This window comes from Lathyrus oleraceus, chromosome 7 (genome assembly GCF_024323335.1).
Source record: "Lathyrus oleraceus cultivar Zhongwan6 chromosome 7, CAAS_Psat_ZW6_1.0, whole genome shotgun sequence".
Taxonomy (NCBI): Eukaryota; Viridiplantae; Streptophyta; class Magnoliopsida; order Fabales; family Fabaceae; genus Lathyrus; species Lathyrus oleraceus.
In genome coordinates, this window is record NC_066585.1 from 263,805,101 (window position 1) to 263,869,971 (window position 64,871).

The following is a 64,871-nucleotide window of genomic DNA, read 5'->3' on the forward strand; positions in this document are numbered from 1 at the left end:
GCCTCAATAATCTCAATATAATCAAAGAATGAACCCCATAGCCATCATAGACCTCATCTCCTGATTATGCCCTGATTAGCCCAATGCAACTAATTAGGGTTGACCAGTGGTCAAAACCCTAATCTCAAGGAATCTGCTTCAACACTTGATTCTTCTGATGATAACCAACCATGATGATGATGATGTACCATTGCAATCAAGATGAAGACCGGCATCCATTGAGAATCATGAAACCCTAATTCACAGTCCAATCCTCAGATGGCCCATGATCAGTCAATAAACCCTAGGCTTGCACTTTAACTTCCTCATCTTCTGATCAAGACTTGGGAGGATAGCTTGCACAATGTAACCACATGATATGCAATATGCAATGCCTAATGACCTAAAATGATATGCACAATGTTAATGCTAGTCCCAAGAGAGGAGGGCAAATTTTGAGGTGTTACACCGTCCAACCTCAAATTCTTCAGAATACATCAACACCGACTAGAAATGCATCCTCTACTGCCTCCATAAAGGACTCAAGCTGAATTTGTCATCCCTACTGTTCAAGTATCTGAGGGATTCCGTCTGGGATACCAGAAATCACATGAAGCCCAGAAACTACATTCCTCTGGGAAGGCCCATCTCCTACATTCTGATCGAAAGTGGATTGGTGGATCATCTGATATCCTACAATCTGATGGAAGATGTGACGGTAGACACCGGTAAGCCTCTGAACTCAAGAAATCTGAAGAGCATGGGCATCATTGAGAGAGTTCTGGTCAAGCCAACTCTGGACACCTCCTGGGAAGCTTTGAAGGACCAGAGGAATATACCCAATGGTCTCTATCTATTCTCTAGGATAGATCCCCCAGAGGTCATCACCCACTATCTTAGGACCTGGCAGCTCAACGGGTAGACATCTTTGACTTCTCCGTGGATTGGCTCCCAGAGCAGCCACCAAACTTTATGAAGAGGAAAATAGAGCCCTCTGAGAAGTCGAAGAAGTCAAAGACTTTGAAGCTGGGAGAACCATTTACAACCAGCATGCCTGCGCCTTTGGACTCTCCTATCTCAAGTAAGTCTCAGCCCTTTGAAAATCCTACTTTGAAATTCCTACTTTGAAATTAAGGCAACTATCTTCCTCCCTGCCTCTACAAACTTCCATGTATACCCCCTCTGAACCCACAACCTCCACCTCAAATTCCTATGAATCTCATCACTCTTACCCACCCTCACCTCCTCTACAACATTTTGATCTAACCACCACAACACTACCTATCTCTGAGGCCTTACTCTTCAATGCACCCATATCACCACCTTCTTCAACTCTCTCCTCTCCGTCTTACTATGACATATCTTCTTATTATGACCAACCAGAACCATCTAATCCTCAATCCCTGACACTTGCTCAACTCCAAGCCCATGCTCTCTCTAACCTAAACCCATCTGAGTCTGAAACCTTCATCCCTTCCTCATCTAAACCTCAACCAAAACAACCATCTGAACCTCAACCAGATCAACCATTTGAACCCCAACCCGAGCAACCATTTGAACCTTAACCAGATCAACCATTTGAACCCTAACTCGAACAAACCTTTGAACCTCAACCAGATCAACCATCTGAACCCCAACCCGAACAACCATCTGAACCTCAAACAGAACCACCCAATGAATTTGTGTCTGAACCCCAAACTACCCAAACATACGACTCTCCCACTGAAACCAACCTCATCCCTCCAAAAACTATCCTTCCCACCTTTGACCCATAACTAACCCTCCCCACCCTGGAAGAGGCAGTTGCCTTATTTGTTGAGTCTTTAGTGGAGAAGCTCAGATCACTATCTGCAAACTCTAAACTAAGTGATAATCCCTCAGAAGTGAGGATTCTCTGAACAAGTCAGAAATGACTATATCATATAAGCTAAGGAGAGGCTAGAGGCTCGTCTGGCTAGAGAGGTAGAAGAGAGAGCTCACAGAGAAGTAGAGGAAAAGGCTAAATTGGAAGCAGAAGAGAAAGTGAGAAGATAAGGTGAAGAAAAGGACGCCGATGAGGTTGCTGCTACTGCTGAAGCTGAAGCCAAAGCCAAGGCTGATGCTGAAGAAACAACACACATTACTGCGGAAGAAGCTGCCAAGGCAAAGGACGTAGCTCTGACTCAGGGTGAATCACTCATTCTGAGTTTTCTCCACTAGTGTTGAAGACTCCGGAGGAACTCCAAAAAGAACAACAGATTATGAGAGCTAGACTAGATCAACAGGACTTTGTCAACTCCAACATTCATAATCTTCTGACTCAACTGCTGCAAAGGATGCCACCTCCTCCGAACCCTTAGGCACCTTTTTTTTGCTATCTTTCTCTAAGTGTTTAGCCTCTATGTTTTTCCTTTAAGTTTTCCCTCTATCTTTTTGCTATCTGTACTTATTTCCCTTATCAATGAAGTTTGTCTTACCTTAACTTGCTTTGCAATATTTTTTTAGTATGACAAAAAGGGGGAGAAATGATTAAACAGCCTCTGATGAAATAATATCTAAGCCTCATAATGCACTGCGTACATTCAAAAACTGTTATTATGAAGTCTAAAGTTCTGCAGGAATTATCTAAGTAAAATATTTGAGAAACAAGCTAAGCAACATAAGAAGATCTGGTAAGAACCTCTAAATCTTCTTAAGTATCAGATTTATGTGGAGATTGTCTATCTCAGGGGGAGTTATCATACATCTGACTATGAGATAAATCCTTTAAATTTTCTATGAAGTATCATTGTTTCATCAACGGTCTGAAGTTTTGTCATCATCAAAAAGAGGGAGATTGTTAGAACAAGATTTTGTGTCTACAATTCATCTCTAAGTTTTGATGATAACAAAGGATGAAACATTCTGGTATCATAACGAATTTCTCTAAGTATGCGGGACTCTAATAGAAAATGGATCTGAAAAACAACATCTGTCATCACACAAGTCTAGAACAGTTGACTTAGAGTCAAAAAGCAGTTGCTCTGACTTTGAAGACAACGACGTTCACAGCATCTGAAGTTTGAAGACTCTAACACTCTGAATTTGAAGGATTTTACACATGGTTACTCTACTGATTCGTACATCTGAAGAAGGTCTAATTGAAGATTAATCAAGAACTTTTGAAGAAAATCACTTCCAACAACTATCTGAAGAATGCTAGTTCTACAAGAAGATCTGGATTCCGCGCACTCTGATTCACGCCTAACAGATCAACCTCAAGACTTAGTAACGAAGTATTCCATATGTGGTATGAATATTTATTTGGAAAAGAATAAATACTCTCCCAAATTGCTATGGAAAGGACAACAAACTGAATGTCAATTAAGTCCCATCATTGCAAGATATCACATCAATGCTTCAGCCAATGACATCATATCTTAAGCACTATATAAAGGTCAAATCATCATCATACAAAACAATGAAGCAATTACACAAGAATACTACAAACTCAAATTCAACATTTCATTAATTCTTTTTCAAATCTTTTCACACAAGTTGTTGCTCTTAGTGTGAATTTTTATTGTTCTTACTGTGTTAAAATTGCTTACCTAAAAGCACTAAACACTTTCTTGTAATTCTCAAATAGTTGTTGAATATCTCCGCAAGTGACTTATGAAGTCTGTAGACTTGAGAGGGCTAAGAGATCATTGTTCTCTTAGACGTTTTTGTTGTAATCTTTCTAGATTATTGGATTAAGTCCTTATTGAAGGCGAAATCACCTTGGCCAAGTGGACCGGAGTAACTTTGAATTTCAAGCGAACCAGGATAAACTTATGTGTTATTTGCTTTGTTTTTCGTGTGTGTGGTGTTTGTAAAAAAAAATATCAGTGAAAACAATTCAAACCCCCCTTTCTTGTTTTTATCTACCTTCAAGAACAAGTCTTCCATCACCTCACACTCCACGATAAACCTTCAATCTGAAATCCTAACCTTCTATTCACCTCCAAACCTTCCACTCCAATCTCCATAACAACCTTAAATTCACACTCACTCCTTTGTAGAACAACATCAATATGTCAATCCATAAGAAAAAGTGAAGAAGAATCACAAGCATAGAAAGAAGAGGAGAAGCAGAAATGAAAATAGAGAAAGAAAACGAGTTGAAACGTACTTGAAAGGATCGTCGTCATCCTCAACACAATGCATACAGTTCACGAATCTGGTAGGTCATTTTTCTTCTTCTCAATCTCTTTATTCATGCGCAAGATTGAATTGAGTGTCGAATTCGATTTCGGCGAGGATTTTGGTTTGGCGAATGATGAATGTGAAATCGAGGAGGAAGTGAGCGTCCAACTTTGATTTCTTCATGTTCTGAGAATAAGAGAACGCGAGCGAAATGGTGAATCAAAGACGAAGTGAAGTGATGAATCGAAGATGAAGCAAAGTGATGAATCGGAGATGAAGCGATGGTTTGAAATGAAGTATTGTTTTTTTCCATTGATGTTGATGGCATGGAATCAAGATGGGGAAGATGATGAATTTTGATTTGAGGCGTCGATTGAATACCTTGTCTTGGCCTGGTTTTTTGCTGTGAGAAGGAAGGTCGGGTCGAAATTCAGATTTTTGGTTGAGAACTTGGCCATTTTTTTGCCCAAGAGCCCCATGGACCATGCGCCATTGTTGGCTTACATCTCCCTCCAATTATTTCACACCCCTGGCCCATTGATTAACTCATAATCCTCCATTAATCTTTGATTGACCTTAATTATTTTACTTTAAATCTAGTTTTTTCTTGGATTAATATTGATGTTGTCTTTTTTATTCTTGATTAGAAATATAAGGTTTAAGTCTTAGTTTTAGATATTAGGAATTAACAATTTTTGTTGATTAATTAGTTTAAACCATAGTTAGATTTGATTAGTTAATTAAGATTGGATAGTTAGATTAGAAATTAGGTTTTAATCAATTGCTAGATTAGATTTAGTTTCTTAGTTTTCCAGAATTAATTCATGAATTGTTTAATCATGCCATGATTAGGATTTAGTCATTAGGCTTTGATAATTCTTTTGTGGACTTTGTTGTGATTAATATGGTTAATGGTTGATTTTATCATGATTAGATATCATGTTAAATTTTGACCATTAGGTTTGTTGATTCATTTTATGGATAATGAATATTTTACCCCTAGGGTTTAGAATAGCTTAATTTGCATGCTCCCTTAGTTTAAAACTTGTGGAAATATTCTAAATATTGATTAAACCTTTAGGTTGTTGTATATTCATTTTCAACTATTATTTCCTATTTGATTAAGTTGATCAAAGTACGCTTTGATCAACTAAATCCTTTGACTATGCTCAATTCCCCCAGCCTATTCAAATGATAAAAAGACCCTTGATTACTTGATAGGGCAAGTCATGTGTTCAAGTTATACTGGATACTGGATTTCAAGACATCAAGATTCAAAGATCAAAGATCAAGAGTTTATTCAATTTAAATTAATACAAGACAAATTGGACTACTATTCAAGCACTGCAAAGGTCAAATTCAACACTTGTCAATCATGAGCCAAGTTATATGCCACGAGTCTTAAGCAATAGAGAAGGAGTGAAATGGGAGAACTCATATCCTCATTCTGAATATCTTTGGATACATGACGAATGACCCAGTTGCTCATCATATTCATCTTTATTCATAGACTTTAGCAAAATTTGATTCAAGTGATTGCCAAGTCTCTTCATTCTTCAAAGACAAACCTTCATCATAGGAAGCTGCAATGAAATTCAACTTCAACACTCATCAATTATGATGTAAATTGCATGTCATAAGACTTAAGTAGTAGAGAAGGAGTGAGAGTGAAGAATTATTATCCTCATTTTGAATATCTTTGGGTGCGGGACGAATGACACATTTGCTCACTGTATTCACCTATATTCATAGACTTTAGTGCAATTTAAATAGAATAATTGATAAGTCCTTTATACAAATATGGAATGCAGACTGAAGATCAGATTTGAACCTTCTAGGGTTTCTTCTTTCCCTTTTGTTCTCTTAGTAAAAATAAAACCATTTTGTGAATAAACTCAAAAACAATTAACCATACGATTAGGATTGTACGCTACGAGCCTTAAGCAATGGAGAAGGGGTGAGAGTGGAGAATTCCTATCCTCATTCTGAATACATTTGGGTACGGGATGAATGACTCAGTTGCTCACTTTATTCATCTCCATTCATAGAGTTTAGTATGATTCAAATCATGACTCTCTTTTCAGAATAAAAGCAAACTCACCTCATCAAACTCAGTTTTGCCTTTGGCCTTCATTTTCAGTTTAAAACATTTTCAGAAAGGATGTGTTACTTTCGTTCTACCGTGAACAACGCTTAAGCCTCCATGTGTGAGCAAGCAATGTTTAAATGCTAGAGTGCGATCTGAGTTCATCCGTTCTACCGCAAACAAACAGACGCATAAGACTCTCATGCTAGAACATACAAGCAAGTTAATAGTAGAACGTGAATGTTAATGTTGTTCATTAAAAATAACTAACACATTCGTCCTAGTTCCACGAACTATGAAACTCTGATTTCCTCGTTGCACGAATGAGGATACGTAAGCACGAGAGCCCAAATCCTTGGCGAGCACACTTATCTATTTCTTTCGTTTCTCACATTTATCTATTAACCCCCTATTTCCCTTTTCGCGAGTAATCTTCAGATAATAACACCTATTCTTGCAAAGAACATTCAAAACGGTTCCCATGGAGTACCATAGATGTTATGGGTGTTAATATCTTCCCCTTGCATAACCGACTTCCTTACCCATTTCTCTTTCCCACGGGTTTTATCGATGTTTTCCCTTTCCTTCGGAAATAAATAAAGTTCGATGGCGACTCTGTTGTATCTTTGAGCGTGCGATATGCTCGGGTATAATTTGCGTAGCTTCACGCGTGTTTTTCATTTGACACGAACTGAAGCTCTTATTCACTTCCTCACTTGTATACAATTTGGGTTATCTCCTTAGGCCCATGTTATTCCTGACTGCACCCTACAAGTGCTTCATACCCCTCTGACTCCAAGCTAAAAATAATTTGGGTATGGTCAATGGGCCTTGCGCCCTGTTTGTCATCTACACCACCATTTTCAGTCTCAATACCCCCTTGCCCTTTTTGGTTTTTTTCCTTTTTATTTGCTATTTTTGTTATTTTATTTTTGTCGATCTTTTTTTACTCTTTTTTTTTGGACATAAAATACTTAGAAAATTAACATGATTGGTAGTTAGAATCTCCATTAGATTTTAATTGATTCTTTATCACTTTGAGAATTTTGAAAATGTAACGTGGTTAACCTAGAATTAATTAGGTTCTTGATTAGTATGGTCCATTGATTCACTCCTAATTTTTATCCATAATGATAGAATTTGAATGCCATTTGTATGTTAATCTTCAATTAACTTTGTGGTTAATATGCATTTAATTGCCCATTAGATTTTAATTCATTTTGGTTGAAAATCTCTTTGATGTATGATCCTATTTAACTTTGTGTTTCATTTTGATGCATGATTAATATTAGACCTAGTCTCTAATTTGCAATCTTGTTGTATCCCTTTCTCATTTGCATTGAATGATTGAGGATGTGCTTGATTATTACCATTGTCACTTGATTGTTTTAGGCATGGTATTATTGTATTCTTGTATGAATCTTTTCATTTCATGTGTGGTTTGTAATTCACCCCCTATTATGGGTAAAATGTCCCTCATTCCCATGAACATGTAATAGCTTAGGATTTACTTTCCTTTATCGCTTTCCTTTGCATGTTAACTAACAAGATAAAATCAAATGATAAAAAGATTTTTTCTAAAGAATAAAAACACATTTGATCCAACGTCAATTGCTTTTCCCAAATCAAATTCATTTGAAAGCAACGTGAGTGCTTGATCTAACGTCAAGTATCTCATTCATTTGATTATATTCTCACACTTCTATCTCTATCCCATTCTCACATCTTTCACAAATCATTTCCAAACACTTGACCCAATGTCAAGTGATCTTTTCAAAACATTTTCACAATAAACAAGAAGGAAAAGATGAGGTGTACGTACTTGTGCACAACATTCTCAAGTGCTTGGGTTGTCGGTTGTATCTAGTTTGTGGTTTAATACTTGACTTCCATGCAACACACTTAACAATAAAACGAGTTCAATTTGGTGCTCTGAGAGTGAAAAAAAATGGTTAGGATGCCACTGTCATCTCAACTCCCGAGTATTTCTTTTATTTTCCTGCTAAAATATATATTTTCGATAGGCCGAAACTACTTAATTTGTATATCTTTTATATATATATATTTCTTAATCATCAATATATTATATGTATAACAACATTGTGCGATCCGTGCGAACGCACAAGTAAATTAAATTAATATTCATATGACAATCATAATTTTAAATATATATATATATATATATATATATATATATATATATATATATATATATATATATATATATAATATATATATATATATATATATATATATATATATATATATATATATTTAATTTGTGTATCTTTTATATACATTTATTAACTATCACTATATTATATTTATTTATTATTTATAACGATATTGTGCGACACGTACGAACGGACAGGTACGTAACTACTTAATTAATTTATTTATTTATTTAATAAAATATACATTTTTAAATGGCTAAAATTATTTAATTTATATATCTTTTATATATATTTCTTAACCATCACTATACTATATTTATTTATTATTTATAAATACCTTATGCGATATGTGTGAACGGACGGGTAGATGACTACTTTATTTTTTATTTTTTTTATTAAAAACGGGCGAAACTAATTAATTTGTATATCTTTTATATATTTTTTAACCATCATTTTAAATATTTTTTATAATATACCTTTCTTAACACAATTATATAATTTTATATTTTATATTTATTTTATATTTATTTTATATTTTAGATCGCATGGGTCTCTTAATAATTACAATTAAAAAGTGCAAATCTCTTGCACCAACCACCGGCTGAGTTTTCTTTCTAATGATGAAGATTCTCACAAACTTGTTTAAAGTTTAGTAACAGAACGTTGAAAATCCACGTGACATGATATATAGAAACAAAATGTAACGGAGCCTACAAATCATAACAAGAGATTTGGCCAACTCCTTGGAGTTTCGACCAAGGGCCAGCCCATGTCTGCTATCTCAAAGTTGGCCATTATACTTGTCTTGCTTCTCTTTATTGTGTTCCATCTGTTTTATTAAAAAATGAATAAAGATAAACTTTAGATTTTATTTTAAACATAAAGTAGAACTTTACCAAACAAAGAAAAACACAATAAGAAAAATCTGAAAAGGCAAGTGCTCGTGGATGCTTGATGGTGATGGGGTCTTTCGAAGAACCAGATCTCAATCAGTCGTTGTTTGATAATAATTGATGATTAAATATTAAAGTATCAAGACTTCATTTATTTCACACCTTTATCTAATAAAATAGTTCTTTGAATTTTAACTAAATTATTTTGGAAAATAACATGTTAATATATTTAAATAGTATAATTTAACTGCATAAAATGTAAAGATAGTTTTATAATCCTATTGTCTAATATTTACGAGCAAGGACGGAGCCAGAAGTTTTAGATTGTGGGGTAAAACCTATATATTTATTATATTAAAAATATAATATATTTATAAATAAACAATATATTTATTTATTTTTATAATTTTTTATTTTAAAAATATTTTTAAAAAAATCATTTTCTAATTACATGTACATAATATTTTTTTCTTCACAAATCAAATGATATATCATAGAACGTTAACTGTTTTCTAATTCCAAAATTATATTATTAGAAAGATGAGATAAAAAGATTTTATTGTATAATAAACTATTTGAAGAAGAACTTAAAATACAATAATTCTTTAATTTAATATGTATTATCATTACTATATTTTGAATCCTAGTGGAGGCATATGCCTACAAACTCCAATAGCTAGCTCCGTCCCTGTTTACGAGTGAGAATATCTGAAATGAATATATGACAAACATACTTAAGTTTTGTTCTTTCGTTTCCTAAAATGGTGGGAAGGGTTTGCATGGGTGTGACGACTTGAGAAATCGAAGCGTTGCCTAATCTATGCATTAACCCACCAAAATTTGGATTTGGGTATCAGAGATTTTATGATGATCATAAAGATTATATGTCGGTCCAAAATCTAAAGGAAGGGTTTCATACTTCAGCGGCTATAAATACCTACTTTTCAGAGTAGGATTAGGCCCTAGGCAACCACCGAGTAGAGATAAAAACCACTTGAGCAAGGTAAGATCGACAGCATGAGGCTGACATGACTAGGTTTCATGACTTCTGTCGTCCTAATGATAGTTTCTAGTCCAACGTACCACTTTTGTTTTATGTCTTTTGTTGATTTCTTTTTGGTACCGATCAAGTTGAAGAAGGGGAGCTCCAAAATTATGCTATGTCCCAATTTTTGTACTACTTAGTATTTTATTAATGAATTTTGTTTGTGCCTGTTTCTTTTTGAGTTTAATCACTACCTTACATTTGAATAGCAACGCAACTGCAATATATAAAGGATAAAGTTATCAAGATCAAAGTGACTTTGCTTAGTAATGATTGATGAAGAAAGGTGACACCACTGTTGCTACTTAACCTACAAATATCTAAAATTGTGAGGTTTTACCATAATATTTTTATTGTTTACTATTTCTTTATCTGAGTGCATCCATGCAATTGTAATATCTAGAATTTGCATTTTATATGTTTGAATTAAGTTGATCAGATAAACACACATAAAGCCAGTTGTTTGTGAAAACTCTACGACCTTGTAAACCATCCCTGCATTATTACTTATATCTATTGCTAATCAATTTGATCCTTAGTATTTTTTTTGGTGACTTAGCCTATTATAAACACTTAATTTAAAAGATAAAAAACTCTTCACCCTCATTGGGGTTAGGTAGATAGATTTTAATTCTGGTATAAGTTAATCACTAAGTTTAGAGTTGCTCTTGGAAGTTAGCAGCATTTAAGTTTAGGTTTTGGGGTACTATAGAATTTAGTATAAGAAAATAAAAAGAAATAAAAGTAAGATGTCAAAATATGACATTTAAAAAAAATTGAGGAAAAAGAAAAGAAAAAGATTACAAATTTGAAAAATCTCTAGTACCCCAATATGAAAGAAAGAGTGATATGAAAGAGAGAAGATAAAGGAAGGACAAAGAGGTACCTAACTCCAAGGTTTAAGCCAATTATTAAAAAATTATCCTATCCTGACATAAGCCACGTTACAACCGAAGAAGTCCTCAAATGTGTGTCTTTAAATATGATATGACTGATTTTGTAGATAACTTACAAATTCACTGATTTTTGATCTCGTATGTTGATTAAATGAATACTCTTGCAATTGAGTGCATCATGGTAAATAGAGAGACAAGTTAAGTAGTAGTGCTCGAATAATTGATCGAATTTGATTAAAGCAAAGCAGGAAACTAAGGTCTAGACCAGCAAAAGCAAGTGACATTCATGTGGTAAGGTTTATAATTTATTTCTGACAAAGTTTCAGTGTGTAGACAGGTTACTTAAGGACAAACAACAATTCAAGTTTGGGGTTGTGATGACACTATTAGTGCATGTCATTTAGCAAGAAAAATCGTCAAACTCTGACAATAATTGAGCAAGTTAGAAGCATTTAGGTGAAAAATTGGAAAAAAAATGCTTTTGGATGAAAAAAGGGACTTAGTCCGAAAATTGGTGAAAAAAGATCAAAAACACCCTGAAGCCCTGGATTTTACGCCCATGACGCGCCCACAATGCCTATAACGCGCCTGCACTAAAAAGCAATGTGCCAACGTTGAAGTAATGATGGCACACATTAATAAGTAGCACACTCACGTTGTATCTGTTGGCTAACACGTTTTTCAGCAGCTTTATAAGGCTAAGAGAGAGAAAAAGGAGGGGTTCGACTACCTAGACCAAAAAGTGACATTTATAGTGATTTTGAGAGCTTTTGGAGACCACTAAAGCCATTGGAGAACTTCTTTTTAAGTGGTTTTATATGATCTTCGCATTTACGCTATTGGTATTGATTAATTTCAGCATGAGTAACTAGATTCTTTTAGGTTAGGCCAAATTTGATGATGAACCTATTCTTGCTTGATTGGGACATATGATCGAATGATGTTATTGTTTTGGCTTATTGTTATTATTCAGTTAATGATTGTGTGCATTGCTTTTTGATATTTACGACATTTGAATAAATATTTATAGGTAGTGACTACTGACCTTAGGGCTATTTATCTGAACTACTTTTGTTGAATTCGCTAATTGGCTAGGGATAATACGATTAGGAATTGTGACTTAAGGACTAACGCGCTATGTTGCATAATTTGACGGGACAATTGGCCTGAGGAATCGGGGAGTTGACACCTAGATTAGTGAGCTACACGCCAAGAGATTAGGTGTAGTGGTAGAGTTAGTCTGTCATGTAACTATGTAGTCAACACGTGTCTCTTAATGCATGTTTTATCAATCAAGTAGAAATAAGGGATTCTAATAATGCGACTTGACTACCTTTCTCATCATCGTTATAAAAATATTTTCTTGTGTTTTCGACCAAAACAATCTTAAAAACCCCATGTTTATTGTTTTTAATCATAACGCACAACGTACTTTGTTTTAAGTTCTCAATCCCCGTGGAGGCGAATTTATATTTATTACTTCGATAACAGTACTAGTACAATTGCTAGTAAATTTCCCATCAACGAACAATCCTTTAGGATGAACAAAACTCAGAGAACTTGAAGTTTTCAAACTCTTTGCCATGGTCACTTCTTATCCTCACTACCCCACTCCCCTTTTCTCTTTAGAGATGTTAACATAGCTCTTTAAAGACATCAAAAGTGTCTGATTTTTCTTTAATAAATTTTACCCAAGTAAACCTTGAGAAATCATCCACACACACAAAGACCTATCTTTTCCCACCCAAACTTTCAACTTGCACATGCCCCGTGAGATCCATATGAAGTAACTCTAAAAATTTGGTGGTGCCAAGATGTTGGAGCTTCTTGTGGGATATTTTGGTTTGCTTGCCTATTTGGCATTCTCCACATAGTTTCCCTTCTTCAATCTTGAGTTTTAGCAATCCCTTGATAACATCTTCAGATATAATATTTCTCATACTCTCGAAGTTGATATGACCAAGTTTATGGTGTCATAGCTTAGTCTCATCAACCTTGATATCAAACATGTTAACGGCTGACTTTTGTTTTGAGATACCCATAAGTAATCGTTGTCTTTGGATCTAGATCCTTTCATTAACATGTTTTGATATTTGCTGGAAACAATGCATTTTGATTTGTTGGTGCTCACATTCAGACCTTGATCACATAGTTGACTTATACTTATTAAGTTTATAGTCAATCATTCTACCAACAACACATCAGCAAGACAGGGGAAACCTGGACTAACCAGTTTGCCTATATCCTTGATTCTTCCTCTAGCTTCATCACCAAAGATAATATAACTATTGGAGTAGAGCTTTAACTCTTCAAGATAGTTCTTTTTTTCAGTCATATGCCTTGAACATCCACCATCAAAATATAAATCTTCTCTTGAGGAAACTCCAAGAGATGTTTGGGCTATGAGACAGGTGAACGTTCTCTTGGGTTTCCACACTTTCTTAATTTGAGTGTTCTTCCTTTTCTTTCTATTGAGCCTTGTCTGACTATAGGACTGAGAATATTCATACAGTCTATAGCAAAAAAGTCTTATATGACCATATCTTCCACATAGGTGACACCTCCAACATGCGTTCTTGTTGCCTATGTTATGAGGACACACATGTTGAGCAGGATGCTGAGACATGTGATCCAACATTTGTAAGTCAGTCTTCTTCTCAGGGGAAACAAACTTCTTAGAGGGAATTTTAATCATTTTGTTCATAAAACTGTAGTCAAACCATATAGCCTTCATATTCCTAGACTTCTGCCCAACTTCCAAGATTGCACCTGATATATCAGAACCATTGTTCAACATACAAACAAATTTTGTCATTTTTTCAAGCTTGGAATTGAACAAAGTTACTTCCTCTTCTAGACCTACAATGGTTGAGCTATGTTTCTCCTTTTCTTAAATAAAAGAACTTATAGTTTTATTTTGTTTCTCCCCAACCATGCAAGCTTCCTCCCACTTGACATACATGAATCTGTAAGTTACAACTAGCTCTTCTTCTAAGATATCTTCCTCATTGGACTCACTACCATATTTATATTTTCCAGGAAAAACCATCACCTTATTATCTATTTCTCCTTCCTTTCATCATCAGAATCAGACCAAATAATTGACAATCCTTTCATCATCAGAATCATATTTAAAATTATTTTATTTTATTTTTAATTATAATAAAATATAAAAGAAAATAATCGGTTTTTATTAAAATAATAAAAATAAAGATGAAAGAAAAAGTAACAAATTAAAAGTTAAATATTCAAAAGCTATTTTAAATAGGTTCTTGTAGAAAAGTCAAAAGTTATTAAAAAAATAACAAATTAAAAATTAAAAATTAATTATTAAATTGAACTTTTTATTATGTTAGTTAAAAAATTAAAAGAAATTGTTTCAAAAAATAATTATCGTTTTAATAAATAAAGTAAATGTTTTATGACAAAATTATTATATTTTTTAAGCCTTAAATGATACTATTTTTTAAAATGAAGGGAGTAAAAGTTAAAGCTAATCTAATTTTTAATTTGACCTAATAATTTAATGATAGGCAAAATTCTAAATTTTACAGACATAAAAATTAAGCCATAATAAATGTTATTGCGATTCGTTAATTTTGATGGGCACACCGCAAAATAATCGAAACTCCATCGCAATGTCATTAGATCAGCCTCATATACAGGTAGGCAGGAGTATACAGTAAGTAACGCCTTCCTCTGTCTTGACCCAAAAAATCATTATACTAATTGGAATGAGTTATAATACTTTATAAGTTAAGTAAATAATTGAAGAACTATACCCGTATTAATTATAATTTTACAGAAAAAAAAAGTTGGAGTCACATCATGCGAATTTTTTTTATGATAGAAATAATAAATGAAATATAAGTATTAGTCGAAAACAAGTCACAAGTCATAAGTCATAACAGCGTAACTCAACTCAACTCAACTCAAAACCCCTGAGTCGTGCGCAGCCTCGTAAGTCACTGAAAAGCCAAAACCGAATCACAGAAGAAACAATGTCGATGGCTTTTTCCTTCGTTCCTCCTTCTTCCCATTCTCTTTCCTCCCATTCTCCTTCCACTCCCAAATCCATCCCTTCCATTTCCTTCTCTTCATCTTCTCTCCATCTCCGTCTCACTCCATCTCCCTCTTCTTCTCTCCGCCTCAACCGCCGCGCAGATCCTCTCTTCATTCTCCATTCCACGGACTCCGGCGGAGGTTTCGGAGGTCACGACGATGGCGGCTCGTTCGGCGGACACGGTGGCGGCGGAGACGCCAATGACGGAGACGGAGAAAACAATGACGGACACAACGTAGTTAACGAGGCGCTTCTGTTGTTGGCGCAAGCAGGTAGGTCGTTGGAGAGTGTGCCTGCTGATCTAGCTTCCGCTATCAAGGACGGTAAGATTCCTGCCGCCGTCGTTGCTCGGTTTCTCGAACTTGAGAAGTCTCCGTTCATGCAGTGGCTGCTTAAGTTTACCGGTTTCAGAGAGCGTCTTCTCGCTGATGATCTTTTCCTCGCTAAGCTCGGTATGGAGTGCGGTGTTGGCGTCATTGCCAAGGTTTCATTCATATATTCTACTCGTTTGACTTTTTCAGTTACAGATATTTACTTGTAATGATGATGTAATTAAAGCACTTGGTTAGTTTTGGCATGAGATTAGTAGCAAAATTGGTGTAAATTGGAGCAGCAAAGTTGGTTGATCAGGACTAATTTTATGTTAATTCTAATTGATGTAATTATGTATTTTGTGTGTTTATTTGTTGATTAACAATCTGCTTTCACTTGTATTTCTTGTTGTTTTCTTAGACTGCCGCCGAGTATGATCGTAGGAGAGAGAACTTTTTCAACGAGCTTGAAATTGTGTTCGCCGATGTGGTATGATTATTCTCAAATTTGCAGAATTTTTTCCTATGACTTTCGTTGCTTAGTATCAGTTACTGTAAATTGTTTTATGACGCCTTGCAATGGATATGAGCATGACCTATCTTGTTGCTTTTTGGTGATTTTTCTCTTGTGTGTATGCTTGTTGACTTTTTCATCTTTTGACATGTTTATGAGATGCACTGTGTTTCAAAGTTTTTGATACTCTAGAATTTGAGATATCTGTTTGAGAAAACAAATTTTTATTTCCTCTTGTTGTTTGTTGCATTTTTTGTAACTTGTTTTGGTATGAAGATCATCATCATGAGACTGATTAAAATTAAAAAAAAAATATATAGCATGATATAGGCTAATTGGAGAAATTAACAGTTTATTTGATTTATATGTAAAAAAACAGTTTATTTGGTTTTAGGATCAAATACGTTTGATGCGATAAATGCCAAATGAATGATAAACTAAAAATATTTTTACTGAAAAGAATGACACCTTCATTTGTTTGGATTAAAGAGTATCTTTATCCGTGGAAGAGTTTATGTATTAATATTTCAATTAAATCTTTGTTTTTTACTCCTTAAGACATGTTTGTTATCTTGCTCTCTGTGTATGCTATAATGGAGAGAAAATATTATTTCATGTGAAACATGTGTAGTGCATTGCAGTCAATTCCTATAACAATTCTATTACATATATTGTTCGCAGGTCATGGCTATACTCGCAGATTTCATGCTAGTTTATCTTCCTGCTCCTACTGTTTCTCTTAGACCACCACTTGGAGTTAGTGCAGGGGCTATTTCTAAGTTTTTCCACAACTGCCCAGATAATGCATTCCAGGTTTACATTACTTTCACATGGTTTACATTACTTAAGCAATTTTCACCACTAAATGTTATCGGTATTTACTTACCACATTCTTAATTTCCTTCCACAGGTTGCTCTCTCTGGAACATCATATTCCTTCTTGCAGAGATTTGGTGCAATTGTGGTATGTACAATCGGGGATTTTCTGTTTTATCCTTTCTTTTAAGGTTTTAGTTTCTTGTGGCTTATTGTTTTACATGGTTACCTTGCACAGCGTAATGGGTCCAAGCTTTTTGCAGTTGGAACTGGTGCATCACTGGTTAGTTCTCATTATACTTGGGGTATTTCTTGTGCTTTGTGGTTTGATAAAAAATGAAAAGTTGACATCATTTGACTTTCTCTTCACAACTTTAATGAGCACTTATGGATGTCTATTCATTATTCGCTTTAACAAAAGTAAAGCAAACTCATGAATTTGCAATGGGGTTGACTCGTTCAGTTTTCTTATTTACCTTTAAATCATGACTTCGGTTCTAGCCAGACTTCTGATGTTTAAATTCCAACAATGGGGTTTATTTTTCACCGCATGGGTTTTCAGGGCGAGCTGATTTGGTATAATATATATCTTCTATTATGATAAACTCACTTGGTCATCAAAAATTCATCTGAAATCATTTATCTACTGGTTCTGAAGACTGTGATAGTGAAGGGCTTAAAATGTTTGTCAAGTATCTATGTCATATATTACAACCTTTTATTCCAAAAAAAATCCTGCCGATTGTGATTTGCATTTGCTGTTTTAAATGTAAGTGGAATCAACAACTAGGATCTAACACCAATGCTTGCATTTTGTTTTCCTTCAGGTTGGGACAGCTGTGACGAACGCGTTAATTAATGCAAAGAAGGCTGTTAACAAGTCTTCTGCAGAGGAAATTGAAAATGTTCCCATATTGTCTACCAGTGCTGCTTATGGTGTTTATATGGCAGTTTCTAGCAATCTCAGGTAATCAGGATAATTTGTTAGTGATTACCATTAATGATGGATAATTTTTTAAGCTAATCTAAAATCTATTAATGCTTCAAGCAACTGCTGTTTGGACAATTTTATTTTGTTTATCATATGACTTTCTGAAGAAAGCTTACAGTTTATAAATTGAAACTGTATATTTGCCACACATTATGTTACAATGATCACTGCCATCATATTAAAAATGTTTTCTGCTGTTCATGTCTCAACTAACTGAATATATAGATTGTTGTCAAAAGCTTCTACTAAGATTCTTATTTGCCTGATAGGTACCAAGTTGTTGCGGGAGTTATTGAACAAAGGCTTTTGGAACCTATGTTGCACCAGCACAAACTTATACTTGGTGCTCTTTGTTTTGCTGTTCGAACTGGCAATACATATTTGGGTTCATTATTGTAAGAATCTTCACATCTTTTCTGATTACTTGAAAAAAGAAGTTTTATTTGTTGACAATAACTCATGTTTTATAATTTTGCCTTTACAGATGGGTGGATTATGCTCGTTGGATAGGAGTTCAGTAGGCCCAAGACAAAGATATAATGACTTGGATCTTTCTTGATGAACTGCATTTATATCAAGAAGCTTGACATCACAAAACAAATTAGCAGAGTAGCCCAATAGTTTTTTATTTCTCTATATTTATTTTATATGCTCATTGCCGAGCACTCTAGTTATTTTTCTTTTTTCTCATAAGTTCCCTCCTTCAATTGATGTAACGGGGATGATAACAGATAGATTATTTTTAATCTTTGGGAACAAGGATACAGTTTGAAACTAGATGAGATGGTTGCGGCAAGTCTTTTCTTACTGGCAAAAGAAATCATCTGCTTTTGAATCGTGACCTCTCCTCGCTCTAGCACGAGCTAAGAGTTGTGTTTTATTTCACAAATCTAATCTATGCTTAGAAATTCATGCTTGATTTGGTAGAGTTATGATATCTCTTTTCCAGAGCTTTATCTAGAGTTATGACTGGTTGAGGTACACTCAGTCAGGATGATGCATCTCTTCTCTTTATTGAGCTAATTTGCTCGATTGATTGTGTTCAATTATTAATTTTACATTTGATTTTTTTTTCTTAGTAAATTGAATTTGAATTATCTATTACGATTTCTTCAAACAAGGATCAAAGAGGAAAAATGATAAGGACACTGATTTATCTCTTCTGGACTTTGGGAATCTAGGGATGAGGGAAAATGCAACTAACAGAACATGAGAAATATCTCAATGCTTATTACATCAAAGACCAAGATGTGATGAATTGGAAAATGACCACTATCTGTTCTTGGATGTGGAGAAAAATTATGAAATGTTGGGAGAATATAGTAGGAACGACTTATTGGGCAGATTTAGATCAAGCAGGTAAGTACAAGACCTCAACAACTATGTATCAGATTTTGAGACGTGAAAAGGAACAGGTAAATCTAAAGCAAAAGGGTCGGAAGAGGCCGATTTTAAAAATAGCTTTTGCTGAAACAATTTATGAAGTGTAGAGAAGTAGAAATGATATGGTTTTCTCACAAATAGCCAGAGATCCATAGTTGAAATTATAGGATTATATAAAATATATTAGTGAGATGGACATTGTATAGAAAGTTACAAAAACATGTGAATGCAATTTAACTATAATAGAATAACACTTAGTTTGGTAAAAAAAAAGAAAAGAATAACACTTCGTTTATTTGAGTGTTTTTGGATAATAAAAATTTAATGCTTTTATTCAAAAAAAAAAAAAATCTCAATGCCCACTTCTACACCTTTCTCATTCTGAATGTAATCTTATAGATCTCCATTGGATCGCTGCATATCATTTTTGTTTTTATATTTTCTCACCTCTTGAAACCCTTTAGAAACCTTTAAAATTGACATTAAACAATGTTAAATGATAAACATCAACAATAATAATATGTGAATAATTAAAAATATCAATAAAATACAAATAAAATGATAAATTAGATAGACTAGTTACTTCTTCATCAAATCGAATCATGCACAATCAAATATTGAGAGCATGTCTCTCACATTATCAATAAAATACAAATAAAATGATAAATTAGATAGACTAGTTACTTCTTCATCAAACCGAATCATGCACAATCAAATATTGAGAGCATGTCTCTCACATTATCGTTGTTTTGAAGTTGCATGTTGATGAATTGAACATCTCCATTATCATTGATTGAAGAAAAAAGATACTCAACATTGACCCCTTCTTGTATAGCGGTGATTGAGAAAGATTTATCTGATTTAGTTGGTACTTCAATTAAATAAGACAGTGTAACATCAATATTGATCTTGGACAAATGAGGAGATGTCTTCTTGTTGTAGTAAATTGCAAGTACATTAAAGTTTATTATGACTGGGTATGAGTAAGAAGGGTCATTGTTTTTCTGTCGTGAAATGCAAATGAACCAAGCCCATCATTATATACAAGTTCCTATGCATTTTAGTCCAAAGAAAGTATCTCTGTGATCTAGACAACACAAAAGAATTAAATGACACATTTCATATTAGATAATCTGCACCATGATAAAAAAAAATCAACATAACTTCGGATTATAAAATCTAAAAGTGTTTTTTACACTACCAGTGTTCATTTCTTTGATAATAACACCTTTAAATTACACTGATATAAAGAAAAACCTAAAAAACATAGAAATAAATAAATAATTGAACAAAAAAATCCAAATTATATATGATCTGCCTGATCAGGAGGGCCTTCCAAGGTCTTGGTGAATGGGCCGGAGAATGAAATGAGAGGGGGGTGTACCTGCAAGGTGCTCCAATGCTTAAGTCAGAAAAGGTACAGAATGAGGTTATCAGAGTGTGAGTTAGAATACCTGCCCCTTTGCCATGAAAGGGGTATTTATATTGAGCCCCCAGCGCTGGGCCAAGGCTCCTAATGGGCTGGATTAGCTAGGCCCAAGGAGGAGCTGCCAGGGGACGCGTAAGAAGCGTTAAGACCTAGACCAAGGTCTGCCCCCTGGTCCAACTGCCCCTATCCCTAAGGAGACAATATAGGGGAGTTGGGTGACGTGGTGAGTGAGATGCCGTTATGGCTCTGCCCGACACAACTTAGGTGTCCGCGACGTGGGTTGACGATGAGTGGATGGAGATCATATGAGGAGGACCCGCTCGTTGTCCGACACGTATTTAAGGGGCCGGGGAGACGTTCTTCGGGCGGACGGTCGTTCACCTGACGTGTCCTCGTGGTCGTTTGGACACGGTCGTTTGGACGTGGGCTTGGCGAGCATTGGGCCGTGCCGTGCCTAGTGTCATGGCCCAGTCCAGAACAGGAGCCCCCCAAGTCGAGTCTCTGAGCCAGAGAGATGACTTATGTTTCAACTAAGGGTTCCCCGAGACGATGGGGAAGCTTGATCGTTAGACAGGTGAGGTTGTAACAGACCTATTCATGACTGACATTTTCTCCGGGAATGTCGGGGATGGAGGTGATCGGTTGGTCTGCACCTTCCTTGTAGTAAACGTGGGTATGACGCGGGGAGGTGGCGTCTTGGTGAGTCGAGGAGACGGATAGGTGCTCGGGTCGTTTCAGTTTCTTATCTTTGATAGACGTGTCTCAGAATTAGTGGCGTCGCTTCGTTTCGTGCGCAAAGACGGCGTAGGCAGGCTAGGCAATGATGACCTAGCGTGTTGGTCTACGTGCCAAGCCCTATAAAAAGGGGTTGAGTAACTTCATTTCCACTTTTTTTCGCTCACACGTTCACCGGAGTTCTCCACATTCTCTCTCGTTTGCTCGCTCAACCGTCTGGACCGCCGTCTCCGCCCGTCCTCCTATCTGAACCACCGTCTTCTGCTCGGGCACCACCGTACCCCTTTCAACTTAACTATGTCAGGTATGATTTTCCACTGTGACCCACTGTTTTTCCTTGTTGTTTTCTGTCAAACGCATGCTATTTTTGTAGAAATGTGGTTAGGTTTAACTTAGGAACAGTGTAGTGGACTGTAGGTGTATATTAGATGGTAGAAAATAGGGTTGGGATCATACTGTACCGGGCATAAACTTCATATGCCGGGCAATACTTGCATAGGCTGTATGAAGTTTATGCCCGGTCTCCATAGAATGCGCGCGCCACCGAGTTGAGCACGGTTAGTGTCCGTCGCCGCTACGCCCTTTCACTTGACCTGCGGTGGAAGGGTGGATTTGATATGACGTCGAATTCACTCTTTCTGTCTGCGTTTCAGGTGCTACCGGGCGCTTACGACCGAGGAAGGAAGATTCTGGGTCCTCCACCGAAGACGCGACAATCGCTCGTCTCCCTGTCGGGGATGGGAGTGTCCGAGATGGTACCGAACACGCCTCCTCTTCCGGGCAGGTCGACTTCTCATGGGTTGCGGACGAGCCCTTGGAGGAGGAATCAGACTTCTGTGACGAGGCCATCATTGCTTACGCTATGGTCGAGACCATAAGCCGGGAGGATCCACCAAACTGGTATTGCTGCGCCCCCAAGGAAGAAGACCGCATTTGTCATCATTTCCCGGGGAAGCAGTTCACCATGTATGAATTTGCTTTCCGTGAGGCGGGGATTAGACTGCCCTTCAACTCCTTCCAGATGTCGGTCTTCAAGTGGCTCCGGCTGGCGCCGTCCCAACTACATCCTAATGCTCTCGCATTTATGCGGGCATTCGAGTTAGTTTGCCAGTTCCTCGGCATTGGTTGCACCCGGGCTCTCTTCTTCCACGTTTTCCATCTCCAGAGGTCCGGTTCCCGTGGTCGCCACAGTTGGGTTTCTTTCAAGCAGCCCGTGCGTCTGTTCAAGACGTACGAGGATTCTGTTCGCCATTTCAAAAACCGGTGGTACGTGGTGATGCCGATTACCCGGGCTGCCCTTCACTCTCTATACTACTATCAACGGAAACCCAACGGGGAGGAGACGCTGATGTCGAAGATACCGCTGAGGTGGCAGCGTGATCATTTCGATCTCTCCACGGCGCATTACCGGGTCAAGTATGCGATGCTCGGCGAGGAGGATAGGCTCGCGTACAAGAAGCTGGTCGATTACGTGCAGAGCTTCAGCTTGGGGTTCTGGGCGAATCGACAGGGCGTGCCCTACCTGGATGAGGCCGGGGAGCTAATCACCGAGACGCGTTATATCAATACGAAGGCTCTGCTCGAGTGTGATACCGAGGAGGAAGCTCTGGCGTTATTGAGTAGGCAGACTTTGTTTAGCTTTTTATTTCTGTTTATGACTTCGGTCGCTAATGTTTGTGTGTAATTTATTTGCAGGTGCCATGCCCAATGCTCGTGATCGGGTGCTGAAGCTAGCGAATCAGGTCGGCGCTCCTGACCGGGTGCCCAAGAAGAAGAAGAAAATTGTGGCCCGTGTCTCGGAGACTGCTGGCGATGCCGGGGCCGGTCCCTCGCAGGCGGCGAGCGTGATTCCTTCCTCTCCTCCTCGGTCTAACCCGATCAACATTCCTGATAGCAGTCCGTCGCCAGCGGCTTCTCCCCTCCATAAACGGAAGCGTCCGGCTGGGCCTCTCACCAGGTCGTCTCCAGGAAGTCCGAATGGACCGGGCAGCTATCTTCTACCTCCCTGCTATGTGGAACGGTCGTTCTTCAAGGCCGAGGAGTCGATTGTTGTGCCTGCGCCTGAGGCCAAGGCTATTCTGGACCAGGACGCTGCTGCCGGAGAAAAGATCTGGCCAGGGATATTGCTGCTGTCATCCGGGTGATGGAGACGGCCATGGTTATGACCGACACTTCGGTCTCCACCGCCTCGCTGGAGGATGCCCTTTTGCAGGTTCGGACGGAGAAGGAAAGACTATCTAAAGATCTGTCGGACTACAAAGAAGAGCATCAGCTGCAGGAAGGGCTGAGCCAGAAGCTGGAGGAGGTGGAAAAGGAGAGGGACCAGTTGAAGGCTGCTAAGGCGAGCTTGGAAGAGCAGGTGGTCGACCATCAGAAGCTGACCGAGGACAACGCTGGCCTACGGGCTCAGGTTGAGTCTCTCGAGGGAAAGGTCCGTCCTCTGGCAGATGAGACCGAGGAGGAACGCGCCCTTGGTTCGCGCGGTGAGCTGCTAGGGCATATTCGGACTCTCAACCAAGATCTCGTGGCCTGCTTCAAAGAGGGTTTCGACAATGCTGTCGAGCAGCTCGGGCTTCTGAACCCTGAGTTGGTGACAGCAGGGTCGGCCTATAACTGCTGCGTCCGGGATGGTGAGATTATCTGCCCGTTTGAAGCGGAGGAGGAGCTGGGGGGAGAAGAAGAAGAAGAGGATGAAGAGGTGCTCCGAGCGGAGTCTTAGTTTATTTGTTTTTCTTTGATTTTAGTTATCATGGCCTGCGTGCCTTATGTATTTTGGCCTTCGGGCGTTGTAATATGGCCTTCGGGCGTACTTGGCTTCGGCCGCTCTTATCGTTTCTAATGTATGAATATTTTCGTTATCATTCATTGTGCTCGTTTGTGTTTGATACTTGTTTGTATGAATTCGTACTCTGCTCGACTTTGTTAATCTCCTCGGTTTAGGGAACCGACGAAGTGTCGGGCTTTGTGCCCGTGGGTATCGAAGCCCGGGTCCGTTGTTCGAACCCTGGTCCCGAGGCTTGGGCCCTCCCATCGCGAGCTGGGTGCCCTGCCAGTCCTGGTACTTCGACGTTGAGTCTTGGTCAAGATCCCAACCGTCGGGGAGGGTTGTGTTTGTTATGTGACCCCGGATCGTTCCCGGGTCTCGTGGTTCCTCCCTGGGGTTTTGGGGACGAAGAGCGTGGTCGTACCTGCCACGTCTCCCCGTGGTGTATTTAGCTGTAATATTGTCTAAGTTTTTCTGCGTTCCATGGTCGAGCGAGTTGTTCTCCTTGTAGGTTTTCTAGGTAATAGGCCCCGTTGCTCGTTTTGTCGCGGACGCGGTAAGGGCCTTCCCAGTTGGCCGCCAGTTTGCCCTCTCTCGGGTTTTTCTGGTTTCTTCTGAGGACCAGGGTGCCGACCTGGAACTCTCTTTTTATGACTTTCGCGTCATGGCGTAGTGCTATTTTTTGTTTGAGGGTTGTTTCCCTGAGAGCTGCTTCGGAACGTATCTCCTCGACTAGGTCGAGCTCGGCTCTAAGGGTTTCATCGTTCATTTCCTCGTCTAGGGGCTCCTCTGTCCTCCTCGTTGGCGTCCGTATCTCCACCGGGATGACTGCCTCGGTGCCGTAAGTTAGTCGGAACGGGGTTTCCCCGGTGGTAGAATGTGGTGTCGTGCGGTAGGCCCATAGGACGCTATGTAGCTCCTCGACCCATGCCCTCTTTGCCTCACCGAGTCTGCGTTTGAGGCCACGTAAGATTACCCTGTTGGCCGCCTCTGCTTGCCCGTTCGTCTGCGGATGCTCGACAGACGTGAAATGCTGTGTGGTGCCCAGGCTGGCGACGAAGTCCTGGAATCCTCCGTCCGTGAATTGTGTCCCGTTGTCTGTGACAAGTGCCTGGGGTATACCGAACCGAGCGAGGATATTGCGTTTGAAGAACCGGAGAATGTTCTGCGCGGTTATTTTAGCCAGTGCCTCCGCCTCGATCCATTTGGTGAAGTAATCCACCCCGACGATGAGGTATTTATTCTGATATGATCCGGTGACGAAGGGTCCGAGGATGTCCATGCCCCACCACGCGAAGGGCCATGGGGAAGACAGTGATTTGAGGTCGTTCGGGGGTGCGAGGTGCATGTCGGCATGTCGTTGGCATTTGTCACATCTTTTGACGTGCTCTTTCGAATCGTTTTGCATGGTCGGCCAGTAGTAGCCTGCTCGAAGGGCTTTTCGTGCGAGCGATCGTCCGCCGAGGTGTTGAGCGTTAATTCCCCGGTGTATCTCTCCAAGTATGTCGGGGACTTTCTCTTCCTCGACGCATTTGAGTAGTGGGATGGAGAATCCTCTCCGGTAGAGTTTGCCTTCGAGGAGTACGTACGAGCATGCGCGTCGTTTGACAGTGGTCGCCTCTTTCGGGTCAGCCGGGAGTTCGTCTCGTGTGAGGTAATTGTAGATGGGTGTCATCCAACAGTGGGCATCTCCAATAGCGTTGACCTCGAGTGGAGGCGGTAGTTTGTCGATGCTGGGCCGAGGGAGAATTTCTTGGATTACTGATTTATTCCCACCCTTTTTCCTCGTGCTGGCTAGTTTCGAGAGAACGTCTGCCCGTGTGTTGTGCTCGCGGGGTATGTGTTGAACTTCCCATTTTTCAAATCTATCAAGTTTTTCTTTGACGAGGGACAAGTACTCGAGGAGGTTGTCGTTCTTGGTTTGGTATTCTCCTCGCACTTGTGAGGCCACGAGCTGGGAGTCGGTGGATATTTTTACCTCTTTTGCTCCCAGGTCCTCGGCTAACCTCAGGCCTGCGAGGAAGGCTTCGTATTCGGCTTGGTTGTTTGATGTTGGGAACGCTAGCGCTAATGATACCTCTATCAGGATCCCTTCTTCATTTTCGAGGATGATCCCGGCCCCGCTGCCTGATGTGCTAGAGGCGCCATCGACGAAGATCGTCCATTTGTGGGCGCTTTCTGCTGGAGTCGGGCAGTGGGTCATCTCCGCGACGAAGTCGGCCAGTGCCTGAGCTTTCAAGGCTTTCCTACTTTCGTATTGTATGTCGAATTCGGAGAGTTCTAGTGACCACTTGAGCATCCTCCCGGCCATATCCGGGCGCCCGAGCAGCTGTTTGATTGGCTGGTCGGTCCTCACCTTTATCGTGTGTGCGAGGAAGTAATATCGTAGTCTCCTCGCTGTGTTGATGAGGGCCAGGGCGACCTTTTCGATTTGCTGATATCGGAGCTCGGGACCTTGGAGTGCTTTACTCGTAAAATAGATGGGCTTTTGTCCTTCGTCGGTTTCTCTTATTAGAACGGCGCTGACGGCCTCGGTTGCCACGGATAGGTATAAGTATAGGGTTTCCTTTTCTGATGGCCGTGATAAGACCGGGGGTTGGGACAGAACCTTCTTTAGATGGAGTAGCGCTTGCTCGCATTCATCGGTCCAGTCGAAGGTAGCCTCTTTGCGAAGGAGTCTGAAGAATGGCAATGCGTGCTGGGCGGACTTGGCGATGAAACGGGAGAGTGAGGCGAGCACTCCATTGAGTGACTGGATCGATTTTTTGGTTTTCGGGGTCGGAAACTCCGAGAATGCCCGGCATTTGTCGGGGTTGGCCTCGATCCCTCTTTCGGTGAGATAGAAACCGAGGAACTTGCCTGCCCGGACTCCGAACGTGCATTTTTCGGGGTTGAACCTCATTTTACACTGTCTCGCCTGCTCGAATACCTTCGCAAGGTGTCGAGCATGGGTTATCTCCTCGTGTGATTTGACGATCATGTCGTCCATGTACACTTCGAGCATGTCCCCTATTTCATCCTTGAAGACTTTGTTCATCATGCGTTGGTATGTAGCGCCAGCGTTCTTGAGCCCGAACGGCATCACGTTGTAATAGTAATTGCCCGTTGGGGTCATGAACGCTGTGTGTTTCTTGTCTGCGGGCGACATAGGGATCTGGTTGTATCCACTATATGCGTCCATGAAGGACAAGAGTTTAAAACCTGCAGAGTTGTCAACGAGCAAGTCTATATTAGGGAGGGGGAAAGCATCTTTCGGGCAAGCCCTATTAAGATCAGTATAATCAACACACATACGCCATTTTCCATTATTTTTCTTAACGAGGACTACATTAGAGAGCCAGGTTGTGTACTGGGCTTCAGAAATAAAATTTGCCTCTAAGAGGTCCTTTACAGCTCGCTCGGCAGCCTCTGCCTTTTCGGGCGATTGCTTGCGTCTACGCTGTGCTATGGGCTTGGCTGCCCGGTCTAAAGCTAGCTTATGACACGCGATCTCGGGGTCCAGCCCGGGCATTTCTGCGGCATTCCACGCGAAGAGGTCGGAGTTCTCTTTGAGGCATGCTACTAGCTCTTCTCTTGTTTCCTCGGGTAGTCCCTTACCTATCTTCACCGTCCTTTCCGGATCGTCCCCAAGAGGAATGAGTTCGAACTCCCCGTCGGGGATTGGTCGGACCGGGTGTTCGAGAGAGCGTTCCTTGGGGAACCTCCCCTCTTCGGTCTCGTCCAGCCCGATGCGACAGTCGAGGTCGATGGCGTTGACTCCTCGGGCAGGATCCTCGGTCTTGAGTTTTTTGTTGTTGCAGTTGCTCTTCGTGCTGACTACGGCCTGTCCTTTTACTGCGGCGTCGTAGCATCGCCGGGCTGCTTCGATGTCACCATGGATGGTGACCACACGTCCCAATTTGGTGTAGTATTTCATCTTCAGGTGGACGGTGGATGGGACCGCGGTGAGTTCGGCCAGTGTCGGGCGTCCAAAGATGCAATTGTAGAGAGACGGACAGTCTACGACCAGGAATTGGATTTTGACTTCCCTGGCCGTTTCTTGTTCGCCGAAGGTGACGAGGAGCTCAACATATCCCCACGGTCTGGTTGTTGCTCCGTTGAATCCTTGGAGATCTGATCCGACGTAGGGGGCTAAGTTGGTCTTGTCTAGCTTCAGAGTCTTGAAGAGGTGGACGTACATGATATCCACTGAGCTGCCTTGGTCGACCAGGATGCGTCGTACGTCGAATTGGGCCATCTTTGCCCTTATCAATAGTGGGATGCCCGAGTTCGGGGATCCGCCCGGGAGTTCCTCCAGGAAGAAGGATATTGGGTTGGATTTTCCCCGGTATTTTGTCAATGTCGCTTTCTGCTCGGGGGCAGTCAGTAGGAGTTCGTCGAACTTACGTTTGACGGAGAGGGCCGCGGATTCCCCGTTAGTTCCTCCTCCTGATATCACCAGTGTGGTAGGGAAGTTTTCCCAGGGGCTGAGTGCAGTGATCTTGCCCTCGGGCAATGGTTCGGGGAGGAAGAAATCTTCCGGTCGTGACACGCAGAGGGCCACTTGATAGGGAGAGTTGTCAGGGGGTGTGTCTTCCCGGGGTCTCTTCTTCTCTGGCTCGTCGTGTCTGGGAGCTTCGTTCTTCCTCGTATACTGCTTCAGGTGCCCCTCTTGGATTAAAATTTCTATCGCATCCTTCAGGTGGACGCAGTCTTCGGTCACGTGCCCGTGACTTCTGTGGAACCGGCAGTACTTTGATTTGTCGGTGTGGGGCTTTGGTGCAGACGGTTTTGGGAACCTGACCCTGCCCTGCTTAAATTCAGAGTTGATACATTCTGCGAGGATGCGCTCTCGAGGAGCTGTCAGTAAGGTGTACTCGCTATATCTGCCCGCGGGGCCTCTTCCTTCCCGGAGCTCGCGAGGTCTTTCTTCTCTTCGTTTGTCTCCGTTGCGACGGGAAATGCTCGTGTCCTCGCGTTTTGAGTGCTCGGTCTCCCCAGCGTTACGTCCGCTGCGGGCATTGTGTGCCACCTGCTTTTCCTCGTATCTGATGTAGGCCTGGGCTTTATGCAGGAGCTCGTTTAAGGTGCGGGGAGGCTCGATCCCTACGGCTCTGCTAAGTTCACTGCCGGGCAAGAGACCTCTCTCGAGGAGATACTTCTTCATGTGCTCGGTGGTATCTACCTCGACAGCTTCCTGGTTGAATCGCTCGATGTATGAGCGCAGTGTTTCATTCTTCTTCTGCACTATGGCTTCAAGGGTCGCCTCAGTCTTGGGGTGACGACGGGAAGCTGTAAAGTGCCTGGTGAACATGGACCTCATGACTCTCCATGACGTAATGGACTCAGGGGCCAAGCTTTTGTACCAAGCCATGGCCCCTTTCCTGAGGGTCGTTGAGAACAGTCGGCATTTGAGGTGCCCGGTTATATCATTGCGGTAGTCGAGCATCGCGTTGACGTTGTCGACGTGATCGTCGGGATCTGTAGTCCCGTCGTACACAGCTAGATTTGGTGGTTTCTCCATGCCTTTGGGGAGCGGGGCTTCCATTATCGCCCGAGATAGGGGGCAATGCAAATCTTCCTCGTCGCTCCTTAAGGGAGACAGTTCGTTGTTGTCGGGGCTGTGTCCGCGCCTTGGTGATGTTCCCGCTCGACCACCGTCACGACGGGCGCGTGCCCTGCTGACGTGGGGTTCTGGAGAGCGACGTCCTCGCTTCTTCGTTGGCTCCGAGCGTTGTTGTATCCTACTCACCGGCTGGGGCCGGGCCTCTTGTCGTTCGGCTTCGAGGGCCATGATTCGTTCGTGCTGCTGGTGGAGCATAGAACCGGCCTGATTGAGGGCATTCACCATGGCAATCATTACGGCGTCTCCTTCAACGGGAACGGGAATGGGATGAAATGTCTCTGCCCCTAAATTGTGGGCGTGAGAGGCATCCCCGTTGTTTTGGGGCTCTGGAGACGGGGTGGATGGATGACCGTCCCGAGCGTCCGTTTCATGGGATGGCGGGCCGTCGTCCATATTGTAGTTGACGAGGGGACGACTGTGATCGCTATGTTGTTCTCCGGCCATGTTGGAAGGACAGAAATAAATGAGCTTTTGATCCTCGTTTGATGAAGATGGGGATAGCTATTTCCCACAGACGGCGCCACTGATCTGCCTGATCAGGAGGGCCTTCCAAGGTCTTGGTGAATGGGCCGGAGAATGAAATGAGAGGGGGGTGTACCTGCAAGGTGCTCCAATGCTTAAGTCAGAAAAGGTACAGAATGAGGTTATCAGAGTGTGAGTTAGAATACCTGCCCCTTTGCCATGAAAGGGGTATTTATATTGAGCCCCCAGCGCTGGGCCAAGGCTCCTAATGGGCTGGATTAGCTAGGCCCAAGGAGGAGCTGCCAGGGGACGCGTAAGAAGCGTTAAGACCTAGACCAAGGTCTGCCCCCTGGTCCAACTGCCCCTATCCCTAAGGAGACAATATAGGGGAGTTGGGTGACGTGGTGAGTGAGATGCCGTTATGGCTCTGCCCGACACAACTTAGGTGTCCGCGACGTGGGTTGACGATGAGTGGATGGAGATCATATGAGGAGGACCCGCTCGTTGTCCGACACGTATTTAAGGGGCCGGGGAGACGTTCTTCGGGCGGACGGTCGTTCACCTGACGTGTCCTCGTGGTCGTTTGGACACGGTCGTTTGGACGTGGGCTTGGCGAGCATTGGGCCGTGCCGTGCCTAGTGTCATGGCCCAGTCCAGAACAATATATAATGTACCACATCAAGTTGGATACACGATAGCACTGAACAAAAAATACAACCAAATTCAAACAAAACAAAATGATTCTTAAAATATGCATCATATTGGGCTACACGAGAACTATTGAACCTCTTCTTCCGCAAGGAAACCTGGTTTCCTTCAAAATTTCCCAGACAACGATGTCAACATTTGAACCCTATTGAATAGTCCCACAAGAGAGTACCCGACAATCATCTCTCGTATATGTGTACATGTAGGGACTGGGCTACCCGCACTTCCATCCTTATATGCCTTCTCTGTAAGGGCTTCCTCCTTAATAGGTATAGGTGGATGACCTACCAGTGTGAGAATCAAGTAGTGATGTCATATCCTACAATACCACCTCATGTATCCTTATACAACTTTCCAACCATGGAGGATTTGGATGCCTTAGTCCTCAAAGGGAAAAAATATAATCCAAGTACTCAACATACCTTTGATTAATTTGGGATGAGTTGATAATATGTGGAACATAGGCATCATGATGTCTGGAATATCTTGCATGTACCCAAACTAGCCTAGGACTCGCTCATGTAGGTATCAGACCTTGTGCGGTCCGCATCTTATCTAACAAAAAAAGAAGCATATATCAGCAAATGTGTGACTCAATGAAGAGTGTAGTTCTCGAACACCATATTTTGCGGTAGTATGGGATCTGGGTATTCTTTATATGGCTATGTAATATGATGTCCCTTCATCCAAATGAAGATCTCGACAGAAGGTTTAGTCACCTCATACTCTTGGTTAAACTCTCATCCACCAATACCAAAAAGAAGTGATGATAAATTCATGCTTGTATCAATGTATACTAATCAATAAAAAATTTGTATACTAGTTAATTTTGAATAGTTAATTAAATAATTACATGAAACAATTCCATATATCATGCTATTTACCTAATTTCGCTCTTTGTCACAACATTCAACTCCTTATACAAGTAAGCAACTGTTGAAGTCCCTCAGGCATAGCCACCCATCTCCCTAAATTTATGAAAAATTGGTGATAAACTAGGTGAGCATAGGTGGCGCTCTTGACAATGAAAATGACTCAACTTACTAGAAACAAGAGATATGCCTTGATGGCTAACTGTTTATGCACATGATTCTCCGTATCACTACCCTCTTCCTTTACGACACTCACAACTAACATATATTTGTCAAACTCCCCTTTGAGGAAGTTGAAACATACATGAGTCCCTTAGTTTTTTTCAACTTCTTTATAAGCCTTATTGGAGTTTGATTCGAGAAGCTCAACCAACAATCTCACCCTTCCATCTTTTGTAATAGTTGTATGGTCAAGGAGACACTCGTGGATGGGAAGATGAAGAAGACATGGCATGTCGTCAAGTGTCTTTATCATCTCTTCAACTATATGGTGGAATATATTCATCTCCTTGTGTCACCTATCTAAAAAGGTTGTCAACAAGTCATATCCAACTATGTTAAACTTAGTGGCGGTAAGGTCGACTAACTCACTGTTTCAAATAAAATTAGTGAACTAATCATCACTATGAGTCTTCGGCTTATTGATCTTTCTTCTCGTTAAAAAAATTAGAAACAACATAAAATAAGAATGAAATATAATACAATACATAAATGACGTTAGTTTTGTACGACTGTGATTGCAACGACAATTATGTGGGGTCCATAATGAATCAAAACTTGTATAAATAGTGATCATATGTTGTTAAAAAAACATCTTAGAATGTCTCAATATTCATATTTGGCAGTTGTGTTCTTCAACGGCGTGAAACCTGTTGTTGATTTTTTACTCCTTGAGAACATCACTACTCTCATTGTTCTGAGATTCAAATTGGATAATCTGTTGCTCACACTGATAACAGAAAGGTGGTTAAGATTGAGTTTCATGCACTATCGGTTGATACTGAAGGAAAAGTCAAATACAACAACTTTAAGCTTAAGACTAGTGAAAGTTTGAAGATGATGTGGAGAATATATCATCCTAGACCAATAAAGAAACCGATCTAGTTTGATGTGACAATTGCTAGATCTGTCGACGATATAATCAAGATGTTGAAACATCCAAAATCATCTAGTACTATTTAAGTTTTGCTATTTATTACTCCATGTGTCCCAAAATAAGTGTCGCTTTTAGAAAAATTATTTCTCCCAAAGTATTTTTCACTTTATCTTACCAATGCAATTTTATTTTTTATTTTTCAATTGCACCCTCTTGTTAATACTCTTAATTTATTGGTTTGTGGTTTGTAATTTGAAAATCAAACTAAACTAAACCAAATTGCAATATATTATGATCCTGACTTCACTTATCTCACATCCAAACCAAAACTCAAACCTATTATGCCTTAATCTTATAATTACGAACGATTTTCTCTTAATCACACTTTGGGTTTTAGTTTCAACCTTCTTAAATCTCTCACATTAATATCGCGCATTCTTCCTTCTTCTTTGTCATGTACGTCTCACTTCTTCTACTCCAATCTTCCTCTCTTATATTCTTTCTTTTTTTCATTTTTTCATTTTTATGATACTATTTTCTCTTCCAATTAATCTTTTATCGCACATTTTTTCTCTAATCTCGCATCTCTTATGTTCTTTCTTTTTTATCTTCTCTAATCTCTCATCTTCTCTATTTTTCCTGTTTTATTATAATATTTTTGATATTGCTTTATGCCACTATTTTTTCCACTTTTGAATAATTTTGTTTTTTATATTGAATGAGAAATTTTTGTCTAAATATGATGAGTTTTGTTGTTATTTGGTAATGTATCAATGACTAAACACAAAGTTACGTTGTTCTCTATAGGTGGGCGTATGGCTCAATAAAAATCTTGTAGAGAATCAAATCAACCGAACCAATCCAGACAGTATTGGTTTGGTTTGGTTTGGTTTTATTTCTAAAAGACAATCGAACCAAACCGAACCATGTGCTCTTTTCTCTTGCGGTTCAGATGATTTTTAACGTAAAAATCCTCCAAACCGCACCATGAACACCCATAGTATAAACCTTACCATATGGGTTTACTAAACCCATGAGATTATTCATAAGGACTACTATCATCTGCAAACGCTGATGGTCAGCCACATCAGGTGGAGGTAGTGGAGACTGTGGCACATCATCGAAAGGTCTCACAACATCAGAAGGTCATGTTGAACATGTGGGATGATGCGAGGGTGTGATAGTGTAAAACACCACTATAAATAACCATTCACACAATGAATTGAACCTCCACTGCATGATATATAACAGCACAGACACATCTGATAAAGTTAGACACAAATTAGCTACCAATGCCCTCAATTAGAACAATAAAACTGCTTGATCATCTTCCTGTGAGAACAAGTCGAGACTACTCTATCCACCTGGATATCGGAGCCTCCTCCGTCTCCGCCTCCATAAGAGCTCTCTATAACCGATCTCTCTAATCTATCACCAACTATAAGTAAAATTATGACGTCTTTGCTTCTGATCCTCATTGCAATATAAAAATAAATAAAAAACAAGAATTAAGAACTACATATTTTAAAAAATTGGAATTTACATGATTTTTTTGCAATTTTGAAAAATGCCTTAATTTTTTGAAAGTGTTGATCCGTTTGCATGCATTTTTATCATTTTTTTAAAAATCACCGATAAAAATGCATGTTGGGTACTATATTATTTTAAAAACTAGTAAAAATGAATAAGAAATATGAATTTTTACAAAATATTTTAAAAATACCGTTAAAATTATTTGATTTTAACGAAATATGCTGTATAAAATTTAAATTGTCCATAAAAACACAATTTACTTGTAAAAACTCTATCAAAATTCTATAGTTTACTCAAAATGTTTAATAGTTCGCACAATTTTCAAAAAATTCAAAATATGACAAAAATTTAGATTTTTCTATACGTAACTCCAATAGTTAAATTTAGGTTTAATTATAATTTTGATCCCACTATTTTATATTTTTTATATTAAAGAATTCACATGTTATTTTTTTTTGTTGGGTATTAAAAGTAATTCATTTTTGTCAACTAATCTGACTAGCCACATTTGGGTCTTCTTTTCCAATTAATTTTTTTTTTTTTAAGTTTAAAAGTATGATGTCAATTTGAATAGACAAATTTCATGAAACAAAATACAAATATCTTTATGGGACAAAAAGATGCCTGCAGCCTGCATGTGCGTGTACTTGTAAACAAACAAAAGTGGAGAAAATACACATAAGTTTATTATAAAGGTAAGAATCTAAGGATTCAATATTTTAAAGTTACATTTCTCTCGTCATTAACAGTAACGTGATATATCACGGTTCAATCTCTACATTTTTACCATCATCGATGGGACATTAGCTCTGTAATAAGTTACCATTACTACAACAAGTAACAATTCATACAAGGAAGAAAAGTACACTAAATTATAGTTGCTTCTATAGTTTTTAAAACACCCCGTTTTGTATATCTTGACAAATGACATGTCAATTTCCAAGTAGTATAGTTTTCCCATTGAAAAAGGAAGAATTATATTGTCATGATTCGCGGGGTCCATCAGATGACTGTGTCTTTCTCAAATTCCAATGAAGACCCTCATGAATACTGCGCAAGAAGTCGTTCGTTGAATCGACCAGACAAGCTGTAGGAACAGGCCAGGGTGCCATGCTGCACACCAATGCATCTCCTGGTGCTAACTGCTTCCTGTCTTTGCCGTCAAATGATGCCCATGCAGGGCTTCTGCTATTGAATGGTACTTGCACCCTTAAAGTCACATGCTCTGGTAATATTAATGGCCTAAAAGATAGGGAATGTGGGCAAATTGGGGTAAACAAAATACCTGGAACCTGCAGATTTGAAGACTAAGTTTCAGCAGAGGCAAATATTGATACAACATGGAATAAACCGAATTCTGGCACCGACACCAATAAAGCACAGTTACGTATCCGATACGGAGATATGGTAGTCATTGAAAAATCTAGGATACGATACATTTAAGATACGCATATAAAAAAATTAAAATCAAACATCACTTAAATCATTCTCTAACAAAAACCAATTGAGTTTGCAAAATTTGATAGTAATTGGTAAAACAATTATGAGAAAAAGAAAAGATGGTTAAAGTTGAGAGAAAAGTAATTAAAGGAAAAGCTTGATTCTTGTAATAGAAAAATAAAAGTGATAAGGTAATTAAAGTTGAGAAAAGAAGAATTAAGGATGAGGAAGATTGATTCATGTTCTAGAAATATGAATAGTCATGAGATTAACTAGCTATATCCGCAGCGAATCGGAGACGTGTTGCCAGCGTATCGCGACGTGTCGCCGCCGTATCGGGATGTATCAGAATTTTTTTTTTTTTTAAATTAAAAAATTTGGATACTCCTTCAATACAATATCGGCGGCATATCGGAGCGTACCGGCGTATCGGATACGATACGCCATAGATTTTAGAGTATCCGTGCTTCATTAACCGACAGTGTAAGGTTAAAGTAAACGTTCTTCATAGAAATAAATTTATGTGGCACTTGAAAAAATATGCAACCACCATTGAGATAGGATCTATTGCCTCAGCTCAGGGTCTGGGGGCCAGTGGTGTGCCCGGCCTCTCATGCCAGGCTCCACATTCAGACTCATGGCCCACCAGCAACAGAAGCTAGAGGCTACAGATATCAGTCTGCAACTTCCATACGCATTTGGCAATAGCAACAGATAGATTTAGCCAAAAGGTTTTGTCAAATGGACAGAAGGCACCAAGGCCTAACAGGATGCATTTGAAATTGCTCTACCATATCAAGAGCAACGGAAAGTTTAACAACAACAACTCAAATGACTCCTAAAACTCTATATAAAGAGGGGGCCTCCACCAATGTGAAATATACATCTATTTGCAAGCTGAAACATTTATATGCGTTTTGAAAGTACTTCCCCTTCACTGGAAAACTTGGGTAATGAATGCAGAATGGCCTATTGTTCTTGAAGAACTCTCTAATTTTACATAAAACACTCAAGTTATGATCGTAAGCTACTCCACAGGGTTCCAGTCCATAACCTTTTTATGTATTTTCATAATCATAGTTTTTCTTTCCCATACCTGAGTTTCCTATTCCATTCTCTAACAAATGTTACGTACTTTGGAAACATTTGGATCAAGCTCAATGCTAAATTCATTTTTTGTTTTTGGATCAAAAAGCAACTTTAATTGAAAGACTCCCAATATTTCCATTGTAATATCTTATGCGAGTAAAAAAGTATACGACCAAAGGTATCAGTAAGAGGTAAAAAAGAATGAGAAACATAATATGTAAACAGCAAAATAAAGGGTTCCAGGAAAAACTTGAATTACAAAACCAAAAGTAGTTCAATAACATTGTAGATATTAAAACTTACTGATTGAGACATTCATGGTCAACTAGAAGAGGAAAAAACAGTTAAATTTTGGAATAAACACATCAAAATAAGAAGCTCTTCAAGAAAGTACCTGAGGATGGACCATTGATCCTCCAGCTGCCAAAGAATATGCAGTACTACCAGATGTCGTAGATAAGATTAATCCATCCCCTTGCACACATGTGACAAAGGAGTTGTCACAGTAACATTCCAAATTTGTGAGGTAAGATGATATACCTCGATCAATAGTAACCTCGTTAAGAACAAGTATAGGTTCTTCAGTTTCAAATTCATCTTTAGCTGCATCTCGTACAACATGACATAGCAAACGGTGTCGTAATGTAATACTAATGGGGCCCTTTAAAATTGATTCAAGGCACTCTTTGTAATTTTCACTATCTGAAGTAAGGTTAAGTTCAGATTCCAATTAGAAATGAAAACGATATTAATAAAAGTAGATAATATACATTTAGGCAAAGTCCAAGGATACAGAAAGGAGTCATAAATCCAAGAGACCCTAAAGAAAAGGGGACAATAGGAGGCACCGGCCCTTTGAACATAGATGCTGTCTGCACATTTGGAACACGATAAATCAATAATCAATTTCAGAAAGCAATGCAATATGCAACACATATTAGGATAATGGGATAAATAATGTAAAACAAATTGTTGTAGTAGACTTAGTAACCAAACTCTTTAGCAATGAATACTCCATGGCCAGATATTTATTTGACCAGAGACGGTGGCTCATCCTTAATCCAACAATCATCATATTCATGGCTCATCCTTAATCCAACAATCATCATCATATTCATGGCTCATCTAAAAATTTAATTTGATACATTATGTATATGCATGATTCAAACTTCCTTCAACATAGTATGTACTGTTACCAGTGAAACAGATCAGCGGTTGAAAAATGCTTAGCCTTTATCGGTGGTAGGGATGAATAACAGAAATCTGGAAGAGTTACTTGTACAAAATCAACAAGTTTCACCTAGAAAGTTAAACTATTGTAGTTCAATAGCAAATTAATTTAAGACAAATTTACATACCCATAGGACAGTGCCATCTCCACCAAGAGTTATCACAAGGTCAACTTTAGTATGCAGCATTAAAATTTCCTTATCTACAAGCAAAAAACTGATACTCATAAGTTATTAAATTTTCAGAATAACAAAAGTACACGACTACTATAATCATATAGTTAACTACAAAGATAATAAAAGATATTGCATTATGCATTCAATGAAATTTATTATCTTAAAACAGGCAAGGAGGCTGTGAGTAATCAGCTAGATTCTAGTATCTTAGCTTTGTATCCTGCAAAAAAACCTGCGCTAAATTCTAAGCACAGAACTAATATGATACTTACTCCAAGCTCAGAAAAGAAAAAGACTGCAAAAACTATGGTGAGACTAGAGATGCATCATTTTCAAGAATTTAATATTTATATTTGGATGCTGGCTTACCGAAATATCCTGTCATGAATTTGAAACATATAGAAGGTATGGTGGCATTTTAGGTTTCATTAGGCTCATAGTAACCTTTAGGAAAATGCTTTTGGTATATTTCACTGTTTTTGTAATATGACTTACCATCACTCCATGTTTCTATAAAGTTAAAGTATGATGACTCCGTCAAGAGATCCACCTTGACACGTGGCTCCACATATATTTGTAGTTTCTTATGCTGCCTCAACCATCTGGGAATGATAAAAAAGCAATACCACTAAACTAAGATTTGACATGCATCGAAAAGGTAAAATCAAAATGTAGAATTTCATGTTGTATAACATGTTATAGATCTATACCGAAGACAAATACATGGAAGGATACAAAGATTGAAGATAGATGTAAATATTAAATAAGAAGTTTAATTAAACATAAAACTTGAAATGAAACAATCCTCAGTCTCCCACACCAACTTCACACCGAGTGAATTACAAGTACATAGTGCTCTTGGCTTTTATATTATGCAGAGACCTCTAAGCTTTTCTAACAACAATTCAAAAAGAAAGATGAAAGAAATTTGCAGCAGTTGGAAGTTAAAATAAAATATGCCTTATCTAAATTCCATTACACAATGACATATTCCATTATTTTGTGAAGAGCCTAAATCCTGCTTCATATTATAAGTAAAAGGAAGAAAACTTGACTTTGGAAGATAGGAAAGTCATAATAAACAATTTATTGAGATTACACACCTAACCATGTCAGCACACAGAATTTGAACAGAAATTGAATTTGGTTTGGTCAATATGAGCACCGTCTGTGGGCTTGACTCCCATTTCAAAGAGATCTGGAATAAAGATGACATATCAATTGTTACACATATACATATATGTATACCAGAAGGAACATATAATGCTAGCGTGAGGACAAACTTTAAGGGGACATGCATGCTTATGAATTGCAAATAATTTTTGAAGCAATAAAGTAAAATCCTCCTTAACAATAAAAGAGATACCTGTTTACTACTGCGCTCTGCTGTGGTTATATTTCCTCTTTCAAAAGACACAACGTCATGTTTGTGCTGATGACTTTTCTCACCTTTGCAACACCATTGAAGTTTAAAAGAAGCCTGTCTCAGAAAATAAATCAGTTACAGACTGCAGTAACATTGAATTGGTAATTTAAACATTATCAATAATACACAACAAATATAGCTAATTACCATGAGGGTATGGATTAATTTTTGGTAGGACAAATTCCTCAAAACACGGCAGTACTTGCACAATGTCATCGTAAAGAGATAAACAAAATTCAATAGTAATTATTATAGTATTGTACCAGTAATAACATGTACAACTAACTTCTTATGGCTCTCGTTTGTATTTAATGCCACAAGGCTCAACAGCTTGTGCTGCTCTGAAGAGTGATCTATTAAGTCTTACGAATGTTTGAAGGCGAGAAATGTCAACAAAATGGTTACACGTGTGTAGATACACACATGTACATCAATAGGGAACCCTGCTGCAACAGAATGATCATAATAACATATTTTGCTTTGACCAAGAATTTATAACATACCTTTTTGACCATCTTGGAATCAGAATCAGGTTTCCCATCCCTAAGCACCTCATGGGAACAAATACCATTACTAGAACAACATTCTTCAGACAGCCCATTAGCTGCATTATTATATATTGTGGGTTGTTTGGCGATGTTATTTGTTTTCAAATCATCAAGATCAGCACAAGGCTCGAGGCTTGATTTCCCTGTAGTCAAAATAAGTAGGGAACAGAAATTATAAACTTGAAAAGTTGACGTCAACAACAACCAAGTTTTTATACCACTAAGTTAGGTCGGCTACTTGGGTTAAACTACGTCAGAATGTTTTATCAAAAACCATGTTTCTATCCAACTCATTAATCTCGAGATCTTTCTTAATAGTTGATCATATCGTTTTTTAGGCAATTCCTCTACCTCTAGCGGTTTGACTACCCTCCATATGATCTACTCACCTCATTACACAAGATAAAGTAGCAATTTAGATGGAAAGCATATTTTCAGAAAGAATATGATAGAAAATTCAAGGGAAAAGGAAAGGATATCAGAAAAAAGTGATAAATGAAACACTCCTTATTCAGAAGGAATGAAGGACTTTAATGTTTCAGATATTTATAAAAATAATAATAAATGAAGCCATAAAATCAGTTCAAGAGGATAGACCACAAACTTGAATTCCAACCACTAATAAGAACTTGAATTCCAACCACTAATTGATAAATGTTGCATTGCATTAAACAGAGATTATAGAAAACAATAAAATATGTACAAGCAATTTTGGATTAAAACAAAATAAAAAACTTATAAATCAAAAGTGTCTGAAATTGTAAATTAATTAAATGAACCGAAGCAATCAAAATAAATAAATTGTTTGACAATCTACAAGTTAACAGAGAACAGAATTGCAGTTAAGTAAAAATCAGATTATAAAAAAACTCCATTTCTTCCGCAATATCAACCGTTACATGATATAAAAGTACAAAAATACAAAGCAATCATGAAGTAGTAATAATTAAATGATCAGAACCTCTATCTTCAAACTGCAGATTCCGAGTCCTCTCCAACTCATATTTCCGTTTCCACTCAGCAGCCTCCGCTTGAGCAGAAGCTTTCCCTTCCGCAACTTTCCTAAGAGCCTTCGCGACGGCTAGAAGAAGTAGAGTTTCAAGACAAAATAAGCAGAAAGATCTCTGTTATCAAAGATCACATATTTTCTCGCAGTTGATACTAATAATAATTTCAACAAAATATGACCATTTTTTTCATACTTCTTAAAGACTCAGAGAACTCTATAAGATGATCATCAGAGCCTTGGACCGGCGATTGAAGAAGCTCTTGCACGGCTTTCTCAGGAAATAGAGAAAAAGAACTTATGAAACCATTGTCGGCCTGCGAACACGCCGACACACTCGAATTTCCCTGTTCCATGATTAAAATCAGAAAAACAAACTAACATATTGTGAATTCAGCAACCAATAGAAACAGTAAATCAATATGCAACAGTGATCCTATTAGCAGTTAGTTAGGGAATCAAAGTAAACATTGACTAACTAAGTCAAATTATAGCATCCTAATAATTTTGCTATGTAGTAAGAGTAGATGAGTCAATGAAAACCCTAGCAAGAAAGAGTATTGATAGAAATGAAATTGAAAGAAAGAGTTCGATAGAGAGAAGAATAGGATTGGAATTACCGAGGAATTGGAATTGAGCTTGTGAGGTGCCATGGAAGAGGAGAATGGGAACGATGGATCCCTTTCAACTAGTCTTATACCTACTACCAAACCAATTCTTTGGAGGTTTTTGACCTTGCAATATTTCTCTGTTTTTTTATAGGATTCTCACAACACGTTGCTTTCAAACTTATTGTAATGCACTCTAATGTGCAAATATGGAATGGAAGCAAGCTAGTACATAACATAAGAATAAGATATTCATCCGGTAACTTCCCTTTCCCTCAATCCCTACTTAGATGATTAGCTGTTACAAATTTGAACCAGTAACATTCGATTGATTTATTCACTCTTTATTTAAAAATAGGTTTATTTATTCAAAATAATTTTTTTCTATTTTTTTTATTTTAAATTCATTAATAATAAATTAGATGAGATATAATAAATACATTTTTTAATTATTTAACTTTGGATAAAGCAAATTGGAATGAGACAAAATAGTCTACGCATCACTAACCAACGATTTTTTTAAGTTTGAACAGGATAGAAGTTTTTCAAATATAAAATTCCGTGCCTCATATCGCTTCGCTGTATTTCCGTTTTAAAATATATTATTTTCTATTTATATTATAATAAAAAGTTCAGTTTTTTACTTATATTAAATCAATAATATATCTGATTCATTTATAGATTATATATATATATATATATATATATATATATATATATATATATATATATATATATATATATATATATATATATATATATATATATATATATATATATATATATATTAACTATTTAATATTTAAAAGGCATTTTTATATTAAAAATGAAAGAGTAGTTATCAAAATGTCCAAATAAATCTAAAAGTACGGGAGAGTTGAGTGCATTTATTAAATGTCAATTTTATCAATTAAATGTTGACTAATAATTAATACTAAACAAATACTAGCACTATTTTAAATACAATGAATATATTTACAAACGATCAACATATGATTTTCTTTTTTATATTTTATAATTTCATCCTTGAATAAAAAAATATCCCAAATTATATTTCAACTAGCATTTATAGTTGTGTGTGAGTTTTTTACCGCTTCATTTGCAAATGTAAAATTAAATCTCACTGTATAACTATTTACTCCTTGTAATTCTATTTATAAAAAAAAATAGATTTATTAAAATAATCAATATATTTGATAAGGTCTAGATAAAATCTAAAAAATAATTTTTATTTATAAATAAGATTTGAGATAATAGTATATTAATTTAGCAAGATTAATTCTCTTTTTCTTTCATAAAATTAGATTTGAAATCTGAATGGTATTTTAAAAATGTTAAATTTTGATCAAGTCTGCCTTAAAAAATATTAACACTCTGCTTTAGTTAACTTAAGACTGTGTCAAAAAATGTTAAGATTTTTTTTTAATCGTTATAACTAGTGTTAATAGTAAATTAATATATTTTTAAATATTTATTATTATCTCTGATTTTATTTATAAGAAAAAATTTACTATTTAGATTAATTGAATAATCAATATATCTTGATTGTATTATGAACCAGATATATTGATTATAATGAATTTAAAAAAATAATTTTCTTATAATATTTATAAAATTTGCACTAAAAAAGTTATTTAAAAAATATGAGTGATTATCATAATTGTTTTTTAAAATAACTATATTTCTCAACTAAAATATCAAGATCATCACATTTTCTCACTATTTATTTTTAAAATACTCGTCTTTCAAACAATTTTTTTTCATATATGAAGTTCAAGCAGATTTCCCTATAAGTGATTATCATAATTGTTTTTAAAATAACTATATTTCTCAACTAAAATATCAAAATCATCACATTTTCTCACTATTTATTTTTAAAATACTCTTCTTTCAAACAATTTTTTTTCATATATGAAGTTCAAGCAGATTTCCCTTAAAACCGGTAAGGGTGAGACCAAATTGGATGAGTTTAAGAGCATGAACATTTACCTTCAAATAATAGTAGTTGTCAGAGGGTCGAAGATAGTGACAATCAATTTTGGATGAATGAATTACACCGGGAAATTCAGTGTCCATTGAGACCATAGGACGTTGATGGATAGCTTGACGTATAAGATTGAATTCATACTCCAAATTATATGCCTAGACTTGACGTATAATGACTTCCTTCACCTTACTCATGTTGAGTTTTGTGAATTCTAGAGACCTTAAGAATTATCTGCAAATGAATACTATAACTATTTGTGATGATGTTATTAGATGAGAAGAGATTTCACTCTTTTATATTAAAAATAAACATGAAATACGGAAAAGATATTGTTTGCAAAGTGGAACGTTATCTATTAATAAGATACTGATATTTAGGAATCTTATGTTATAGTGAGTGTTCTTTTGCGACTTTCAGCATTCAACAAACTAATCTCTCTTTAGTGTATCTCACGGATTTATCTCGACAATATATCAAATCTAGTTTGTTATGCTGAGTGCGTCTATTTTTTAGTGTTGTTTAGCATTCAACAAACTAATCAATATTGAGTATATCTCAACAATATATCAATAAATATTTATTTCTAAAAATTATCACTTTTTATTTTAAATTTATAATAATTTTAATTAGTATTATTATTTTAATTACACTCTTTCATTATTACTATAATTTATTTTGTATTATTTGTTATAGTTAATGAAATTACACAAATAGTTAATCACATTAAATCATTAAAACCTAAAAAAATATTATTTGTTATGTTTTCTTTTTTAATTTCTAAAAAAAGTTGAAATCTGACACCTCCATTTAAGATTTTAGAAAGCAAATCAAACGAATTGGTGTCTTCAATAGACCGTGACAGTTCAATTGGCACCTACTCTTTATTCTTCAAATATGGTGTCAATTCATCCTGAGCTTCCTTTGTTTACCTTTTTTTTAATTGAGAATAAAATATTAAATTTTAATATATACATTTTATATAAATAAAGGTGTGTCTTTTACGATTTTTTGACATCTCTTCTCATTTTCTTCTTAATCTTTTTTCATTTGTTCTTACATGAGTAGTAATAGACATGGGCATATTTTTTAATTGTTGAAAATATGGTGTTTGCATCATATAATATTGTTTTAATTATTGTATACTCTTAGATATGTTGTAGTGTCACTACGCCAAAAATGACTTTTAACAGCGCATCTTAGACAGCGCTTTTAAAAGAAAGCGCTGTCTAAGGTTAAAATTAAAATAAAACACGGAAAATATTCCAAAAAAATAATGAAAGCGCTGTCTAAGGGGGGTTTAGAAAGCGCTTTTGGAAAGCGCTGTCTAAGGCATACCTTAGAAAGCGCTTTCCACAAAAGCGCTGTCTAAGGTCTAATTAAAATAAAATTTCAAACTCCATTTCAATTTTCATTCTCTGTTCTTTTGTTTTCCCTCCTGCGAACGTTGAAACCCTATCAGCGAAAACCATAACAGCGAACACGAATACACTTCCATTTTTCGGTTTCAATCATTGAACGTGTTTGAAGAATCGTACGTGTCTCGACATTTGGGTGTTGACTTCGTTTTTCGTTTCTACTGTTCTTCATTTCTTGCGGTATGTTCTTCAATATTTTCTTCATTTCTTCATTTCTTCGGATATTGATGATGACGGTGATTTTTCCGATCCGTTTGATATTGCTAGAACAAAGCACGCTTCTATTAATCGACTGAAACGCTGGAGAGTACGTTTTCTGTTCTTTCTCATGCTCGTAAATACTGTTGTTGAGTTTATCTGTGCTTTGTTAAGTTTATGTTAATCTATATGTTTGTTTTTGAAGTTTTTGTGAACTGGATACACTGATTGCTGTTGATGTTTCTATTTATGGCAGATTTAGGGTTTATGAGAGTGGTTTTTGCATGCTGTTTTTGAAATTCGTTGCTTAGGGATTTAGTTTTAGTTTATGTGTATTGAGGAAACAATGGAGTATTGTAATTGTGACTCTTATTATAATCTATGAAATTATTGAAATAGTGTTGGTTTTTGGATAAGGTTTTTGTTGTTGTTGAGGATGGAGTGAGTTAATGGCCAGAGGATGAGGAAGTTGGTGGTTTTTGGATTTTGTCTTCATTTATGGGAAGTGTTTTTAGTTTACATTTTGTTTGTTGCAAAATTTTGTTGAAATGACTTGTTGCATTGCATGATGACTTTGGAGTGAGGTTTCTACAATCGCCTCAGTATGTTGTGGTTCTTTGATCTTTTTAGGAACATGTAGGAAGAGAAAAGGAAAAGAGATTCTTAGAACACTCCAGAAAGATAAGAGTTACAGCTTACTTGTTCTGGTTGTTATCACATTTAGGAATAGTGGTGCAGATTAGGGTTTTATTTCATAGTTATATAGGGGAAACTGATTAGGGGTCCATCATGTGGTGATGTGGAAGAAGTGGAACTTCGGTTCGTTTTCGTATTGGAGTACAAGCTTTAGCTTTTAAGTAGCTGATTGTTGTACTAGTTCATATACAATTTTGATTGGAGTTGTGGTGACTCGAATTTCAAGTTTGTTTCAATGGAGAACCAACATTATCCTTCCTTTTACAAATGGTGTTGGTTGGAAACCACCCTGCCTGATTGGGTCAGTGGCTGGAAATAAAAGAGGCAGTACTTTGTCTTAGGTTGAAGTTGAGTAAATATGTTGTGTGTTCTGTGGCAATGTTGTTGCTGCAGAATAACCAAAATTTATCAGTGTCATGAATCCTCTAGCATTTTCTTACCAGTACAATTTTCTTCTTCTTGTACAAATGTTGTTTTCTTATTTACTTCATTCAGACAATAACTAGTTTCATACTTTCATTTGATTATTCTGTATTTCTATTACTGACATGGGAGCAATCCCTTGTGTCTTCAGCAAGCAGCGCTTGTACTAAATGCTTCCCGTCGATTTCGTTATACCTTGGATTTGAAGAAAGAAGAAGAGAAGAAACTAATACTGAGAAAGATTAGAGCGCATGCACAAGCCATTAGAGTACAGTTCCTTCATTGGACTTTCCTTGTTATGTTTATGTTGTGTATGTGTAGTGCACTACTTATTCATTTTGTCTTAATAGGCAACATATCTTTTCAAAGCAGCTGGGGGGCAGGGGCAGAGGCAGGGACAAGGGCAAGGACAATTGAATGGTGAGTAATTTATTGATGTTCACTGTTATTTGTAAATATCTTTGTCATTGTTTGGAGTAATGTAGTCATTCTGAAACCAATGCTATTATCTCTTTTATTTGTTAACAATTTCTGCTTATGAATTATTGGTCTGTTTGACTAGATGAAGATTGAGAGAAAAAGAGAATTTGAGAGAGAAATATTATGATAATTGGATTTTCATTATCTAACTTTATGTTAATGAAATAGGTATTATTGTACTAAGAAGTAGCCAATGTTGACTAAAGTGAATTGCAACTACTCTAATGTCTAACTGACAGCGACCTAGCAGCTACTTATAACCCTATGTAACATTGACACTCTAGGTTGAAGGTGTGTTTGACACGTGTCGAAAGCCTAACACTCGTACGACCCTTACATGTGATTACATTCAATCACTTCTATTTTTTCTCTCTTATTATTACCCATGTCGGCGGATGTTAGGAGGACTCTGTATCACCATGAGTACTAATAGAGTGAACCAGAGAGTGACCAGAGGCTTGGGGAGTGAGAGCATCTGCAAGTTGATAATATGCTGTTAGTACAGGACAATGAAGAACTTAGCAAGAGCTCGTTCTCGAACAAAGTAAAAGTCTAGCACCATGTGTTTTGTCCTTGAGTGAAGCCCCAAGCTGTATATATTGATTGCTACTCTACTTTGATTGTCACAGTAAGCTACAAGAGTTGTGCACTGAATTTTCAATTCAGAAATAAGAGACTGAATTCCAGTGAGTTCTATAGCCATGAGAGCAAGACTGTGAAACTCTTCTTTGCACAAGAATGAATAACATTGTTTTGTTTCCGTGCTTACAAAGACACCAAGTTTGTGCCTAAGAAAATGCAAAAGCCCGAAGTTTGAGTGTCTGCCCCCAATGTTAGAGGCCCAATAGTATCACATAATGTGTTCTAATAATTTTCCAGTGCTCCAAACAAGTGGCACATTTTTTTCTGCATTAAATATACTTTCGTTTTGTGATACCGCTTCATGGACTTACCCTGGTATATTATATTGATTCAGTATAGATAACTTCATAAACTTTTTTTGTCTTTTCTTACTCAATATTAATAATCAATTATTTTAACTGTTAGAAACTACAAAACCTCTTCAAACCTCTACTGGTGAATTTCCAATTGGACCGGAGCAACTAGCTTCCATTTCAAGGGAGCATGATATTGCCTCATTGCAGCAATATGGAGGGGTATGTTTGCCAAGAATAATTTTTTAAACTGGGTAATATTATCAATGGAAGTCATAAATTTCATGATTTTTCTTTCTAAATTACTATCAGGTTGCAGGGGTATCAAATTTATTGAAAACTGATTTAGAGAAGGGAGTTGATGGTGATGATGCTGACTTACTAAGACGGAGGAATGCATTTGGTTCCAACAATTACCCTCGAAAGAAAGGAAGAAGTTTTCTGGTAACTTCTATTGTTCTTGGGCTATTGGAATCATAAGTGTTTTATGGTAATATGAAGCATAACTAGTTATTTTTGGGGGGTTGGGTTACATTACATATATTAACCTGCTTAACTGCAAGTGGGAAGTGGAGCGGGTTAACTTGTTTATTTTTTTTTATTGAACTTCTTAATGTCAAACTTCTAAGACCAACTCCAAATACAATTTTTCATTGTTTTCAATTCCTAAATGGCATATATAAAATGTGATAATTGTCTGTCAAAATCTGGTTGAAAACAGGTAGAAATTCTGGTTTATAAACCTGGAAAAAATGTGGTTTAAAACAAAAGCTTCAAAAATTTTCGTATACCTTAGACAGCGCTTTTGTAAAAAGCGTTGTCTAAGGGGGGGATTAGAAAGCGCTTTAGGCAAAAGCGCTGTCTAAGGGGGGGTCTTAGACAGCGCTTTTTGAAAAGCGCTGTCTAAGGTATACCTAAAAAAATTAAAATAGGAGGGTCTTAGAAAGCGCTTTTGGCCAAAGCGCTGTCTAAGGGGGTGGGGCTTAGACAGCGCTTTTCAAAAGCGTTGTCTAAGGTATACCTAAAAAATTTAAAATAAGAGGGTCTTATAAAGCGCTTTTGGCCAAAGCGCTGTCTAAGGGGGGGGGGGGCTTAGACAACGCTTTTAAGATTTAAAAAAACGCTGTCTAAACCTTTAGCAGCGAAGGTTTAGACAGCGCTTTAAAGCGCTGTCTAAGGCTAAAAAAAGCGCTGTCTAAGGTCTTGTCTGTTGTAGTGTGTTAAATCTTTTTATTTGTTGTTTGTGTTTTGTTTTAGACGTGTTTGTGTTCGTTTTTGTTGTAACTAAAAGTTGTTATCTATATTAAATTCCAAAGTTTAAAAAAAAAATAATAATAAATTATCATCTGGAGCTTGTTCCAGGAATGGGATAATGTTTTCGTGTGTGTCGGGTCTAATGACATATACCACACTTTCTTTCCAATTAGTTATTTGTATTCATTTTAGTTATAATACGCGTGTTGTTGGGACGCCTCTTTTACTTCCTTCTCATATTTTCATTGTGTCAAATTACACCCCCTTGATATGTAGGTCAATATTCCTATTTTGCTACCACTAGGAAGCTATTGTTGTATACACCGAATAAATTTACGAATTTGTAAATGGAAGATAGGTGCAAGAAAGTGTCTTAGATAACACTTGAACATGCCACAATAACATGAGAGTAAGGTATACAGGAGGCTTGAAACTTTTCACAATCCCACCAACCTCTATGTAGTTTAGACTCGGTAGGATCCTATTGGCCTCCCCTTATTATGATCCATTATCTCTACGCTGAAGTTGTATTTATGTGAAGCTAGCGAAAATATACCTGAACGTATCGCACGCTCAAACATACAACAGAGTCGCCATCAAATTTTATTTATTCCCGAAGGAAACGGAAACATCGATAAAACCCGGGAGGAAGAGATATGCTGGATAAGGAAGTCGGTTATGCAAGGGGAAGGTATTAGCACCCATTACATCCATGGTACTCCATGGGAACCATTTTGCTTATTCTCGTTCGAATGGGTGTTATATCTAAGATTACTCGCAAAAGACTGAGGGAAAAGGAAAAGAAATAGATAAATTGCTCGGTGAGGATTAGGCTCCTTATGCCTACGCATCTTCATAGTGCAATGAGGAATTCAGAGCTCCGTAGTTCAAAGAACTAGTGGTGGGAGGTGAAAAGAAGTGTGATCAAGGTATGGTCTGACCCAAAGGATTGTGTTGTTTGAACTCCAACAATGGGTGAAATATGAATCCAAGAGTAAATTGGTATAGACTAAAACGTGAAGGAAACTAGGCATACCCACTGTATTGTCTTACCCAAAAAGAAGGAATTAAGTGTTTGGGTACAAATCAAACATCTCTTGGTTCACGAGCTGACATAAGATGGAGCACAAAGAAATAGTGCATTTGGCTCAAAGATAGGGTGTATCACATGAAGTGAATGAAGATGGGATATGAATGTATCATGGAAATGAATTGAATGAAGTGATCAAAGTCACATAATTGAAGGACTTGGTACAAGTGACCGAAGAGGTATAGTTTGAAACCAAAGGTAAGGGTATATTGGAATCCATAGGATAAATGGTATTTGTAACTCAAGAGTAAGGTAGCGCGACTAAGATGTGGAGGGATAGAGGCATACTCATTGTATTGTCATAACCAAAAGAATGAATTAAGTGTTTAGGTACAAGTCAAACAACTCTTGGCATAAAGGTGGACAAATGTCTTAAAAGAGTGTATATGGGATTCCAAAGGAAAATGTATCTGATTTCAAAGAAACAATATGTCACCGGGGTTAACGGTTTATGATTGAAGGTAGGTAATGAATTATGAAATATATGGATGGTGCCCTAAGGAATAAGGAATAATTAGGATTATGCTCGCCAAGGTTTCGCATCCTCGCGCCTATGTATTCTCACTGTGCAAAGTGAAGGTGAGAAAAACAAGAAAGGGGGGGGTTGAATTGTTTGAAAAATAAGCGCTTTTGCAAAATGAAATCACACAATGATTTTATACTGGTTCGCTTATAACACAAAGCTACTCCAGTCCACCCGGCCAAGGTGATTTCGCCTTCAACAAGGACTTAATCCACTAATCTTGAAAGATTACAAACAACCCCTAAGAGAGAAGAAAATCTCTTAGTCCTCTCAAGTCTACAGACTACAAAGAGTCACTTGAGGAAATCAAATAAAAATAGATACAAGATGTGTAATCTAGAGTGCTTCTAAGAAAGCAAATATTACAAACTTAAGAACAAATTTTTCACTTGATAAGCAAAAGCTTAGTGAAAATCTTTGAAGAACAAAGATGTTTTTCTTGAGCGTGATATGATTTCAGTATAGTTTTGGCTAGTGATTTCTTCGTATGTACTGAATGAGATTTCTTCTCTATTTATAGGAGTTGAAGTAGAGTTGAAGTAGCGTTGAATCTGTTGGATATTGAGATGTAATTACGCCATTCCATTAATAGCTTCTGCAGTAGACTTTTTCACTTAGAAGTGACTACTTACCACAATTAGTATCTTCTCTCTTGGAAGTGGAGATTAACGTCTCTTTCTAATTGAGGAAATCCATTTGCAGAACTTTAACTTGGCTTAAACGTTACTTCATCATGATTAACAATTCTGATTAGAGTCTTTGTGTATCTGGAGAAACTGGCTTCTGATGTTATCTCTTGAGAGTTCAGAAATCGCTGATAACTTCAGAATTTACAGAAGGCATTTGTTCAGAGTCAGAGCTTCTAGACTTTACTTCATGTTCAGATGCTTCTGATACTTTGCAGTTTTGTCCAGAGTCAGAGCTTCTTGAAACGAGATTCCACTTTAGATGCTTCTGATACTTGAGATTTTGCATCTGATCTTGTTGTGCATCTGATGACATCATCAGATTTATTTCTTCTTTCTTTAGAACCCTGCACACTTAGAAACTTTTCGTTAGGGTGCCATTTTTGGTTTCATCCTTTGTTATCATCAAAATCATGGAATCTATTGTAGAACTATTTTTGTTCTTACAATCTCCCCCTTTTTGATGATGACAAAACAAATAAAATTATCAGATGAAACATGAAATATTAGATCAGATAAACAAAAGCTCCCCCTGAGTTAGTACTAGGGAGTTCAGAAGTTCTTACCAGAGCTTTCCAAGCAATAAGATTTCTGAAAACTTTCTGCAATTTCTTAATTTAATGTTAGAACTATTTAATCAGAGCTATTATTTAATCAGAGCTAATTTTATCAGAACTATTTCTACAATTGTTGCAGAATGCTTAAGGTTTTAGACATAGTTTTCATCAGAGCTATTTAATAATTTCTCCCCCTTTTTGGCATAATCAAAAAGGCATAAAACATAAAAAAAATAATAGAGAGAAAAACACTTCATTAAACAAAAGCACAAAGGCAAGCAGCAGTCAAAACATCAGATTCAACAGAAATATCAGAGCTAAAAAAGAAAAGACAGAAGCAAAACACTAGGCAAACAAAAGAAATCCTAAGTGCCTAAGGGTTTGGAGGAGGAGGAAGTCTCTGTAGTAGCATAGCAAACATATTCTGGAGGTTTTCATTCAGAGCGTCTTGCTTGTCCATCCTTGCCCGGAGCTCACTCTGATCTTGCTTGATCTCTTTCTGATCTTGCTTGATCTCCTTCAGAGTGTTAAGAATCAGAGGGATCGCAGAGGAAGACTCCCCCTGAATCAGAGCCTGCTGAGCTTCAGCTTCAGCAGCAGCTTGGGCTTCTGCATCTGCCTTAGCCTTGGCTTCAGCTTCCTGAATCCTTAGAAGTTCTGCTTCCTTTGCCAGGCGTTCTTCTTCCAATCTCTTAGCTTCTTCTTCAGCTTCCCTAGCCAATCTTTCTTCTTCTAATCTCTTGGCCTCAGCTTCTCTAGCCAGTCTCTCTTCCTCTAATCTTTTGGCCTCAGCTTCTCTAGCCAGTCTCTCTTGGAGTCTTTCCTCAGAGTCTCTGATGTAGCCATTTCTGACTTGTTCAGAGATACTCTTCAGCCTATAAGACTCAGAGGTCATCCAACTAATGACTCTGTTCCAGTGTGTCCTAACAGATTTAGGATCATCACTTACTTCAGAGTTTTTAGCCAGAGACTTGATCTTCTGGACTGAAGCTTCTGCAACCTGTATAATGGCCTCCTCAAGGGTAGGTATGATAATTTTAGGTTCAGGTTCAGGTGAATGAGGTGGAGAGTTTTGAGGGCTGAGATTTAGAGGTTGAGGTTCAGTTTGTTGAGGTTCAGATTGTTGAGGTTCAGATTCTGCTTGAAGTTCAGAATCTGCGTCTGGTTGAAGACTAGGAGAAGAAGCATATAATGGATTTAGGTCTAAAGGGTCAGAGTCTGGTCCAGGTACAGCGGGAATAAGTGGTGGAGTGATATAAGGTTCAGATGGTTGAATCACAGGTGGTTGGGTTTCAGAGGGTGTGATGGTTGTTTGTGGTGGAAGTGAGGTTTGATTTTCAGAGGAGATGGTGGTTGTTTGTTGTGGAAGAGAAGTTCGGAGGGGAGAGGTTACTTCAGATTGTGTTTGAGTTTGTGGGGCGAAATTTTTAGCATAGATTTCAGCTATTGTTGGGGAGTTTGGGTCAGAGTGTTCTTGATCAGAGGACTCATGATCAGAGAACTCTTGGTCAGAAGAAGGGGAAAGGTAAGGGGGTGATTCATATTCAGAGGATGAGGAGGAGCTGTGGTGGTATAGTTGATTAGGGTCAGAGGTTGTTGTGAAATTTCGAGCAATTTTTAGAACAGGTGGAGGTTGAGAGGTTCTGGTGATTGAGGGTGGTATTTCAGAGGTGGTATATATTGGTTGAGAGGAGAGAGGGTTAGAGGAAGCCATTACAGATTCAGAAGACACAGGAGGAATGGACTTACCAGAAGAGACATTCAGAGGTGCTGAAGCTTTGGTGCCAGAGGTTTCTCCAAGTCTGGCTTTCTTTGCCTTCCTTGCTTCCTCAGCTATCTTCTTCTCAGAAAGACCTCTTTTGTATCTGACCAGATCTTCTACAGAATCCAGACAGTCTTCAAGGCGGAAATCAGAGATATCAATGCCTTCATCCAGACGATCCTGAAGGTAGATAGCAATGGCATCTCTGGGTTCGTTCTTGAAGAACCTTTCAAGGCCATGAGGCATCTTCCTCTGATCCTTCAGAGCTTCCCAGGTCACATTCATAGTGGGCTTGACTCTGATGTCCTTGATGATTCCCATACTCCTCAGATTTTTGGCATTCAGAGGCTTTCCCACATCAATTGCCAGATCATCCATACATCTGGTCTTCTCCAGAGCATCTACCAGCCCATGCTCAATGAAGATGTCAGAGAGCAATCTACCCAGAGGAATGTAGGATCTGGGCTTCATGTTATTCCTCGTTTCTCTGACTGAATCCCTCAGATATCTGAAGAGAAGAACAGGGAGGTTGATTGGAATACCCTTCTGAATACAGTAGAGGATGCATTTCTGGTCAGCATTAATGTAATCTGAAGAGTTGGAGGCTGGACGATGATGGATTGTTCCCAGAATAATCTTCAGCCAAACTCGGAGGTTCTGATGAAGCTCCTTGTTCTTAGAGGGGTTTCCTTCAACATTTGCTTTGAAGATTGTAGGGTTAATGACTTCTGTGATGCGCTTGGACCTTGGAGGAATGTTGTAAATCCTTTTACCTCCAGCTTTTTCCATATTCAGCAAAGAAGCAATAGACGCTTCTGTGATAATGATCTTCACACCCAGAACAAAAGAAACAATGAACTCATCATCAGCATCTGCACATCTCCAGAATTCTTTCACCAGAAGAGGATAGATTGGACCATACAATCTGTTGAAGTAGGTTTCCCAACCTTGCTTGCGAAGATCTTCAGTTAAATCAACGCCATTTCTTTTCAAATTCTCAAAATCCACCAGTGATTCACACAGTACATCCAAACCTTCAAAGGGAGTTGAAAGATGAATGTGTTGTTCACGTTCCAAAATGTGAGGTTCTTTGTAAACTGGGGTCGTGGTAACATCTACAACCATGGGTGTTTGAGTGTTTGAGGTTTGGGGGTTAGAAGCAGCTTCCATTTGTTGGGAGAAGTTAAAAACTGCTTGCTCTTGAGGATTCATGACGAAGATTGATGAAGAAGATGAAGAACTGAGAAGGTTGCAGAGAAAACTTCGAGAGAGGGTTTAGGGTTTAAGAGTGAGTGATAGTGATAAGTGTGTGAAATGTGAGAAAAGTGTTTATATACTAAGGGTAAAAATACATGCAAAACGACACACATACCAGCGTTAGCACAAAAACCAAAATAGCACGTTTGGGGGAAAAATGATTACAGCTCATTAATGAATGTCTAATCCCAACAGTAAGCACACTGCTCAAGGAGATTTCAAACGTTCTGACCTTTGATTTCTTTTGACAGCTGTCTAGAAGTTCTAGGGTTAGACGCATGTTCCCCACGTGTTGATGTTTCTGATCTTCAGGAATACCAAAGGATTTCTGAAGATTTCTAACTCAGATATCTTCTTATCTTGGTAGAAGTATCAGAGTCAGAGGCAGAAGTATATTTGTTTTTATCAGAGTCTCATTTTACATGTTCAGAGCCAAATGTTACTCAGGACAATTTTTAATGTTCAGATTTTCTAAGATGAAACGAAATCTATCTTCAGCTAGAGGCTTAGTAAAGATATCTGCCCATTGATGTTCTGTATCAATGAACTTCAGCGTTACTATCCCTTTCTGAACATAGTCTCTAATAAAATGATGTTTTATTTCTATGTGTTTGGCTCTGGAATGCAAAATGGGATTCTTACTCAAACAAATAGCAGCAGTATTATCACAAAGGATAGGAATGTTACTCTCAAAGATTTGTAGATCTTCTAGCTGATGTTTCATCCAGAGCATCTGAGTTGTGCACAGTGATGCTGAGATATATTCTGCTTCTGCAGTTGATAGAGCGATAGTTGACTGTCTTTTGCTAGCCCAGGAGATTAGATTGTTTCCCAGAAGCTGGCAATTTCCAGATGTACTTTTTCGTTCTATTCTATCTCCTGCATAATCTGCATCACAATAACCAGAAAGCCTATACTCTGATGTTTTCTCATACATCAGGCCCAGGTTAGGGGTTCCTTTCAGACACTTAAGAATTCTCTTAACAGCTGTTAAATGAGATTCTCTAGGATCTGATTGGAATCTGGCACAAAGACAGACGCTGAAGAGAATATCAGGACGAGTAGCAGTCAGATAGAGAAGAGAGCCTATCATACCTCGATAGAGCTTCTGACAAACCTTGTTGCTTACCTCTTCCTTCTCCAGAATGCAAGTTGGATGCATGGGAGTCTTTGCAGAATTGCATTCAGACATATCAAACTTCTTTAGAACGTCTTTAATGTACTTGCTTTGATGAATGTACGTGACTTCTGGAGTTTGATTGATTTGAATTCCCAGAAAGAACTTTAGTTCTTGCATTAGACTCATTTCAAATTCTGCCTGCATTAACTTAGAAAATTCTTGGCAAACAGAGATATTAGCAGAACCAAAAATAATGTCATCAACATAAATTTGGCATATCATGAGATCATTTTATGATTTTTACAGAAGAGTGTAGAATCAACTTTCCCTCTGATAAAATTTTGTTCCAGAAGAAAATTACTTAAGCGTTCATACCAAGCTCTGGGAGCTTGTTTAAGTCCATATAAGGATTTCTTAAGTTTGAAAACATGTTCTGGAAAATTTGAGTTTTCAAAACCAGGAGGTTGATTTACATACACTTCTTCTGAAATATAACCATTTAGAAATGCACTCTTGACATCCATTTGGTATAATTTTATAGAGTGATTAATAGCAAAAGATACAAGAAGACGAATAGACTCTAACCTTGCGACTGGAGCAAAAGTTTCATTATAATCAATACCTTCTTGTTGACTATAACCTTGAGCTACCAGTCGTGCTTTGTTTCTGACAACTTCTCCTTTCTCGTTCAGTTTGTTTCTGAAAACCCATCTGGTTCCAATGACATGAGTGCCTCTGGGTTTAGGAACGAGATCCCAGACATCATTCTTGGAGAATTGATCTAACTCTTCTTGCATAGCTGCCACCCAATCGTTATCTTGAAGAGCTTCATCACAGGACGTAGGCTCAATCAGAGACACTAGTCCCAGAGGAATATCTTCAGAAGTTCTGAAGGTAGATCTGGTTCTAACAGGTTCATCTTTGTTTCCCAGAATCAAATCTTCAGATACGTTGCTACGACTCTTGACTTTCCTTGGAATTTCTGGAGATTTAATTTCTTCAGAGTCTGGAGTGACAGTTGCTTCTGGAGTTTTCTCAGATTCTACCAGAGTGATCTCTAAATCTGCAAACTTTTCAACTAGCTTTGACTTTTCAGGGTCAAGCTTATCATCAAATCTAACATGAATTGATTCCTCCACAATTTTGGTTTCTGTGTTGTATACTCTGTAGCCTTTAGAGCGTTCTGAGTATCCTATCATAATACCTTTCTGTGCTTTGGAATCAAACTTGTTCAGATGTTCTTTAGTATTTAATATAAAGCAAATGCATCCAAAAGGATGAAAATATGAAATGTTGGGTTTTCTTCCCTTACACAGTTCATAGGGAGTCTTATCCAGAATAGGTCTAATAGAGATTCTATTCTGAATGTAACACGCTGTATTTACAGCTTCTGCCCAAAAGTGCTTTGCTACATTTGTTTCATTGATCATGGTTCTGGCCATTTCTTGGAGTGTCCTATTCTTCCTCTCTACAACTCCATTTTGTTGTGGAGTTCTAGGGCAGGAGAAATCATGGGATATTCCATTAGAATCAAATAGTTCTTCAAAATCTTTATTTTCAAATTCTCCACCATGATCACTTCTGACTCTAACAATTTTAGAGTCAAATTCTTTTTGCACTTTAGAACAGAAACTGGTGAATACAGAGTGAGACTCACTCTTGTGCTTTAGGAATTTTACCCATGTCCAGCGGCTGTAATCATCAACGATTACAAGTCCATACTTCTTTCCATTGACTGATGCTGTTTTCACAGGACCAAATAAGTCAATGTGAAGAAGCTCCAGAGGCTTGGAGGTAGAAACAACATTTTTCTTTTTAAAAGATGTTTTTGAAAACTTTCCTTTCTGACAAGCTTCACACAGAGCATCTGAAGAAAACTTCAGTTTAGGTAAGCCTCTGACTAACTCAAGTTTAGTTAGCTGAGAAAGTTTCCTCATGCTAATGTGGCCTAAGCGTCTATGCCATACCCATTGCTCTTCGTGAACTGACATTAAACATTTAACATTTTGATCTTTTAAATCAGAAAGATTTATTTTATAAATGTTGTTTTTCCTCTTGCCTGTGAAAAGGACAGAGCCATCGTTCTGATTAATGGCTTTACACGTTTTTTGATTAAAGATTACATCATAACCGTTATCACTTAATTGACTTATGGATAACAAGTTATGCATTAATCCTTCTACATAAAGAACATCAGATATAGAGGGAAGAGTACCATTACCAATAGTTCCGGAGCCTCTGATCCTTCCTTTCTGATCTCCTCCGAAGCCTACAAGGCCAGCGTCTTTAAGTTCCAGGCTTTGGAACATAGACTTTCTTCCCGTCATATGTCGCGAGCATCCAGAGTCCAGGTACCATGACTGGTGTCTGAACTTTGCTGCATAGGATATCTGCAACATAGATAATCTTATCTTTCGGTACCCAGAATCTCTTGGGTCCTTTCAGATTAGTTTTCCCAGAGTTTCTTACAACTTTGGGTCTTCTAGCATTTTTAAATTTGTGTTCTTGTGTGTGTGTGTAGTGGTATGAGAAAGGCGATTTAATTTGGTTACTGGTAGAAGTTTTATCAGAATCAGAATCATACCCAATTCCCCTTTTATTATTCTGACCTACTCCATAAATCATGGATGCCATAATACTCCTATTTATCCCATTCTTCAGAAATTGTTGAAAGGCTTCTTCATACTTATAAATAATTTCATTTGAAGTTTGTGGTGCTTGAGACAACACTTCTTCTAATTCTAAGCTTTTTGTTTTAGCTCCATCTCTTTCTAACGTTAAAGATTTGATTGTATCTTCATGTGCTAGAATTGTTGTCTCAAGTTCACTACATTCTTCAGATTTTGCTTTAAGAAGACCTTTAATGCTTTTAACTTTTTGTTTTAATTTCTGAAGAGAGGTAAGAGTTTCTGATAAACATGATTCTAAGTCAGATCTAGAAAGTTCAGAAAATACCTCTTCAGATTCTTCATCTGAGCTGCTGGATGTGGTAGCCATAAATGCTACGTTGGCTTGTTCATCAGAGTCAGATTCTGATGATCCTGATTCACTATCGTCCCAGGTGGCCATTAATCCTTTCTTTGTTCTGAAGGCATTTTTCTTGAAGCTTTCTTTCTTAGAGTTATCTTTCTTCAGCTTGGGGCATTCATTTCTATAATGACCTGTTTCTTTACATTCAAAACAGGTAATATCTTTATTAGGTTTACCTTTTGAAGTTGACTCTGATCTATCCCCTCTGGGTCTTGATCTTCTGAAGTTGTTGTTGTTCCTTCTTTTCCAGAGTTGCTTAACTCTTCTGGTTAGTAGAGACAGCTCTTCTTCATCATCAGAGTCTTCAGGTTCAGAGTCATCAGTGTCTGCAGTTTCTGCTTGAAAAGCCTTGGTTCTGTCTGACTTCCGTCTTTCAGGTCTGGACTTCAGCGCCACTGACTTGTTCCTTTTCTGAGGCTCATCCTCCTCTAGTTCTATCTCATGACTTCTGAGAGAGCTAACAAGTTCTTCAAGGCTGATGTTGTTCAGATCCTTTGATAGCTTCAGAGCAGTAACCATTGGTCTCCATTTCTTTGGCAGACTTCTGACAATCTTCTTAACATGATCTGCAGTCGTATATCCCTTGTCTAGCACTTTAAGACCTGCAATAAGAGTTTGGAATCTGGAAAACATAGCTTCTATAGCTTTGTCATCTTCCATCTTGAAGGCTTCATATTTCTGGATCAACGCCAGAGCCTTCGTCTCCTTGACTTGGGAGTTTCCTTCATGGGTCATCTTCAGAGAGTCAAGTATATCTTTAGCCGTCTCTCTGTTGGTGATCTTTTCGTATTCGTTGTATGATATAGCATTTAGAAGTATTGTTCTGGCCTTGTGATGATTTTTGAACTCACGTTTCTGATCTTCTGACATTTTGCTTCTGGGAACTTCAGCTCCATTTAAGGTTGGAGGTTTGTATCCATCTGTGACAATGTCCCAGAGGTCAGCATCATAACCCAGAAAGAAACTTTCGATTCTATCTTTCCAGTAATCAAACTTTTCTCCATCAAAAACAGGAGGCTTGGCATTGTAAGAATCTTTCTCATTTGAGTGGGCCATTTGTTTTTCTCGCACTGGATCTCTCTACACGGTTAAGTGTTTGATTTGAAAATCAATAACAGAGCCGGAGCTCTGATACCAATTGAAGGTGAGAAAAACAAGAAAGGGGGGGTTTGAATTGTTTGAAAAATAAGCGCTTTTGCAAAATGAAATCACACAATGATTTTATACTGGTTCGCTTATAACACAAAGCTACTCCAGTCCACCCGGCCAAGGTGATTTCGCCTTCAACAAGGACTTAATCCACTAATCTTGAAAGATTACAAACAACCCCTAAGAGAGAAGAAAATCTCTTAGTCCTCTCAAGTCTACAGACTACAAAGAGTCACTTGAGGAAATCAAATAAAAATAGATACAAGATGTGTAATCTAGAGTGCTTCTAAGAAAGCAAATATTACAAACTTAAGAACAAATTTTTCACTTGATAAGCAAAAGCTTAGTGAAAATCTTTGAAGAACAAAGATGTTTTTCTTGAGCGTGATATGATTTCAGTATAGTTTTGGCTAGTGATTTCTTCGTATGTACTGAATGAGATTTCTTCTCTATTTATAGGAGTTGAAGTAGAGTTGAAGTAGCGTTGAATCTGTTGGATATTGAGATGTAATTACGCCATTCCATTAATAGCTTCTGCAGTAGACTTTTTCACTTAGAAGTGACTACTTACCACAATTAGTATCTTCTCTCTTGGAAGTGGAGATTAACGTCTCTTTCTAATTGAGGAAATCCATTTGCAGAACTTTAACTTGGCTTAAACGTTACTTCATCATGATTAACAATTCTGATTAGAGTCTTTGTGTATCTGGAGAAACTGGCTTCTGATGTTATCTCTTGAGAGTTCAGAAATCGCTGATAACTTCAGAATTTACAGAAGGCATTTGTTCAGAGTCAGAGCTTCTAGACTTTACTTCATGTTCAGATGCTTCTGATACTTTGCAGTTTTGTCCAGAGTCAGAGCTTCTTGAAACGAGATTCCACTTTAGATGCTTCTGATACTTGAGATTTTGCATCTGATCTTGTTGTGCATCTGATGACATCATCAGATTTATTTCTTCTTTCTTTAGAACCCTGCACACTTAGAAACTTTTCGTTAGGGTGCCATTTTTGGTTTCATCCTTTGTTATCATCAAAATCATGGAATCTATTGTAGAACTATTTTTGTTCTTACACAAAGAGATAAAAAGAAGTGTTTGCCTAAGCAACTAGGGCTAACAAGACAAACAACTTCAAGGGTATGGTTGAAGTGATTGAAAGTATAACTTGTACCAACAGAATGGTAATATGGGAACCCACAAAGGCAGATTGACTTTGAACCCAAGAGTAAAAAGGTATAGACTAAGATGTGGAGGGACAGAGGCATACCCACTATATTGTCTCACCAAAAAGAATGAATTAAATGTTTGAATACAAGCCAAACAAGTCTTGGTTCACAAGATGGACACATGTCCTAAAAGAATGGGTATGGGACCCATAAAAAGTATTGTTTGGATACAAGGAAAAATATATCACTTGTTGGGGAATAAACATATTGAAATCAAAGGAGACGGTATCTTGGATCCATCAAGGAATAAACCATGAACCGAAGAGAGAAAGAGGTATTGACTAGGATATGGAGGAAACTAGGCATACTCACTCCTGACATAACCAAAAACAAAGCGAATTAGATGTTTGAGTACAAGTCAAACGACTCTTGGTTCACAAGGTGGACTTTTTATTAGGCGTTCTAAAAGGATGTGCATGGAATCCAAGAAAAAGTGACATTTGAGCTCAAAAAGATGATATTGATTTATGACTGAAGAGTGGTTGATTAATAAATAAGGTAGCTCGCGAAGAATCTAAATTCTCCTGTCTATGTATCCTTATAGCGCAATAAGGAAGTCAGAGCTTTCGTAGTTCAGCCCACTAGGGCTGAAAGCAAGATGGTTGAGGCAAAATAAATGATTGATTGATAATGGGATATGAAAAGACTTGACAGTTGATTGATAAGAATCACACTAAAGTCTATGAATGAGGGTGAATGCTTTGAATAGCTAGGGCCTACGCCCCGTACGCAAAGTCACTCTAGACAAGGATAGGAGAAACTATGTCTCATCATTCCTTATTACTTAAGGCTCGTGGCACATGATACCTCTCATGAATGACAAGTTGTTGGAGAATAGTCTTCATTACTGCTCCTTGAGTTGATGTTGCTTTATGTGAAAAAGACTTGGTAGTTTACTCGATTCGTATTGCACTAAAGTCTATGAATAAGGGAAGACACTTTGAATAGCTAGAACCTATGCCCCGTACTTAAAGTCGCTCTAGACAAGGATATGAGAAGCTTTGTCTCATCATTCCTTATTACTTAAGGATCATGGCGCCCAACTTGAATCGTATTTACCAAGTGTTGACCTTTGGTTTATCTTGTATAACTGGCTGCTCGATGTGACTGGGATGTATTGCATGAAAGACTGGTCTTGAAGCTTGGAGATCCACAATGTTAGAATCAATCTTATCAAGTGATCAAGTGACTTTTGATCACTTGAATGGATTGTGGGGTTATACATGATCAAGGGATTTAATTTATCAAAATTGCTTTTGATCAATTTAAATCAGAGGATTTGAATTAATTTGGAATCTATGATTAATCCTAATCTAATGGTAAGAATTTAATTCAAGGCTATACTTAAGGGAACATGTAATTGGTTAGTCAAAAACTTGATTAAAAATTCTAAGTCAAAATTCCTAAGGGACCATGCATTTATGGTCAAAATACCAAAATAAACCCTAAAGGGATAAAAGGGTCATTTTACAAGAATATGGATATTGAATTAAATTCTATTCATGAAAATCAATAAAAAATCAATTAAGTCTAATTAGTTCTAATTTCCTAAAAATCTAATTAAAACTAGTTATCAACATTTTTGAAAATTCTAATATTAATCCAAGCTCAAAATTCTAAAAATCCTACTCTAATAATCCTAAGATCAATGAACAAACCTAAGGAAAGAGTTGCAGAATCTGAACATGTGAGGGCAAAGATTCCTAGTCCTTATTTTAATGATGTCAAACCTTTCTAGTTGCTCATAACGTGTGCTTTGGACAGTGTCATCATATCATAAAATGCATTCATCCTCCAACATGCTCAAAGTATAAGTGAAATGTGTCCATGCATATATGAGCATCTCATTGACTTGAATAATGCACTTGATCATCATTAGTACCTTAAGTTCATAAGAGAATGGTTTGAATTGACCAAAATACATATCAAAAACTCATTTTTGACAGTTTAAGAACTTTGGGTTGACTCATGACTTGGAGCGGTAAATCTATAAGTCGAATTATGACTTGGAGTATAACTCTCGGGTCTGAACAGGTTGAGTCTGTGAGTCGACTCATGACTTAGAGCATAACGCTCGGGTCTGAACAAGTCGAGTCATAGGTCGACTCATCCCCTGTTTGAGTCGACTCACTGCCTGTTTTATTTGAACCATGTTGCCATAGGTCTGAACAGGTCGAGTCATAGGTCGACACAACTCTGGAAAACCCTATTTGAGTCGACTCATCCCCTGTTTGAGTCGACTCATCATCTGCTTCACTTGACTAGTTTTTCCTTGAGTCTGAATAGGTCGAGTGACCTGTGTGAACAGGTCGACTGGTCGTTGGTGGCACTTAATTTTCTGCTATATATTTTTGCAAATTATTCTGTTATGTCTGTTACTTTGTCCATGCATCATATAAATATTCTAGAGTCTCTTCTTCAACAACCAACAAGAAAAGTGAAAGATATACACTAAAGTTCTCTTCATCTTCATTCTTCATTGCATTTCTCAACAACTGCACTTGACAATTTGTGTTGATCATTGTGCATTGTTGTGGTGATAACGTCCAAATAGGATTGTGTAATCTTAGTTTGGGTAGAGGCTTTAAGTGGGTTTTTCTTGAATAAAACCATTGGGGTTTTGTCCTCCAATAATTGGGGTTTTTTGCACTAATCTTTACTTCATAGATTCAGTCGAGTGAAAGGTTTGAATAACGGTGAGTTCGTTCAAACAAGTAACGGTAACCGAAGGATTGTGAAGGAAGGTTGGGGTTCAAGCGTCCTGTGATTGAAGTCAACCGAGCTAGAATTTTGGAGAACGTGGAGTTCTTGTAATAAAGTGGCTACAACCGGGGGTTTCATGCAGATTTGATCGACATCAGTCGAGCTAGAGTTTTGGAGAACATGGAGTTCTTGCAATAAGGTAGCTACAACCGGAGGTTTGTTTGGAACGCTTGAAGTACTTGGTTCAACTCGAATCAAGGGGAGAAAAGTGAATAGGATTTGCAACAACACTTGGGATTGGTTGGTGGTGATCATTTCTTCTCTTGTATTAAGTTTGTAATTTGATAATAAAGATCT

At 37.9% G+C, this 64,871-nt stretch overlaps 2 protein-coding genes and 1 long non-coding RNA gene across 3 annotated transcripts; 2 read left to right on the forward strand and 1 right to left on the reverse strand.

Moving 5' to 3' along the window:
- The first annotated feature begins 15,103 nt into the window (after nt 1-15,103).
- Nucleotides 15,104-18,833, forward strand: LOC127103869 (protein RETICULATA-RELATED 4, chloroplastic). Its single transcript, XM_051041110.1, has 8 exons — nt 15,104-15,766; nt 16,015-16,083; nt 16,789-16,920; nt 17,018-17,071; nt 17,162-17,206; nt 17,751-17,890; nt 18,184-18,309; nt 18,399-18,833. The coding sequence occupies exons 1-8, from the start codon at nt 15,221-15,223 to the stop codon at nt 18,433-18,435; spliced, it is 1,149 nt and encodes a 382-aa protein (XP_050897067.1). The 5' UTR covers nt 15,104-15,220; the 3' UTR covers nt 18,436-18,833.
- A 16,332-nt stretch (nt 18,834-35,165) lies between these two features.
- LOC127101237 (NAD(H) kinase 1) lies at nt 35,166-42,314 on the reverse strand. The gene is made up of 11 exons (XM_051038596.1): nt 42,037-42,314; nt 41,613-41,763; nt 41,372-41,491; nt 40,366-40,553; nt 39,803-39,916; nt 39,540-39,634; nt 38,932-39,038; nt 38,389-38,462; nt 37,824-37,902; nt 37,425-37,732; nt 35,166-35,793 (listed from the first exon to the last, which is right to left on the reverse strand). Exons 1-11 carry the CDS (start codon nt 42,067-42,069, stop codon nt 35,485-35,487), a joined length of 1,578 nt encoding a protein of 525 aa, XP_050894553.1. The 5' UTR covers nt 42,070-42,314; the 3' UTR covers nt 35,166-35,484.
- A 3,318-nt stretch (nt 42,315-45,632) lies between these two features.
- Nucleotides 45,633-48,621, forward strand: LOC127105335 (uncharacterized). Its single transcript, XR_007794989.1, has 5 exons — nt 45,633-45,733; nt 46,895-47,011; nt 47,094-47,163; nt 48,271-48,380; nt 48,471-48,621. It is a non-coding gene; the product is annotated as an uncharacterized LOC127105335 (long non-coding RNA).
- The last annotated feature ends 16,250 nt before the right edge of the window (nt 48,622-64,871 follow it).

What these genes read in the sequence shown, in the direction of transcription:
- LOC127101237 (XM_051038596.1), bottom strand. Translation starts at nt 42,069, where the DNA reads ATGGCACCTCACAAGCTCAATTCCAATTCCTCG. An exon ending in GTTCTCTGAGTCTTTAAGAA is followed by an intron (nt 41,492 to 41,612) that starts GTATGAAAAAAA and finishes TACTTCTTCTAG; the next exon opens with CCGTCGCGAAGGCTCTTAGG. An exon ending in GATCAATGGTCCATCCTCAG is followed by an intron (nt 35,794 to 37,424) that starts GTACTTTCTTGA and finishes TCAAATCTGCAG; the next exon opens with GTTCCAGGTATTTTGTTTAC.
- LOC127103869 (XM_051041110.1), top strand. Translation starts at nt 15,221, where the DNA reads ATGTCGATGGCTTTTTCCTTCGTTCCTCCTTCTTCCCATTCTCTTTCC. An exon ending in AAATTGTGTTCGCCGATGTG is followed by an intron (nt 16,084 to 16,788) that starts GTATGATTATTC and finishes TATTGTTCGCAG; the next exon opens with GTCATGGCTATACTCGCAGA. An exon ending in GCCCAGATAATGCATTCCAG is followed by an intron (nt 16,921 to 17,017) that starts GTTTACATTACT and finishes TTCCTTCCACAG; the next exon opens with GTTGCTCTCTCTGGAACATC.